A 72,089-nucleotide genomic window follows, 5' to 3' on the forward strand; every position below is an offset into this window, starting at 1 on the left:
GAGCTCCCCCTTGTTCAGGTCAACTGTTTCTGTGAGTTAAACCTGCCCAGTCTTAACTCCTTTGACCATCAGTTCTCTCTTTCTGACACTGGACTCCAGGAGTTCAGTTCATCAGTCACTGGATGAAGGTTCTGTGTCCTAGACTCTCTGGCAGTGGGATTGTATGCTGACACTCCCCTGATTCATGTCTAAAATCCATAAATGAGTGAGTACATAACATGTTTCTTTTTTGTGACTGGGTTAAGTCACTCACTATGTTTTCTTCTGGCGCCATCAATTTGCCTGCAAATTTCAAGATTCCATTGTTTTTTCTGTTGAATACACCACATTTTCTCTATCCACTTTTCAGTTAAGGGGCATCTAGGTTGCTTTCATGTTCTGGCTATTACAATTAATGCTGCTATGAACATAGTGGAACAGACATCCTTGTTGTATGAATGTGCATCTTTTGGGTATATGCCTAAGAGTAGAATTGTTGAGTCTTGTGGTAGACTGATTCCCATTTTCCTGAGCAATCTCCATACCGATTTCCAAAGTGGCTGTACAAGTCGGCACTACCACCAGTGTTCCGCTTTCTCCACATCCTCTCCAGCATAAACTGTCCTTGGAGTTTTTGATTTTAGCCAATCTGACAAGAGTGAGATAGTATCAGAGTTGTTTTGATTTTCATTTCCCGGATGGCTAGGAATGTTGAGCACTTTCTCAAGTGTCTCTCAGCCATTTTAGTCTCCTCTGTTGATAATTCTCTATTTAGTTCTTTACCCAAATTTTGGTTGGATCCTTTGGTGTTTTGGAGACTTGCTTCTTGAGTTCTTTCTAAATTTTGGAGATCAGCTCTCTGTCAGATGTGGGGTTAGTGAATATCTTTTCCCATTCTGTGGGATGCCTTTTTGTCTTGCTGACTGTGTCCTTTGCCTTACAGAAGCTTCTCAGTTTCAGGAGGTCCCATTTATTAATTGTTGATCTTAGTGTCTGTGCTACTGGAGTTATGCTCAGGAAGCAGTCTCATGTACCAATTCGTTCAAAGGTGCCTCCCACTTTATATTCTAACAGGTTCAGTGTGGCTGGATTTATGTTGATGTCTTTAATCCATTTGGACTTAAGTTTTGTGGATGGTGATAGACATGGATCTATCTGCATTCTTCTACACACCAGTATCAGTTATGCCAGCACCATTTGTTGAAGATGCTTTCTTTTTTCCATTTTAGAGTTTTAGCTTCTTTGTTGAAAATCAGATGTTCATACATGTATGGGTTAATATCAATTTGTTTCCCTTGGTCTACATGTCTATTTTTGTGCCAATACCTAACTGTTTTCAGGACTACAGCTCTATAATAGAGCTTGAAGTCAGGGATGGCGATAACCATCAGATGTTGCTTTGTTGAATAAGGTTGTTTTGGCTATCCTGGGTCTTTTGTTTTTCCATACAAAGTTGATTTTTCAGTGAAGCCTTTTCCTTTCCTGCCACTTTGGTTTTTCCCCACCAGTTGCCTGGGCTCTGCCACGTTGTGATCCCCAAATAACACACAAGACGCTGTATTAATTATGAAGCTGTTGGCCTTGCTTGTTTCTTATTGGCTAGCTCTGACTTAAGTATTTCCTCCATAATTGTTAATCTAAGTATTTCTCTAACTGGGGAAAAGGGTCCAGACTTCTTACCCCTATGGCAGCTACATGATGACTCCCTGTGTTTCTCCTTCCCAGAGTTCTCCTCGACTCCTAGTCCCACCTATCTTGCTTCCCTATTGGCCAACAGTTCTACAATCAAACTCCATTACCAGAAGGTTGTAATCCCAAAGGTATACACAGAAATGAACTTTGGCAAATGGATATATTTCACTTCCCAGAATTTGGCAGTTTGAAATATGTACACAGTACCATAGACAGTTCTCAGGCTTTCAATTGGCTATTGCCCTCAGCTCTGAAAAAGCTGATTCTGTTATTAAACACCTCTTAGAGGTGATGGCTGTTATGGGTATACCTGCACAAATAAAAACTGACAATGCTCCAGCATATGTCTCCAGCAAATTTGAACAGGTTTTCAAATATTATAATATAAAACATGTAACTGGAATACCTTACAATCCTACAGGACAAGCAGTAGTGGAAAGAAGATCTAACCAACCTTGAAAGAAATGCTTCATAAACAGCCAGGGAGAGCAAAGACCCCCAAACACAGGTTACATAATGCTTTACTAATGTTGAGTTTTCTTAATGCCAATGAGAAAGGACAAACTGCAGCAGAAAGACACTGGACTACAGAGAAAAATTCTGAGCTGAACCAACCAGTGTATTTTAAAGATGTTATGACCTCAGTCTGGAAGCCAGGATATGTGTTACGCTGGAGAAGAGGTTTTGCTTTTTTTTCAACAGGAGAAAAAAACTTTGGATTCCATCAAAATTAATCAAGATTCGACCTGAACAGAAGAAACCTCAGGAGAAAGAAAGGTGATAGCTCATCTATGAGGTCATATGCTACTATGTGCTACTATGTGTAGGGAGACCTCATAAAAGGAAAGAGAAGTGTTCTGTTTTTGTCTTTATAGGAAAACTCAGCTCTAAACAGCAAAAAAAACTGGACATATGGATACCTGATGAAGAAAGGATAGCTACCCAGAGGACCATCAAACATGCCATAATACAATGCATATTAACAATGTCTGAATCTCTCTATTTTTATTATAATTTCCATTTCTCTTTGCTTCTTAATATGCCTTAGTCCCAATTCATCTGATTGACGCTGGCTTTAGAGTTGGGTTGGCTCTCCTGCTTTAAACCCAAGCATATTGTTAAAATACAATTCAGACTTTCTGTATTATATCAAAGAGCCATTGATATAAGACAGAAGAAAATAAAATTAGGGACTGTCATCTGTGTATACTTGGTTCTTTTTCTACAATTCTAAACTCCTTCATGTTTATTATCTTCCTTCGGGTTGCCTTTCCCAGTATGCATACATATAAAAGTTTAAAATTTCTGTGCTAACATTAGTGTTTGAGTTTTCCAGAGAACAAGGGATTTCCTGACAGCAATCTTCAACTGCTTCAGAAAGAGAATGGGGATCCACTTCTTTGACCCCACCTGATTCGACTGGATGCATCTGAACTGCCCCACATCATTGACCCCACCTGAAAAGCACCATCCTGAAACTGGTTTAGGACTACATCACTCGGCACAACTCCAGAATAAGGAACTGATACAGTGCATCTTCTACAATCTGACCAGAGCTTCAGATAAGAACTTCAATCAAAATTAGAACACAAAAAGAACTTCAATCACGGATCTCCTGCCAAACACAGACTAATTAACCTACTTAAGACTCTTGTTATGAAAGACCCTGAATTTATAGAAATAAAATATAAGCTTAAACAGGGAGGGCACCCCACTAGAGAACTTGGGAAGTGAACAAAGGACCCCATCCCAGGAACCGGCCATACCACAGAATGGAATGTATGGTTTAGAGACCTTAATTGCAGAAGGGCTGTAAATCAACAAAAGTCCAATTATGGGCTGCCATCTGTGAAGAACTGACCAGGGCGTCAGAGATGGGCACACAAGCCTAGTGGGAAACAAGGAGATAACACTATTTACTTAGGGAGAGATAATTAACTCATGCCAAGGTTTGAGGAATTTACAACATTGTAGGTCAGGAAGACATCTACTTCCCTGGGTCGGGAGTTATGTACCCCCTTCCCCCGTCACGAGATAGGGACCCCTCCCAAAAGCTTGTGGTTTTTGTCTTTAAAAGTTGATTATAACTGAACCTCGGGGCCAATCGGTCTAAAAGCTGACCGAGAGGCCCATCTGCAGATGCCTAATTAAAGCCTCTTGTGTGTTGCATCAGTTGACGCGTGGACTCTTGATTCTTGGGGTGACAAATCCAGCCTGGGGACCCTCCTCATTTTGGGGTACCCCAACAGTTACACTAAAAATTTCTTCCCACAGGTCCCCATGATTGTCTTCATCCCACTTCAGCAGGAAGTAATTTGAGAATTCCACACCCCCTTTCCCTACTATTGTTATTAGAGGATAGTTTACACCTGTTAGTGTTCATTTTCAATTATTTCAGGGTTGGGATTGGAAGGAGGTGTTCAGACTTGAGCATCCCTTTCAGATAAGTTTAGAATTTAGGTGGAATGGGTATGTTTAGCTTAGGTTATAAGTAGATTATAACTTACTCATCACCCTCTATGTATATATGTTGTATTTGTTTGAGTTTGTATCAAATTTAAATCTTCTATTTAGACTAAAAGGGGAATTGTATGAATGAACCCCACAAAGTTATCCACCCATGAGGGCAGGGGCAAGTAAATTAGCACAGGTAGAGATAAAAGGAAGAGAAAGGAAAAAGGACCTCCTCTTTTGGAAGCTGGACACACTTCTGATTCCCAACTTGTGTGATTCTCTCTCTGCTAAATAAATATATTGTATTGTGGGGACACCAGACCTTGAACAGAGACCCACTTCCCCACTGGCCTGGGAGTAGGCAGCTGTAAGACAATGTTTACTAAACACATGTTTACTAAAAACAATACAATGCCCGGGCCAATAAGTTCTTGAAAAGGGCTGGCCCACGGGAACCGCCCTGAACTTGACCTTTCCCAAAGACTATCCACCTCTTCAGACCACTTACCCCCACCTCTGGTGTCAGGGTATATAATAACGAGCCAAAATAGGAATAAAGGAGAGCCTTCTTGAGGAGCCTTTGGTGTTGTCAATCCCCGACACACTCACCACATTCTCGGAATCAGGCTGCGCAGCGAGCGTGGCATTGTATTCCCTATTGCATTGAGTAACATCATTAGTTGATTATTGTTCTTTCAAGGCCTGTGAAGAATTTGCTGTGATTTAAATGGGGATTGCATTAAATCTGTATATTGCTTTCTATAAGACTGCCACTTTTTATTGTGTTTATCCTACCTATCCAAGACCATGGGAGATCTTTCCACCTTCTGGTGTCTTCTTTAATTTCCTTCTTTAAGACTCAAAGTTCTTTCTATTCAGGTCTTTCACTTGTTTGGTTAGCATTACCCCAAGGTATTTTATGTTGTTTGTGGCTACTGTAAAGTTTGAGGTTTCTTTGATTTCTTTCTCAGCACATTTATTGTATGTATATAGTAGGGATACTGAATTTTTAGAGTCAATCTTGTATCCAGCCACTTTGCTGAAGGTGTTTATCAGCTGTAGGTGTTGTCACATTTAAGTAAACTATCACATCTGCAAATAGTGAAAGTTTAATTTCTTCCTTACCAATTTGTATCCCCTTGATCTCCTTTTGTTGTCTTATTGCTCTAGCCAGAAATACAAGTAAAATATTGAAGAGGTATTTTTCTGATCTTAGAGGAATTGTGTTGAGTTTCTGTCCATTTAGTTGGATGTTGGCTGTTGGTTTGATATATATATAGCTTTTATTATGTTGAGGTAAGTTCCTGTTATTCCAGATCTCTCCAAGTCCTTTATCATGAAGGGGTGTTGGATTTTGTCAAAGGCTTTTTCAGCATCCAGTGAGATGATCATGTGATTTTTGTTTCTCAGCTTGTTTATATGGTAGATTAGATTAATGGATTTTCATATATTGAACCAATCATGCATGACTGGGATGAAGCCTACTTGATCATGGTGGATGAGTTTTCTGATGTGTTCTTGGATCTGATTTTCCAGTATTTTATTGAGTATTTTTGCATCAATATTCATGAGGGATATTGGTCTAAAGTTCCCTTTCTTAGTTGTGTCTTTGTGTGGCTTGGGTATCAAGGTTATTGAAGCCTCGTAGAAAGAGTTTGGCAAAGACCCTTCTGCTTCTATTGCATGGAATACTTTGAGAAGAATTAGTGTAAGCTGTTCTTTGAATTTCTGGTAGAATTCTGCACTGAGGCCATCTGGCCCTGGGCGTTTTTTGGTTGGGAGACTTTTGATGACTGCTTGTATTTCCTTAGGAGTTATAGGTATATTTAAATTGCTTATCTGTTCTTGATTTAATTTTGGCAAGTGATATCTATCAAGAAAATTGTCCATTTCCTTTAGATTTTCAAATTGTGTGGAGTACAGATTTTCAAAGTAAGCCCTGATGATTCTCTGGATTTCCTCAGTGTCCGTTGTTATGTCTCCCTTTTCGTTTCTGATTTTGTTAATTTGCATGTTCACACTCTGTCGTTTGGTAAGTTTGGATAAAGGTTTGTCTATCTTTTGATTTTCTCAAAAAATCAAGTCTTCATTACATTGATTTTTTGTATTGTTTTCCTAGTGTCTGCTTTATTGATTTCAGCCTGCAATTTGATTATTCCCTGATGTCTCCTTCTCCTGGGTGAATTTACTTCTTTGTGTTCTATAGATTTCAGCTGTGCTGTTAATTCTCTAGTATAATTATCCTCCAGTTTCTTCATGTGGGCAGTTAGTGCTATGAACTTCCCTCGTAGCAATGCTTTCAAAGTGTCCCATAAGTTTGGGTATGTTGTGTCCTCATTCTCATTGAATTCTAGAAAGTCTTTAATTTCTTTTCTTATTTCTTCATTGACCCAGGAATGGTGCAATTGTACATTATTCAACTTCCATGATTTTGTAGGGTTTCTGCAATTTGTGTTGCTGTTGAATTCTAATTTTAATGCATGGTTGTCTGATAAGGTGCAAGGAGTTATTCCAATTTTTTTGTACCTATTGAGATTTGATATGTTGTCAAGTATGTGGTCAATTTTTGAGACAGTTCCATGTGGCACTGAGAAGAAGGTGTATTCTTTCTTTATTTGGGTGGAATGTTCTATAGATGTCTGCTAATCCCAATTGGATCAAAACTTCTATTAGTTCCTTTGCTTCTTTATTAAGTTTCTGTCTGGTCGTCCTGTCTAGAGGTGAGAGTGGGGTGTTGAAGTCTCCCACTATAGGTGTGTGGGGCTTTATATATGATTTGAGTTTTAGTAGTGTTTCTTTTATGAATGTGGGTGCCTTTGTATTTGGGGCATAGATGTTCAAAATTGAAATTTCATCTTGGTGGATTTCTCCTGTGATTAGTATGAAGTGCCCTCCTTCATCTCTTTTGATTGATTTTATTTTGAAATCTAATTTGTTAGATATGGAGTACTATTCGGCAGAAAAAAAAACAATGGAATCCTGAGATTTGTAGGCAAATGGATGATACTAGAAGAAACCATCCTGAGTGAGGTAACACAGTCACAAAAAGAGAAACATGGCATGTACTCTCTCATATATGGATTTTAGACACAGATGTGGGGAGTGCCAGCCTACAATCCCATGGCCAGAGAGTCTGGGAAACAGAACCTTCATTCAGTGGCTGATGGAAGAGGAGGCAGACTCCCATGGCTAAGCACTAAACTGAACTCAAGAACGCCAGTAACAGAGAGGGAAGACTGATGACCAAAGGGATTAAGACTGGGCTGGTTTAACCCCAGAAACATCTGACCTGACAAGGGTTAACTCTTGAATCCCAGGCTGATGCCTGGGAATCCAGAATGGGGCTGTTCAAGACCCCCTGAATGTGGGTGTCAGTGAGGAGGCCTAGGTAATCTATTGAGCCTTGGGCAGTAGATCAGTATTCATCCCGAGTATACACATGGACTTTGGACTCCCATCCAACAATGTGAGATGCAGTCTCACCCTGAACCCTTGGGGGATGGTCTAGGCCCTGCCCTGGATGAAATGGCAGACTATGGACACCCCCATGGAGGGCCTCACCATCCCTGGGGAAATGAGGGGATAATGGCGGGAGGGGTTGGGGGGAGGGAACAGGAGGAGGGTAGGGAAAGGGAGAGGGACCTGGAACTGACTTGTGAAGCAACCTTGTTTCTAATCTAAATTTAAACTTAATAACAAATAATAAAAAAATGTTTGTTAGATATTAGGATTGCTACCCCCACTTGTTTCTTGGGTCCATTTGATTGGAAAATCTTTCCCAACCCTTAACTCTGAGGTAATATCTGTCTTTGAGCCTGAGGTGTGTTTCTTGTATGCAGCATAAGGATGTGTTCTGTCTTTCAATCAATTCTGTTAGCCTGTGTCTCTTTATGGATGAGTTAAGACCATTAATATTGAGGGATATAATGACCATTGATTGCTCATTTTGTTTGTTTTGGAATAGTTGATGGTGGTGGAATTATATATGGATTTTCACCTCTTTTCATTTGGTTGTTCGTAAGGTGGGATTATCTATTGCCTATGTTTTTCTAGTTGTAGTTAACTCCCTTGGGTTGGGGTTTTCCTTCAAGAACTTTCTGTAGGGCTTGGTTAGTGTTAAATATTGTTTAAATCTGGTTTTGTCATAGAATATCTTATTTTTTCTATCTATAGTGATCGAAAGCTTCGCTGGGTATAGCAGTCTGGGCTGGCATCTGTGGTCTCTTAGTGTTGGCAGAATATCTTTCCAGAATCTTCTGGCTTTCAGAGTTTCAATGGAGAAGTCAGGTGTGATTCTGCCTTTGTATGTTACTTGGCCTTTTTTTCTTTGCTGCTCTTAATATGCTTTATTTATTCTGTATGTTTGGGGTTTTTGGTATTATGTGGCAAAGGGATTTCCTTTTGTGATCCAGTCTATTTGGTGTTCTGTAGGCTTCTTGTACTTTCATTGGCATGTTTTTCTTTAAGTTGGGAAAGTTTTCTTCTATGATTTTGTTGAATATGTTTTCTGCCCATTTGAGGTGGATTTCTTCAACTTCTTCTATACCTATTATTCTTAGGTTTGGTCTTTTCACGGTGTCCCATATTTCCTGGCTTGAGGTGGAATCTCTTTGAAAATCATTTATAAATATTAAAATTTACTCTAAAGTCAAAGATGCACCTTACTGATAGACTGGAAAAAAATTTTGTTCTGAAAAGCACACTTCAAACACTTATGATATATTTATAATACATGGTATGACTGGTAGTAGCACATAGTGCAATTGAATTATAATCAGAAATATGGCCTTAAACTTCAGATTTGCATTTTGTGACCTGAATAGCCCTTGGATAGTTACTTGCTGAAAAATTCATTGAGTCTATTTTCCTTCTTTTACAGTGGTTGAAAAATGGAGATAATAGTTATAATGTAAAAACATACAAATGTGTGAAAAAAGAGGGTAAGTCAATAAAGAGGTATGATTCATTTGATCATACTAAATGATATTAACATCATTTTAAGTAAGGCTATTTTAAATTTTCTACTATTCTACATAGACAAATTTTTGGAAGTTTTTGTAAATGCTGGGTTTATTACTTTCTGTTTCTCTTTACTTCAAATTAGTTTTCTTTTGAACTTAGCAACTACCTATACTTACATCTCTCAGCTTTAACAATAATGACTTTGTTTTTCAACCCAGTAAATAGTTTTCAGGTTACATAGTAGGAATATTGACCTAAATTCTCAATTCCTTCCTTGTTAAATTTCTTAGGTCTCTTAACATTTTGTTCTTGATTTTCCTTCTTGTCTTTTAGCTTTTCCTTGCTGCACTTTTTGATGAGCTTTACATATTTAATGTATACTGCTGGAAATACTCAGGGACTGAACATACCTTCTTTTTATTTTTAAACGAAATGACAATTATTTTTCTGTATGTTGCAACTCATTACCATCCTTATTCAGACCCCTTCTGTGACTTCTACAGATACAAAAATTCACTATACATCTTCATTTTGCTATCACATATGCATATTATCTTTCCCTGCATTGCAGTTGTTTCATCTTATTTATCACAATTTTAGTATGCAAAGTCATGCCACCACATCAAAATGTTTTACCCAAAGACAGAATACCACACTGGTCAGATAATATTGTAATATAATTGAAATACTTCCTGTCATCTAGAACTTTTACTGTACCTTTAATATAATAGATATAGTTATATACCAAAACCTCAGTGCATTACAATTAGCTAAAGATGTCAACACATGCTGTACAAATTTGTCGCCTGGAATCAAAAGGTTAAATACAATATAGGCTATATCATCAAACACCATTACCATAATAGGTAGAATTACCAAGGAATTTGAATATAATAATTATCTTTACTTCAAGTTTACTTTATAGTAACTTGAAAATGATAAGACTTTTGAAATTATAAACCACACAAGATAAAATATGGGGGGTACAAATTCAATAGAACTATATAACATGTGTTTAATGGAAAGCTGTTATTCTCAGAAAAAATGTGTGTCAATAGACTTAAGTAATCTGAATATTGCTGTTTAAATATGAAATGATAGATTTATAATGTCATATATCAAAGTTGTCAGTTATGCTAAAGTACATTAAAATATGCCAAATTTCTACTCCAAAATTTATGATGTAAGATTGTACATTTTATCAGCTAATGCTCACTAAATATAGTCACATGACAACTACTAATCTTATGAACACATACTATTTTAGAATAGTTCTTGGTAATTGGTAGTATCAGAAACAAAATAAGACAGTAATTTTGGTGATACATTTTTGACTACATGTATTTTGCATCTATTAAGTGCTCAAACCAGGGAGCCATTCTCTGTACCATCTCAGCCCATGTGTGTGTGTGTGTGTTCTCTTATGAACTTTAGCTTTTAAAACAACCAGGGATACTCAATATATTTTCTTAATACTGACACTGCAGATGAATTGCAAATTTTGGCTATGGAGATATTTAATCTTAGGGAATCAGAGGATACAGATTCAGATGCATTCTGTTATGGTAATATCTTTGGTTGTGAATTCTTCCATTTGGAATTCATAATTACAATGTCCCTATACTTGGGTTTATTCTCATCATTCTACCCCTTGATAAATCTGTCTACACAAAACGACAGCTGGTCCACTGGCAATTGAACTGCTTCTGGTGACATAATTTAATGGTGTTTTTAGTCTCAAAGAGAGCAGCTGTCCAGAGCTCCGTAAACATCGTGTATGAGGAAGTTTGTTCACATTTTCTCTAGGGACAAATAGGCTATATGGGGTGAAAATCCATGAGCATTTTCAGAGAAACAACTAACCTGTGTGTCTATATGGGAGTGGGGAAGTGTGTCTAAATTTCAAACCTTAATAAAATTTTTTCCTTGAAAGCGGATTGGATTTATTTTTATTTTATTTTATTTTCCAGTTTAAATTTAGATAAGAAACAAGGTTGCTTCACAAGTCAGTTCCAGGTCCCTCTCAAACCTTAATAAAATTTATAAGTGCCAAAAATGTTAATTAGTGCAGACCATGCTTGTACAAAATATTTTCAATATTTTCCTTTTTATCTTCAAATGAGACCATTGTGGGATAAGAAAATGTGTGTGTGTGTGTGTGTGTGTGTGTGTGTGTGTGCGCGTGTGTGTGTATACACACATATGTATATATATTATAGAGAAATTCGGGAAAAAGAAGTCAGTCTCTATTACTCTAGATAGAATTGCTCTGTTTGCATACCCTAGGTAAAGATTTCTGAGAAATCTCTTTGTCTAACACAAAATGGACACAATTTCCATTTGACATTGTTATAGAGAAAGACCCTGGCAAGTTTCAGGTAGCAAAAGTGGAGTATATGACTACTAAATTATTACTCTAGTCCATGCTATTTTGAACATCTTGTAAATGATTTAAACCACTCTTTGTCTGACTCATGGAATTGCCTCTTTTTAAGATCCCCTGAGAAACATCTTGCATTTTTAGTAGTTAAGTAAGAGTTAGATAAATATACTTTTTTTCAAAAAGTCCTTTATGTAACAGAAAAAATTATGCACTGAATTCCCTCTAAATCACTACAACAAATAACTGCAGGGAATCAATGATGCTGGGATATCACACAATCCAATACTAAATTTGAATATTGATGTTAATTTCCAAGTCAAAAGACACAGAACAGTTGATTGTATTAAAAACGGTATCCATTTCATACTTACAATAAATATACCACACAATAGAAATCATAGAAAACACGTGAATGATCTATAATTTGTGGAAAGAAAATTTGAATCCATAAATGTGTCTTACTTTCAACAAAAGCATTTAAGACAAATGAGCAAAGAAAATCAAGGAAGCTAGATGGATTTCTTGCTCTATTTGCAGGCCAACAGTGAGTCAAAGTTTCCTGATAAACCACTAAAACATTTACTGCATAGACTAGATTGGAGGAAAACCATGTTTAGTACATGGCACAGAATAGGGAAGCACAACAATAAAAACAAGGAGCCAAAGTGTCTGGATGTTTATAGGAATCTCCCTTTGTCTGAGTCCCCGGTAGCTTCCTCTGGAACTCATAGAAAGTGTTGGTGTTGCAAGCTTGATGTGCATCACTTTATCTGTGAGTTCCCATCAGAAAACTCTGGCCATACAAATGAGGACAGCTCTTTGTTATCCAAGTGCAGCACATTTTGTTTGGGAAAGTCTTTCTAAACCAGGTTTATATTGGGAACCCATTCCATTTCTCATCTCTTGATCATAATTTCCCTTCTACACTAGTCTGATATATTTGATATTGTGATGAGAAATCATGAGTGTGCAGAAAATATGTGTGGCAATATACAAACCTTTTATTTTCTGTACACTCAGATATGCAAGCTCTGGGTCATATCAATTTTGTCTTAGGTTTTGGTGATGACCACACTGCTTTCAAACATGCACGAGTAAAAATACATCCCTATGTAGAGTAAGATATGATTTCCTTTAGTTCATAACTTCACCAACATAGCTGGTGATACTCATTAAAATTGTGATGTTAAGTTTGAGATGTGCAGATAGTTTGTTATCATCCTTAAGATATGCATCTATCTTTTTTATCTGATAAAATTATAACACTCTTTTCCTCTCACTTATCTCACAAGTACAGATATTATTTATAATATAAATCAACACATTTCATTTTGTTAATGAATTAACGGTTATTCAAATATATAATTCTCCTGAGGAAAGCCTCATAAGGTCTCATTTCTCCAGTATATATTAATATGATCTACACATTCAGATGTCCTAGCCAAAAAGCTGCCTGTAACCCTGTGGCATCTTGATGACATTTTGAAGTTTCTCACACAGCATGTGCTGGACTTGTAACTGTTGTCAGTGATTCATTTTCTAATAAGTGTTGATATTGATTTGTGAATCAAAACTATTTCGCTCTAGAATCAAATATAGATCTCTCTTCCAATTTACTTTGTATTTTCTTTTGTTTTCCTTGTTGATCCTTCCTTATTTTCCCTTTAATTTAAATTTTTTATTCATTTTACAAACCAATCACAGTTCACCACCCCATCCCCTCCTCCCACTGCCCCCACATTCCTTCAGCCACCCACATCCACTCCTCAGATAGGGTAAAGTCTCCTACGGGGTGACAACAAAGCCTAGCACATAAAGTTAAGGCAGGAACAAAACCCTCCCCACTGCATCAAGACTAAGAAAAAGGCATCTCATGCACCAGAAATAGATCCTGGTCCCACTGCCAGGGTTGCTTCAAACAGACCAATCTACACAATAGTCACCCTCATGCAGAGAGCCTAGTTAGGTTCCATGCAGGCTCTCAAGCTGTTGGTCTAGAGTCCTTGAACTCTCATGGTGTTAGGTCAGCTGTCTCTATGGATTTCCCAGTCATGAACATAACTGCCCTTGCTCATATAATCCCTCCTCCCTCTCTTCAACTGGACTCCCTGAGTTTGGTCTGGTGCTTGGCTGTGGATCTCTGCATCTGCTTCCATAAGTTATGAGATGACGGTGTTATGATAACTGTTAGTGTAGTCACCAATCTGAATACAAGGGAATGCCAGGTCATATACCGTCTTCACTATTGCTAGGTGTCTTATCTAGGGTCATCTTTGTCGGTACTGGAACTTTCCTCTAGCACCAGGTTTCTCCCTAATCCCATAATGCTTCCTATTACGAAGATATCTCAATTCTTTTCCCTCCTCAATCCCCCAGCTAAGGTGACTGTGGTTATGTTCTCATAGGGATATGAATATATACAATGTCATTAAATGCTATATATTAAATAATTATACAATCATAGGATGTTCTAGAAACACCTCAAAATTCTCAAACCTGTTTTTACACTGTTTTAACATCAAATATTACATAATAATTAAAACATACTTCTTTTTTTCTATTCTTTGTATCTTTCACATCATGCATCTCAATCCCATTCATTTCCCCATCCCTGCATATCTGCCCTCTGCCCTTTCAACCTCCTTCCCAAAATAAAATAAAATTTAAGAGAAAAATGAAGAAAAAAGAGAAACATTCATCATGGAAGCTGTAGTGTGGCACAGTGAGTCATACAATAAACTCTTTTATCCATAAATCTCTACTTGCAAGTGGTCATTGCAAAGAGTCATTGGTCTGATTTGAGGCCTCTGGTTTCTACTACACTATCTATACTGGGCTCTCACTGGGACTCCTCTCAGATGTCCTATTGTTGCCCTGTGTCCTGGAGATCCTGCAGCTTTGGGTCTGCAGGACTAGTCCCCTCATGTGCTCCAGCAGATCATAGATAGGGTGGATGTTGGGGTGGGTCAACACATAACCCTTTTTCTAGGCCTGGGCAGTTGCAGGGTTGGTGAGCCCACCAGTCCCTCACCCCCCCTCAGGGTGAGTTCTTCATCATTGCCCTGGCTAGTTCATCCCTTGCAGTGATGAGTAAGCAGACAGTTTTACTGTTTTCACACCCTCATGGTAAGGTCTCCTATACCTACACCTTCAAAGCCAGTCTACTGTAACAGTAACAGTCTACTGTGGTACTCAGATGAGGTTCAGGGGCTGCTCTCCTGAGTACTACAACTGGTAAGTGGCAGGGACAGCTCTCCTACTCTTATGAGCTCAGGGTCAGTTCTTCCATATGCTACAGGTAGCAAGGGTGGTGGGTGTGAAGGGGAGGCATCTCTTCCCTGTCCATACCACCATATGGAAGATGAGGAGCAGGCCAGATCTCCCATGCTCATGTTCTCAGGAAGGTTCACCCCCATGCCCCACCCTACCCCATCAATAGGGTCAGCTCTACTCTTCTGCCCAGGTGAAGTGCAGGGCCATCTTCCCAGGTGCTGGAGCTGGTATGGGGGAGAGTCTGCCACACAGGTTGCTGGGACAAGGGCAAAGGGCACATTTCCCTCACCCTGACCACCACAGGCCAGATGACTCAAGGATGACTAGCCACACCCTCAGTGCCAGCTCACCAGTGCCTCCACCAACAGGGTCACCTATATTGTGCTACAAAAGGTGAGGAGCACAGTCCACTTTCTAGAGTGCTGTAGTTGGTATGGGGGAGGGTCTTTTCCATCACCTGTCACAGGTGGTGAGGGGTAAGAGGAGGCAGACATAAGACTGTCTCCTGAGAGGAGCAGGACTGGCTCTTCCTAGTGTTGTAGCCAGTAAGGGGCAGGACCAATTTGTACAGCCCTATCTATGCTCTCAGCTTTGGTGGTATCAGGAACCATGAGCCATTCTACTATATTTATTATTATAACATTCGGTTTGATTAGGAATTATTTCAACCCAAGATTTTTGGAAATGTGACTGGGCAATGTGTCTGCTTTATACGAATAGGAAACATACACACGGATCCACCATGTATATAATATCCCCATAGAACCTTTACTCTGATTATGTATATCTTACATTATGTTGTTAGAATCCCTGGTGTACTGATGCTGTAACGATAAACGGCACACTTACTGAAAGTAAAACTAAGTATTTATTGTAGAAATTTCTCACAAGATATCAAGCAAGTAACCCAGATGAGCCCAGTAGTTTTCCACTGCCGAACCAGAAGCCGAAATCCGGGAAAAGAGACCAAGACTTCCTTTGTGCTGTCTTTTATGCCTTCCCCCATAACGGCCCCTAGCCATGCCCAAAAGTGGGCCTGGCTAGTGACGTAGTTCACCGTCTACGTACATATACATCTTTACGTCCGTCCGTATACGTCTTTAGTCATGCTTAAAGTGGGTGTGGTTAGCGGTGTGGTAAACCGCTCTTTTATTACCTCATCTGTATGTGCCTCTAGTAAGTCACATGGTTAATGGCGGCATACAGGCTTCCTCCTACAGCGTACAAACAAATTTTGAGTGCCCATCCCACAATGAGGGATGCTCTCTCAGCCTGGACTCTTGTGGGAGGGCCTAGGCCCTGCCTTGAATGAAATGACAGACTCTGGAAATCCTCCATGGAGGGCCTCTCCCTCCCTGAGGATAGGAGTAGAGATTGAGTGAGGGACTCGGGGGCCTGGTGGAGAGGGCCGGGGAGAAGGGGAGGGATAGGGAGTTGGGATTGACATGTGAAGCAAGCTTGTTTCTAACTTAAATAAAAAAGTACATTTTAAATAAATTTAATTGTAGTTTCTGTGGAATTAAGACACACCAAGAAAGAAAACTAGAAAATCCCTTCTTAACTGAATGGTGACAAGAACATGCCACCACTTAACATAAAATTGACTCCAAAATGAGAATCCCTTTATGTGCACATCTATATTAGTCTTTTGTACTTTTCACTTTAAATGCAAACGCCCCTCAATAATTGTTTTTTGTGAGAAGAATGGGTAAGGAAAATGTGGTACAAATATACCATGGAATACAATTCAACTATAATAAAAAATGAAAATGTGAATGTCACATGAAAATTGATTGAAATAGTGAAGTAATACAGGCTCATACTGAACAATGCTGCATGTTTGTTCTCTGTCATTTGTAGTTTCTTGCTCCAAATCTTCAGATGTCAGTACATATCCTAGAGTAACTATAGACACCTAAAATTCCATAGTGGGTGAGGAGAAGCAGTAAAGAGGGAAGTATCAATATCAATTGATATGAAAGAGAAATTTGAAAATGGAGCCTTTAAATTGAGAGCAGGGAGGTTGATAAGACAGTTGGAATGCAAGGAAGGAGGAATAAAAAACTCTAACTATATTTGAAGGAGCCATATGTAATCATATTGTGTTGTGTTTAGATAAAAGTACATATAATACATGTAAGTATTTGTGTATGCCCACATCCTGATATAGATGTAGACATAGATATATAGTTTAAATGAAGTTACCACTTGTTATGAAAATGCTCTTAGCAACAGATAAAGACTGTGTAGTAAAACTCTCAGTACCAGGTCTGAGAAACCCCTTCTCAAATTGCTGGTCAGGGGAATTCCAAGAGACTAAAAACAATATAGATTATTGATATTCCCCTTGGGTGATTCTAGAAGTTGAAGATAAGACCCTATTGACGAAGACACCATGAACTTTGGACATCGAACTTGGAGTATCCGAGCCTCAGTTTTTAGATTTTTTTCTTATTTTTCATTTATTGAGAATATTTTTATTCAATATATTCTGATTACTTATTCTTCTTTCCCTACTCCTGCAGGATCATTAAATCATGAAATTCACAGGTAAATGGATGGAGCTAGGAAAAAATCATATATGGTGTGGTAACATAGATACAGAAAGACAAATGTTGTATGTAGTCATTTACATTAGATGTGTGATGTTAATTCATTGATGAACAAGCTACAATTAATATAAATGTTGAGGGTATATATAGAATAAGGGACTGGAAAAGAAAGCTGGATCTCCCTAGGGAGGGGAATAGAATAGATAGGTGGGTAATAGAATAGATAGGTAGAGAATGACATGGGAGGTGAAACTGTAAAAGAGGATCAAAAACTGAGGAGTAAGGAAGAGGGGGAATGTCATCTTGATTAATATTAAAGAAGCTAATTAGTATACATGATTCCTTAAATTAAATCTACACACATTCACACCAAGTAACCAAGAGAAATATCGAATAGTAGTGCATTTTATTCAGAAAAATCAAAGATGATAATATGTTAGCATATGACAAATATTTACTTAACTTAGTTTTTAACATGCTCTACTTTCCACTAAGGCAACAAATGATTCCAAAACTGAGTTATGGAAGAATCAACCAAGCAGCAGTTGACACAGATGATCATTATCCAGATGTGAATCCTGTGAAATCTTTGTTGGGATATAGAGTCTTTTTGGTTATATATATATATATATATATATGTATATATATATATATATATATATATATTTATATATATCAATGGTGGTATAGCTGGAAGATGTGGTAGACCTACTTTCAGGGTTTTTTAAGAACTTCCCCACTGATCCTATAATGGTTGCACCATTTGGGGCTTTCACTATCAGTGAATGAATCCTCAGCACATTTCCTGTCACTTTTTAAAAAGAATTTAGACATTTTGAGTGGGATATGTTAAAACCTCTAATCAGTTTTAATTTGCATTTCACCAGTGGTAAAAGGGACTAAATTTTTCTGAGGGAAGGGGGATCATAATAAGGAGGGTTATAGGGATAAATATCTATATCTATACCCATATCTATATATTTCTATATCTATATCTGTATCTATCTATCTGTATGTATATATATATATATATAGTTACCATACAATGATATGACAGTGCCTCCACTAGATGTCATAGGATGACAAATATAAAGCAGAAATGGGAAAATTCTTAATATTTGGCAATAAAGTACCACAGAATGCCTCAAATTTCAGTCTATTATTGTCTGTATCCTCAGTTGCCCTCCAGACATTGATGGCAAGACCCTATTGATGAAGAAACAATATATTTAAGTCTCAGAATACAGAAAAATCGAGTTGATACTGACCTGGAAGCTTGATCCCTACTGCCTAGCTTCTTAGTGCTAGAAGGTGTTTTATATATAATGGAGGAGAAAAGTAATTATAAATCTTACCCCGTTGTGAACCCTGTGAGCTAAAATATTGACTGGCTTGGCAAAACATGATTACTGACATGTCCTGGGAGTGGGAAGAATGTCATGAGATTAACCAGCCACATTCTGATTGGATATAAGTCCTGTTCCATAAAATGAAACCCATACCTAGCACCATTATTAACCAAGAACCTATGGGCAGAGATACTTTAGGCCTAAAGGGAGAAGATGCTAGTCTTATGACAATAAATAGTCACAGTATTAAACAGCTCCCAATGACACCCATACACACTGTATCTCTCGATACTCATTAAAGAACCTTCTATTTACAGTAAATGGTGATTAATAGGTAAGCCCCAAACTGGTACAGGTATAAAGATTAAGAAATCCTGAAATGTTCAGCCTTAAATTGAACATCTATATCATACTCCCTACTCTTAAGATTTAGATATCATTGTAGAAGAGAAGGAAGGAATGTAGAAAACATCCATGGTGTATGATTATACAGAAACAGTAGCTTTTAAGACAGAGCCGTGCATCTACACATATGAACTCACTGTAGTTTGACAATATGTACAAGATATGTGCAAGCACAAACAAAATCCAATTCTAGTCTGTAGAAAGGGTATGGGGAGGGCTTAAGAGATGTCTCAGAGATTAAGATTACTGGCTGCTCTTCCAGAGAACCCTGGTTCAATTCCCAGCACCCAAATGGCAGTTCACATCTGTATGTAACTCCAGCTCCATGATATCTGGCACCCTCATATGGACAAAAATTTAACAAACAAACAAAAAAGGACAAGGCTTCGGCATGAAGTAACAACGCTGATAGGTTCTGGAAATGAGAAAGTCAGTTTCCTCTAAGAATGTAGGCCCTAGTTCAGTAAGCCATGTGGTATAGGAGGGTCACACATCCAAACATTCATGGTCAAAACAAATTGGACTTGATAGATTAAAAAATAGGAACACAAAATTGAGTAGACATGGAGGGATAAGGATGTGGAAGAAGATTAAAACAACAAATTTCTCAAAGAACTATTAAAATGTTATACATTGAATTATTGCAACTAAATAAAGAAACAAACAACAACAAAAACATAAAAGACTTTAAATTCCAGGGAAAGAGGCATATTTTAAAAAATCACTTTAAACTTGACCTTTTTCTGATTCTAATTTACCGTAAACCTAATTAACTTTTGATAACAGAGCACCTGATAATATTGTACGCACACTATTTTGATATAATATTAATTTAATCAATAACTACATATCTCTTGTGAGATGAAGACTCTTTATTAGCTAAGTTTCATTTAAATTTTCTGTGAACCTTGATACTTTTCCAAAAATGGTAATAGTGTCAGTCTCTCCCCTATATCCTCAAATCAGCAATAATATTTAAAATTCAAAAGTTTATAAGTCAAATGAAATAACTGGGGAATATATTTGTTTAGATTTTATGTTCTCATAAAATTTTCCTTTGAAATATTTGAACAAATATTGAAATGTCACCTGATTAACAAGATTTCAAGACTTTTCCTGCTTTTTATATGAAGAGATAGAAGAAGCCTGACTGAGTCCCTATGATCAGGCTCCTTTAGCTATTTGTTGTGGGGTACTCTTGGATATCTGAACCATCTTTACATTATAGCAATTTACTTGAGCAGACTGAGGTGTAATGATAAGAATTTGTACTTAGCTGTGAAAAGTACTATAGACACCACTACGAATTTAAAATAAACATGTGGCAGTTGTTATTTTAAAATCTGACTGTTAGAAAACCAAATGCTCCAGCAAAATTACTTGGAGAGTAAAGAGGTCTTCTGCCAAGCCTGGTAATTTGAGTTTGATTCCTCGTATTGACCTGGTGGAAGGAGGGAACCATAAGTTTTTTTACCTCTATGGGATCCCTGTTCTATGTGTGTGCTTGCAGAAATACACACGTGTGTACACACACAAAATAACATGTAAAAATGTAACAACAATTTTAATGTAATATGAAAATTCTGATATATACATGCAGTTTCTGAATTTTTAATTCAATATAATTTAATTTTACTTTGATGTATGACTGTTATACTTGCATCTATGTCTGAGAACTGCATGCATTGTCCATGAAGATCAGAATAATGAGATCCAATGATAGAAACAGAACTAAAAATAGAGGTCTAGCTATGAATTTTATGTGTGTAAATATTACATAAAATGTCTAACTATGAATGATGCTTCGGATTAAATGCCCTGTACCACTGCAGGATTCCTTCCTGGGTCCATTAGCCACTTCAGAGCCCTCAAATAACACAAAGAGACACTATTTGTTACAATGCTGTTGACCAATGTCTAGGGCTTCTTATCGGCTAGCTCTGTCTTAAGTATTTACCCATAACTACTAATATCTATTTCTACAAGGTCTTATCTTATTGAGAACACCAGACTCATGTGTCCTCTCCTACTAGGATCACATGGTAAATTCTCTTTACATTTCCCAGAATCCTCCTTGACTCCTAGTCCCACCTATCTTGCTTCTTTATTGGCCAACAGTGCTTTATTCATCAACCAATAAGACAAACATACACAGAAGAACATTCCCCATCTTCTTTTCTTTCTAAATAAAAACTATTTTGACTTTAAAATAGTAAAATATATTTCAAAACAGGTATCAAGTAAGAAATATAGTTAAAATATTTAGCTTATTGACATTTGGCAAAATTTATAGAATATATTCTATCATCTATCCTTATATTTGTGAGTATAAAGTCTTACATGTAACTTATCTTTAATCCTAATTAAGGAAAACTGTCTTTGACTCCATTAAAGGCCACAGAAGGATAGCATATAAACTCTTGAACACTCTTGAACAGACAGAGACGTCTCGCTGCCTGGACAGTCACCAGAATTTTGGGGAATCCATTTTCCGCCTATAGGCCACAGTGTGTCTGGCAGACTTCTCAGCAATTCAGGAAATTTTAAAGTGTCCATCTGCATTGGCAGTTTGTCAGTCATTTTTATGTGTCCTGCAGAATGTCAGGCAGACTCTTCCATGAAGCAGGAACCCTTCAGGATTGTCCATCTTGTTTTGCAACTTTAGAAGTCACTTTTCTGTGGGTCCTGCATGTCCAGTTTATACAGCAGCAGTCAAACAGTCCAGGAAAGAGCACTTTCTTCCCCCAAATGGCTAGTCATGCCATGTCAAAGGCAAATTCCATAACAAGTTTCTTTGATACCCATCCTCCTTTCTGACATAACTGGTGTGCCAGGAGCAGTTGTGTCTGTCATGAAAAACCCTAAACCATTTTAATTGCCGTATTCTGAAGGTCTTTGAAAGGTTTGAAGAATTTATATCCATTTGCATAGCTCTTTATATCTAGAAAATCTAATTTAACTATAACTTTGAATATTTCAGGTGACTATCATCTTATTTAATTATACATTACATTTTTAAAAGATGATAAACAAGAGAATAAATATACATATAAAAATTGACCTTAAATTTGTATCAACAAATGGAAATCCATTCCAATGCAAAGTATTCATTTCTATATCCTATTCTCTTTTATTCTTTTAAAAAGAGATTGACTGTGATCATTACCATTTCTAACCAACCCCATTTAAATGAAAAGAAACATCTATAAATAATATTTGGGAATGTGGGTGTCATTCTTTCCAAACTGCTTCTTGCTGTTTGGGGGTGCTGTCTTGGGGATCCTAAGAAAACCCAGAAATATTGGCTGTAGTGGTCTGCTAGGCTTGCCCCAGCTGTTTTGAATGTTGGATCACCTGGGCCACTGCTTCAGGGGGCCTTGCTTTATCAAACCATATTTGTCTGGAAGAAATTCACAGCTTTCCATTTTCTGTGGAGACGAAAATAAAATCTCTTTTCCAAAGTAACATATCCTTATACTTAAATTATGAAGTCAAGGCATTTATAATCAAGTGTACTTTAGCAGTTTTTATTCCTTCCTTAGCAAATGAACAACTCAAAGACAACACAATAACATACAGTATTCAGACTCTCTGTGTGTTTTCCATCTTTATGTGCCTTTTTTATTACTCTATTTCTTGTAATTTTATGTTTTCCTTTTATGACACAGGGTTTCTCTGTTTGCTTTTGCCTGCCCTGGAATTCAGTCTGTAAGCCAGGTTGACCTTGAAATCACTGAGATCTGCTTGTCTTTGCCTCCCAAGTGCTGGGAATAAAGGCATGTGGCACCACTGCCCAGCTACTTCCTTTCTTTTTTCTTTTTTAAGCCCACTTTATCCTGTTTCTCTTTCTCTCCCAAGCCTACGTATATTTTTAAACACACTATAAACCTTTAGAGGTTTGACTTCATTTGATTCTGTCTTTACTATAAATCTTTATCTTTTTCTGGTCACACATCTTTTACTTGCTAAACAGCATTGCTAAATTTAAAGCCACAGCTGTTTTAGCCTCTGGTTTTCCAAGATAACATTGGCAAGTTTACTACTAGCACTGGGAGCTATGCTTACTGCCTTGGTCTATGCTGCCATCAACCAGCAGGTTGCTGGCTTAGAGATGTGATTACTGCCACTGCCAGCTGCTCATATACACCATTCAATTGTTAATAGGGTCTCTTTAAAGGGCCATGCAGTTTTTCCATTTATGCTGAGTCAGGAAACCTCCCTTAAAAGAGCCCCACATGAGTCTCTGTCTCTAGCAAAACAGAACCCACCTGAGAAAATGCTGCTACCAAGAAGCCATGCTAGACTTTGTTCTTTTGTTTTAAAATTCATTTTTAAGCTTTTGTCAAGTTTTAAGTGGAAACTCATGTACCAAGTCTGGCCACCATTTTGTAACATGCATTCTTCCCAACAGCCTGGGCCTACTGCAGTGTCACACAGACTCTATATTGTTGGCCATAAGCTAAGGTTTCTTATTCTTAATAATTAACTCATTTATATAAATCTAAGTATCTCCATGTGATCTTATCTTACTGGAGAAAGGTCTTGGCCTCTTACTCCCTTGGGGTTTACCTGGCGTCTTCTCAGGATCTCAGCAGAGAAGAAAGAGAAGAGATGGATTTCCTGTTCGTCCCTTCTTATATACTGATTCTGCCCTGCTATGTCACTTCCTAGATCACATAGTAACTTCTTTTTACATTTCCCAGAATCATCATTGACTCCTAGTCCCACCTATGTTGCTTCTCTATTGGCCAACAGTGCTTTATTCATCAACCAATAAGACAAACATATATACAGAAGAACATTCCCCATCACTGTACTGACAAAAAAATAAAAGTAAATGAATAAGCACAAATTTGTTCATAGAATTAACTAAAGTAATTTTTTTGCAGAAGTCGAAGAGCATGGGGCACCTATGTTCTTGGATTCTGAGAGCCTCTTGCTGATGTGGGCATGGAAGAAAAGAGGGGACGAAGAAGAATGTGCAGAGAAGGATCTTATGTTGGGCAGGAAGAAAAGGAGCTGCAAAGATTGCTTTATATAGGTCCACAATCTCAGCATCTGGAACAGGCCATTGAGAGTGATATCTCCATTCAATAAGGAATTAATGGAATTGGGGCTAGGGGCTCTGCCTGTAATGTAAACATCTGTCAGTGCTATATACAATAATAAATATTCATGTGAGTTTTGGTGGTGATTAGCTGAATTTAAACCAAGTAGTAACTCAGATCAAGTTCTTTTTAAATACTTCCTCATGAGGGCAAGATTTAAGAATAACCAAGTGTTTGGGTATATTTACTATGCACTGTTTTCATTTATTATTGTTGAATTTGGAAAGGAAATTTGTTTCAATACTTAAATGAGACACTGGGTTTTGAATTTCAGAGATGATATTGAAACTATTTCAAAAAGTCACTCAGTTGGGGTGAAATGAACCTATGATTCCTGTAAGGTGGATATTATTTTTAATATATATTCTAAGTTCTGTACTGGGGACTAAGCCTGTCAGATTAGATAAGTTATATAATTCTAAACAGCTCAAGGGGAAAGCACCAGATGCACATTTCCATTCCTAAGAGAATAAAAGTGAAATAGTGAGCAGAAGATCTGGAACAACTGTAAATACAATGTAGTAATTTCAATTACAATTTAAAGTTAAAGACAAACATAACTTGGCTGAAAACCTGTACCACCTGGGTTCATGGACACAACCATATGGATTCACTGAGGAAGTTAGTAGGGCTAATATTGGGCTATATGTACCTTATTAGAGTTTTCCCACATAGTGATTTCTTTGGATACCTCTGTCACCAATGCATATGGGCCTCCAGGATTTTCAAGGGTTGACAGCCTAAGTCTATGGCTCTTCTGGGATATTATTTTCTTAGAAATCTAGGTGATATTTCCAAGTCTTCATGAACTGCAGTCCTTACTATATTTGATTAAGCAGTATCATATAGGTAGCATAATAATCAGAGATCGAAGGCAGAATTAGCAAGTTTTCTTTGAATTATAGTTCTAATAAAGAAGAATTGTATGACTGGATATTAGTACATTAAGTGAAATAAAATAGACTCAGAAAGAATACCACATTATCTCTCATATCGCTCATTCATTTACTTTTGCTTTTCATCACTGCAGGGCATTGAGTCTGGCTAGAATTCTATCATAGGGTTACACCCATAACTCTCAGAGGCCTCTTTATTCATTTATCTTTAATTCTTTTTATGTGATTGATTTCATGTTGAGCTACAGGAAAATAATTCTGTTACAAATTTTATAATATATAACTTCAATTTTACCAAACACTATAAAATTGCAGGAAAAAGGTTATCAAAGATGATTTACTGGCTGGATCTTTCCATGATTGAAGGCTAGACAATCAACAACGATAAAAAATATCTGTCTGCAGACTGAGAAAACAGAGAACCTGGTTATTTTCTTTATTAAATTATTACTTTGCTTTTTTGATATCATATTATTACAACACTTCTCCCATTCTTTTTCTCTCTCAAAACACTCTAATATATCCTTCCTTTCTCTCATTTAAGTTCATGGCATCTTTTATTCACTAATTGTTATTGCATGCATATATGTTCATGTATATATGTATATATTCTTAAATGCAAAAGTAAAACAAGATCAGCTTATATAATGTTAATTGTGTTTATGTTTTCAAGGCTTGTCATTTGCTAAACATGGACTGAACAAGGATAAAAATGATAGATATGCTAACATACCCAAAAGGACTCAACCTTAGAGAAAAAATTACAGGCAACTAAGGAATGCTGAGAGTTGTAGAAATAGTATTTTTAACTGACAGGCACACCAACTGGTGATCCAATATCAAATGGTCGGCCCTGGTAGTTTTCAATCCAGAACAATGAAAACCTATGGGATACAGGAACCCATGACATACCACATACAAGGAAGAAGTCTTGGAAGTTCCACTTGAGAAATCAGATGTGAATCTGTGTTGCAAGAATAGGAATTCTGGAATATAATATCCTTGGGTGATAGTAGATACACTTATTTAATATGATTGTTAGCCTGCACACTAATTGGCTTTCACTTTTTCCCTATTCATTCTATCTTGGCACTTAACCTATTAGAAGGTCATAAACATTCAGGATGGCTGGTCATGTTAATGTGTTATCACACATGCTAGATATCCCAAGGATTTTCCTTTACATCACACTAGGAATTGTGAGTTACTGATATCCCAGAAGACTCTCAATATAATCGAATAGACAAGATTATCCATTGAAAGATCCTTTATTAGTTGCTGAGTAATCAATGTACTTACAACTCATTTGTCCCATATACATATCTAATTGTTCACACTTCATGGAATTGTTTCTACTTATCATTCAGACCCCATTTTAATGTTTTTTTGTCCAACCATCTTCTGATGTTCTAAAAAGTACTTTGAATTCCTTCATGTGAGATCTCATACCAACTTGGATATATTTCAATAATATTCAGTATGTGTTGAAATTGCCTTTTGCTTTGTCATTCTATTAAACTGTGAAATATAGGAACAGGATTTGTATGGAATCCTTAGTCATCCTCAGCAATACAAATATATTATAAGTTTATAATTCTGACAAATTTCTCATTTTCCATGTTACAAGCATTTATCCCAGTTCCTTAAGTAAGCCCTTCTCAGTGACATTTGGTTAATATATATGTAATATAAAGAGAATAAAAACATCTTGACATGCCTATCTACTTTGTAGTGGCTTCCTAGGAATGTAAAGAGTGAATATATAGTAAATCAAACCACCAAAGGATGTGCTTTGAAGCTCTCCACACAGATGTGGTTCAGGAAAGAAAAAATATTTCATCCAAGATCCTACTAATCCTTAAACAAATGATTGAAATAGTAAAGCTGTCTTTTTCAAAGTTTCCTGAAATATTAGATCTTTGCTTTTCTTCTGTTTCTTTGACACTGAGATAATAATAAAATTTTTCTTATAGACTAAATAAGAATATTAATGTATTGAGAATTTGTCATTGGCTTAGTACATAATAAGGACCTATACAAGGTGATGTATTGGCTATCTACATACTACATATATGTATGTAGCTACATATTTATTCTAACATTTTAAGGACATATTCCACTAGTTCCTATTGAAAATTTTGATGGTTAGAGTTATATAATACTTGTTAAAAAGAAAACCATAGTTTACTATTAGTGGAATGACAGCAATATGCCAAAAGTGTTTTCAAGGAAGTTAGAATTAAGAAAAAGGAAAAATTTGTCTTTCTTTCTGATCCAACCACTGATTGCAACAACGATCTACAAATATAAGGGATTTTTGGTTTTTGCTTTTCTCATAGCTGGGGATCATATGCAAAGGTTTGTGCATTAGAGTCTGGGGCTATGAAAATAATTCATACCCAGAGAACAGTGTAATTTTCACTTGCAGTACATTTCAGTACAAACTTCACAGAAAAGAATGACTTCAAAACTAACTTAAGCACATATCTGTGAAATATACACTTGAAATATTGTGTGGTTCCAGTTGAAGTAGTCTTAAAATAGCCCAATATTCACACTAAGAGAAATTTTATAATAATCTTAAATAATAATGAACATATAGCTTCTGCAGGCAATCAACACAATTAATTCCATGATTCTTTCTACCGTTGACAAATGTACTTTCAAAACAGCTTATCATAATTCAATCAACTAGAATATTTGCAGTTATTTTAACAATTTCAACTAGAATATTTGCAGTTATTTTAACAATTTTACTTGTGTCCATGTACACAAAAGAAAAAAAAACCACTAAATCAAAATTTAAAAAGAGGACATGGTGGTATAGGACTTCCAGAAATTCAATAATGCTTTGCTACATAGGAAGCTCCAGAACTGCAAGGGAAGCACTAGAAGGTTTCTCGAAAGGAAAAAAAAACAGAATAGGGAAAAGGAGAGAAAGATGGAGGAAATAAAAATATTAATCAAGAATAATTACTTATTAGGGGACACCAAGGTGGTTCATTTATCAAACACAAAATATTAATAAAAATAAAATATAAATGAATAGTAATATGAACAATAATTAATTTTGATATTATTTAAAATGGCTTTGTTTTATGGTTGGAGTTTTATAAACTAGGAACAAAGTTTGGGCTTTACAGAAAAGTATGTGTGAATCTTTAGAAAAACTGTACCAGGTAAGCTTAACAGAAAATATCTTATCATGCTATAGATGAAGACATAGAGCTCAAAGAGGTTTATAATTTTCCCAAGTTTGCATTATATGAACATATACTTATGACGCACCTCAATCATGTTCTTTCTAACAGGCCAAATGGCTTTGAGGACAACGGTGGCCCCATTTAATTAAAGCTGAATATACTCATTCCAAAAAAAAATAAAATTTGACGTTAACACAAAGACAAAAACAAAACTAATGCAATACATAAAAGTACAAAGAGAGTACTTACAGAAACTGGTTCCCTCATTCTACTCTGTCTGCACCAGGAATCAAACTCAAGGTATCAGGCCTGGAAACAGGGCACTTTACACCAAGTGACCTTTCTGGAACATTACATTATGTGTATTGCTAGTTCTTCTCAGTGGTATATTTGGTATTTTAAAAGAGCTAAATAAAGGTTCTCATCAATGCACTTCAATCTGCTCCAGTAAGTCACTATTGTGAAAAGATGGTTTGGATATAGAAGGTCACCCAGCAACAAACTACAAGAGGAGCCAGATCAAAGGGACTGGGCCAGGCTTTCAAAGCAAGCTTTTGTGAGAACATAGAATGTAAATAGAAATATTCCCTTATTTTTCTGTTTGATTTCATGAACTCATTATTTCTAAGGATTACAGCTGATTGTGAGATGAGCCAAGGGGAGAACTGGTCACTATCAACATTCTTAGAGGAGCAGGAAGACTCACAGAAACTTTAACAGAATCTGTTAGCCAATCAAGAGTTTTCATTTCACAAGTGGCATAGGGCATTACAAAAAGTAACACTGTATCGAAACCGTGCAAACCAAGATGCATTTGTCTTTAACATTAAATGGGAACTGAATTGACCTCTTTGGATTTTGCAGTTGATCCCTGCTGTCAGAATTTGTGTTTTTCCTGTTTATTCTCTTAGAGATACAAGGAGGAATCTGGTGTTTTACCCAGCATTGAAGCTACGTAGATTTCAATGCAATACTGGCTATATATTGTATACTAATTTTGTTACATAGCCTTCATGGATATATTTTTGCAAAACTATGAATTAGTTATATCTCTCAACAATAAACGAATTCTAGGTTCTTCAAAAAGTACTGTCCCCCTTTTCCTCTAAAAATAATACATTTTGATATTGTTCTCTTTTGAAAGTTACCGCAAAAATTCTAAGTGATATATAACTAACAGCCTTCAATCTTTGCCTTTTTAGATTTTTACATAATTAGAGTAAACTTACAAAACTTATGAAGGTCTATGTCTTACTGTTGCTATATTTTCCTGATACTTTTTATTCTCTTAGTACACCTTTGCAGACTTCTCCTTTCTCATCATCTTTGTATACTGAAGATTTTGTCACAGAATCATTTCTCCTTATATATAACTTCATGGTGCATACTAATGTGTATATGACAATGATCCAATCTCCTATGAAGTTCTCTCTTCAATGCTTTAGATAAAGAAATTACTAATGAATATTACCTATTCAACACATTTCTAAGAGTTTCTCAGATAGTCCATGTTTTCTCTTTCACTATTTACACATGGTGCTTGAAATACCCTACTCAGAAACATTTCCATGTCTTCCTCTCTGGTTTTCTACCCAATAATGTGCCAGCTCTTAAAATTAACAATAATACCCCTCCCTGGATCTGAATCACTATAGGTCTACAACACGCATCCAGACTGTTCCTAAACATTAGTAATAGGTATGATGCCTAATGAATGTGATATAAACTATACCAATGTTTTAGAGGAAACCTAGGTTGTGCTTTATTACTTCAAATAAAATGGTCTTTAAAACTTTATTTGCCTGTGAGAAGTATAAACAGTGTCTGTCATTATGTGAGCCTTATTCTACTGACATATGGGTTTGTATTATCTCCAATATACCTATACATATACATGTGATATTATATATATATGTGTGCATATGTAAGATACTATTGTGTGTGTCAATATGACACAGACACCCCCCTCACTCCCAAATCACACACATACACAACGGTTGTTAGATTCCTAGAACCTACTCTGTGGAAGAAAGAACCAAATCTCACAAGTTGTCCTCTGACCTCCAGAGACACACCCCCTTCCCCTAAACATACATAAAAATATAAACATTATTCTTGAAAAGAAGACAGATGAGTAACGTATCCCCATTCCATCTCTGGAAATGTGGAGTTTTCTGTGAAAACTTGTGTGTGTGTGTGTGTGTGTGTGTGTGTGTGTGTGTGTGTGTGTGTGTGTGCATTGAAAGCTTGAAAAGTCTAGAATCTGATATCTACCAGCAATGGCCACAGCAATAGTTGCACTAGTCCAGGAAGAATGAAGATTTATGCACTAGTTTTATTTGTTTTTTGACTTTTTAATTCCAAGTAGTCTCCCAGCCTATTATATAATTCTAGCCACATCTAGGGCAAGAAATTCTCCTATTTCTCTCCCAGTCGTCTCTGTAAATACCATAACATATTTGTCACACATGTGTTTACTAATTCCTTAACCAATTCTCATTCTCAATCCAGTCATGTTGACAATCATAATTTGCTATCACAGCTTTTCTTAATGGTCCCCAGAGAGCAGAGAACAAAGACATGTTTCCATAGCCATTACATTCTGATGTTGCTGTTTCAAAACAGAGATATCAGTAGTTACTATACACTTCTCTTCAAAGACTACAGCCAAAGCATCACATACATACTTGCTAGTCAGTATTAAATATACACTACTTACGTTTTCTGTGGTAAGTTTCTTCTTCAAGTTATCCATTTCTTCTTTCATTGTGCATTGCTCAAAAGCATCTAGACATTGGTGATTATCCTCGAGATCTTTGATACTCTAAAACAAAACAAGGCAAAGCAAAAGAACTGTTTAGCACTGTTGGAAATCCCCACTCTCCATGTCACATTCAAAACATTCAAAGTCCAAAATTTTCAAACTTTCACCATCAGAGGATGCTTGTTATAAATACAAAACATGGTGACATCTAAGCTGATTTTAATGTTCATTAAAATACTGAAGTTGTAAACTTGCATGAAACATAATCACAGGAAGAAAAAGGTGTAGAATAAGCTACAGAAAAAAATAGGCTGGTGAATGAGCAGCAGAAATCCAAAGTAGACAGAGAAAAAGACTTGCAGGTCCATAACATGATGTACCATATATTTCCTCCACCCTCCCACCCAGGCAATGGCTTCATATCAACTGAATGATAGAACATGTAAAATTATTTCTATTTACGTTCCATAGAAACGACAAGACACATTACTTTATGTCTGTTCAAATGAGGCAGAACATCATTTAGATTTTAAACGTTTTCTCATTCAATCAAAGAACAGTGACTTGCTATGTGCTATAGGGAAAGAACTGTGGCATGTGTGGAACAATGGGAATGTGACTGTCCAGTTTCTGCGATTTCAGTCATATTCCTAAGGCATGGATAAGCATACAAACAGGAATAATATTTAAGAAGTTAAAATGCGTTTGGAAGAAGCTGCTGGGGGATTTGGATAAAAGGGGGAGACTAATGGGTTCTCTAGATAAAGACAAGAATGGGGGGAACATAAGCAAAGCAGGGAAACAGAGTGGTGAGTTACTTCAGAGGAAGCTACTACGCTGGAGGTAAGAAAGCAAAGGCAGGATGCAGCAAAAGAAACTTTCCTTTGAAGAAGGGCGGTGCATTTGTGGAGGGAATTGGAAAATCTGAGAATTAAGAAAAAGAGACTACTGACAGACTTGGAAGAGGCAAGAACTCTGTTTAAGGATGATACTTTATTTGCACATTTTGAATGCAATATGAGAGGTGGGGACTTCCACCTGAAGGAAGGATCAAAAGAGTGAACTCAGAGAAGACTTCCTTGTACTAGCAGCAAATGAAAAGACCCTGTGGTGGTTTTGCAGCTAACTTTAGAGAACTCAGAGGACAGTTCTTGATACTAGTAAAAAGTGACAAGGCCATGCAGTAGTTTCGCATTTCAATGAAGAAAATGAAAGAGCCTCTGTACAAAACACATGGTCCTATTGGTGCCACAGAGAGAGGAACAGGGCCACTGCAGAACGTTCTGTAATAAGTTTCCAAACCTAGTGGACACTAACATTTAGAAGAAATCCCTCCTATTTGGATCCTCAGGAAAATGGTTCTCAGACTCAGTAGAGCTGCATGTTCTCCAAATTTAAACTCTCCCTAACCACCTGGTTTTCACAGAGGGAACTCTCAAGCTCTTGACAGAATGCGGCAATTGCCACTTTCCTAAAACAGCATCAATTAGATTTGAAGAAAACACTTAGGATATGTTTTACTGTAAAGAAATAGAGGGGGAGTGTATCCGGGGTAGAGGGGAATTAACAGGACCTGGAACTATTGGTGGGATGGGAAACTGTCTTTAGGATTTGTTGCATGACAGAAGAATCTATTTTCAATAAAAAGAAAAGGTAATTAAAAAGAAGTAAGAAAGGGAACTTTTAAAATAAAATATCTTGAGCCAGGTGGTGGTGGCACAAGCCTGTAATCCCAGCACTCAGGAGGCAGAGGCAGGCAGATCTCTCTGTGAGTTCGAGGCCAGGCTGGACTGACAGCCCCCGAAACAATATAAAGAAACCCTGTCTTGTAAAACCAAAAAAAAACTTCTTATAATACACATATTTCACACAAAATCTCTCTCTCTTTCTCTGTCTCTGTCTCTCTCTCTCACACACACATATATGCACCCTCCTACATACACAAATATAACCTGTAAAAAAGGAGTGTTACAAAGAATCTCCCCAAAGTACTCCTTAAACCACTGAATACTGTGGTTTGATATAAGAGTCACTAGGGATAGTTAGCCCAAAAGTATAATTCTCTTTTTACTAAAAGTTTATTTCAGACATTCTTTTTCACATTCTATTAGAAATTTCAGCCATCTCTAATAGCTACAAAATGGAATGCAAAGACACCATTGATCAATATTAATTCTAATAATAAAGGTAGCATAACAACCTCACAAACTTCACTGGACAATAAAAAAGAGTTACTAACAAGCCCAGTGTGCTGGTACACACCTTCATTCCTGGTACTCAGGAGGCAGAGGCAGGCAGATCTCTATGAAGTCATTGCCAGCCAGCTCTACACAGCTGCACCTCGTCCCACACAAGCAAAAAATCAAACAAAAAACAGAAACTAATGTGTTTTTACCCTTGTCTATATCCCCCTTAAGAAAACTGTCCATACTAAACAAGAAAAAGAAAACCACAAATTATTCATAAATTTACGAATTTCCACCCTGCATGTATCAACTAGTACATAAAGTAAAATGAACGTCAATATTCTCTACAGAGTGTTCAGTCCTAGATGAAGTCCAAATTTTACATTTCCTGATTGAAATGACTCATAAAACTTGAAAGTTTTCAGATTAAACGTGTCCTTTGAGATCATGGTTAATCTTGGAAAGCGCTCAGAATATAAAATGATCAGTATTTTACAAGAATAATTAAGTAGTTTTCCCCCTGGATTCAGAAAGAACCTCTCTGTCTGTCTCCTACTTTAATGTATACACCGCAACACAAGGATGTGAGAGTCTTAACTAGTACAGCCCCTTGGTGGGGAACTTATTAGAGAGCGAGGCGATGCCAAGGCTCTTCTTTATTTCACAGTGAGTGAAATGGAATGAGGCTAAAGGATAAAAGAGTCCTGAAGGAGACCCTCTAAAGGGCCTTGAGGGACACCCAGTCTTCTTGTGCTTCCACCCCCTGCAATCTCAGGCGCTGTGAAAGGTTTATGACAGAGGAAGTAGCAGTGAAATCCAGGTGCTGAGTCCACTGCCAGTCTCAGGCATGCCTCTGGCCAAAAGCATGACTGGTGGGGGCGTGGCCTGAGCTGTTGAGCTCACGCATGCGCATTGTCCCAGCCTCTTGAGTTTACGCATGCGCATCGAGCCAGCCAACCTGTGAGATTCCACTCAAGAAACAGAATCCCAGCAGAGTGTGACTAGCGGCCTGAGGAGAAAGCAGCCCGAAAGGAAGTGTGGTAGGACCTGGTCTCTAGGTAGGTGACCTTGGTGGCCTGGGACTCTCTGAGCTCCAGTGCTGAGGACACTGGCTCCAAGAAGCTCAGCGGCCACTGGCAGAGGAGCGTGTGGGTTCATGAGGCAAGGCCTGGGCCGCCTGTGAGGAGATATCCTGGTGAGTTGCCTAGGCCTCAGCCAAGGGGAGGCTCAGGAGGGCAGCGAGTGCAAGGGAATCGCCTTCCATTAGGTCCCGAGAGAGGGTCAGGGAATCCGTATGTGAGGCAGGGACCGAGTGCGAACCTTTTACATCTGTACATCTCTGCCTGCTATGTTCCTTATTCGCACCAGGGCCCCTGAGCGCCTCCTGTGTCTTCAAAATGCGAAGCGGCAGGGGCGTCTCCGACGAGTGTGGCACAGCTTCGTTTCTGGTGACATAGCCATGGTGACTGAGTCAGTACTAAATTGCTTAGTCCCGCCGTCCATACACCAGTACAAGGATAGTCAGACACTGGAACACAGGGCGCAATTTTACCCGCGCCCGCATCCCCTGCCCCCTCCCCCCAAGGCAGGAACCCAGCAGAAGGTATATAGGTGGAGATACGTACGACAGAGCCAGCTCCACACTCATCATGGAGACTGGACAGGACAAACCACCACGTCATTGTAATCCTCCATGAACCCCCTGCTCCAGTACAGAGAGAAGATGCCCTGTCTCCCTCTCCATGGAACCCCGTACCTTCTTCTATGACTCTAATTTAACTCCTTGGGCTTTTGTATGTCATTGCAATCACAAGGTTTAGGAGCTGGGGCTAACACCGGGGCACAGTAGACATGCCACCCAAGGGGAAGAAGGCTACAAGCAAAACTGCGAAGCGCCCACAGGATCCCTCAGGTTCTCAATGTGATGATGACTTGAAGCACAATGTTCCCCAAAAGCCAGGTACGATGAGAGGGTGTTGTGCAAGGCTGTGCTTATCCCAATGTACAGTCTGACCTATCTTTTGGCAGGTGGTACATAAGGTTAGCTCAAGCCCAGGACCATTGCTTCAGATTGCAGGACATCTAAAGTGCTTAAAACGTGTTATCTCTATATATCTCAAGCTTGTTTGTTGATTTTAGGTTCCCCCTTAATGTTCTTACCCCAGGAATGCTAGCCTAAGCCATCCTCACTTCCAACTTGTCTCCCGGCAAGGACATGATTTAAAATTACTTTAACCCTGGAAGGCTTGTACAAATGTCTAAATAAAATATCCCCAGGCATGTTCCTGTTTTCATCTGACCTGTGCACACATGTGGGATTTAAAAGTACTTTTCTTATCTAGCAAGCGTAGAAATTCCATAGTCAACTTATTTTTGTATTTTCTGTTTCTTCAATGTAGAAGAAAACCCCGGGTTTGAAAACATTGATGAGGACAGTGCTTCTTCAGATCGAGATGAAGAGCAAGCAAGGTGATATATGTCAAGTACTGTTTGGTTGTCATTGGAAGATGGTTTCATAAATTGAATCATTGTCTGTAATACGCCGAATAATATTTTCTTTCCAAATGAACTGAATTTTCAAATACTCATTTAAGAATTTTGTATGTTTTTCATAGAGAGTCTGTTCAGAAGGTGTTACAGGAAATTCAAGGTATGTTTTTAGGAGATGCTCCCCATTCACAAGTTCTATATTTCAGTCATATACCTTTCACATCGTCACAAGAGAGCCACTGACCTCTGGGCAGTGGTGGCACACACCTTTAATCCTAGCACTCCCGAGGCAGAGGTAAGCAGATCTCTGAGTTCGAGACCAGCCTGGTCTACAAGAGCCAGTTCCAGAAAAGCCTCCAAAGCCACAGAGAAAACTCTGTGTCTAAAAGTGGAAAAAGAGAGAGAGAGAGTTCCACTGACCTAAAAGGCCCCATTTAATGTCTCCTTCACACATATAGGATTGCTTTATATATGGGTTGTCATTTGGTTTTTATACATTTCTTTGCTTTCTAAACTGGGAAATGTAATTTTTTTTGAGACAGGGTTTCTCTATGTAGCTTCGGAGCCTATCCTGGCACTGGCACTGAAGACCAGGCTGGCCTCCAACTCACAAATTTCTGCCTGCCTCTGCCTCCGGAGTGCTGGGATTAAAGAGAAAATTGAAATATTTTTAACAGCCTGGAGAGGTATGTGTGTTTCACACAGTAGAATTTGAGTGGGGTGTGTGTTACTGCTTGGAGTGGATGAGATAATCTACATTTTTAAACTACTGGCTATTGTATTTATTGGTTTCAGCACGTCATTTTTTTGTTCTGATTCATTTAGCTTTTCTGGACTTTTGAAGTTGTTTTTTTAGGATAACAGTGCTGATGAGAGCCCTTTCATACAACCATTAATATGAATGAGTTACTTATGTGGAAAAGTAAAGAAAGTACTTTGCTCCCTCCCCACCCACACTAGGGAGAAGTGTGAGGTCAGATGCTTGACCTCATGCAGACTATTAGCCACACATGAATGCACCTACGTCTTTACAAAGTGACTAACTTTTGGATACTTCCTAGAGACAACAGTATTATGAGTTCTCACTGATTTTTTTGACTCATCTCTAAAGACAATTCAAACAAATGTATTGGAAAGCTTTTGTCTGTTTGGTGCTGACAAAGAACTTGGATTATGAAGAGTCCCCAGTATATTTATGAGATACATAAATTTATGTGTTTGTATCACGGCAGGGATGATTCATAAGTACTAAAAATAGTTGTTGTCTGTAGGACCTTGATGTAAAGTGATACAATGAGTACAGGATTGCTGCTAGTGAAATATTATAGAATTCCAGTACTTACAGATAAGCATGTGTTAGGCAATCTAAGAAAAATAATTTAAATTGTATTTAATTTGAATCCCCCATATAGTGTCTAGGTACCATAAAGTACAGTACAGTAATTAAAACTAGCTTTCACTATGTGTTTTATCCATATGTTTTTAGCAGTTTTAAAAATAAAGTATAATTGTGCTTTGTCAAATGTGTTCTAACTAGATTCTATCCTAAGAGAACCATTTGAAACGAAGAATATGTACTGTATAACGTTTTGAGTATTAACTGGTCCTAAGGGGAAAATTAAATGCTGTCTTTGCACATCTTTATGTACATATTAAAAAAATAGAGACCATTTTTGACTTGGATCTTTCTAATCTATAATTAAATGTCTCTCTCTCTATATATATATATATATGTATATATACATGCACATATATACATACATACATGTACACACACACGCAGACACACATGTGCACATGAACACACAGGTAAACAGAAATTCTGTTCTTAGAAAATGTAACTGTTAAAAAAATAGTCAACAACCCTTGTTTTTTGAAATGATGCCTATTGTATCAATTTTAAATATCTGCAATATTCGTCATACATCATATCCCATATCCATTTGAATGGGAACAAAGTAACTTCCAATTTTACCTTCTAGTAAAATTTTATTTCATGTGTAGGTGACCTCACAAAGTCCTACCTTGCAAAGAGAAAGCAGTTTCGCCAAGATATAAATGCTTCTATGAAAATTCTGAATAGCAAACTTCTGTATGTTTATAAAACACAACAAAAGGAAAGGTAAAGTTGTTGGCTTCTCTGAACTACAAAATTTGTGCTGTTTATTACTCTCCATTAGTGCAAATAAATTCAGACTCCATTTTATCATTTTGCACTGATATGAATCTCCACTGAAAACAGCAATCACCTTTGTTTTCCACCGAACAGAAATTTTTTTAGTTTTAGAACCTCAGTTTTACAGAATTGAGATATATAAGTTAGAAGACAGTGAATATAGCCAGTTTCTTGCCTTTTAGATAACACTGTAACTGTATTACTGTAAAATTCACTGACACTTGATGTTTTGTAATTTGCTGGCTGAATGAATGAAGGGTCAGCACCAGAGCATTAATTATGTGTAGGGCAGTAAATAATACTCGACTATATAGATACGCTTGTATTGTAAATATGAGCCTTACATTATAGTGATACTCTTATAAGTAGTTTGAATGATTCTCAAATTGTAATCACCAGTTTCTGCGAAAACCACTGTGACAATGGGAAAAGACTGTTCGCTTAACTATTCCCTTATGTGAGTACCTGAGGGTGAAAGTGTATGTCATTCGCAGTACATCAACTTGCTATATCAGAATCTGTTATTTAGTAAGAGGGAAATGTAGTCTGTTACAAGCAAAATAAGTAATGATGGAAAATTTATATGGCAATGAATCCTCTTTGTTCAAGAGGGAAGGCATGTGGCATAGCCTCTTTAGTAATAACTTAGGACTACACACATTATTATTTTGACTACATACTTTATTAACGAGGTTACCTAACCTCTCTTTTCTCTCCAACATCGTATTATTTCAGTTATTTTTCTCTTCTCTTTTCATAGTATGAAGTAAGCCAAATGTTTATTTTTCTGAGAATGTGTAATTTGCCTTAACTTCAGGGTTATAAAACCATGCTTATTACTATGTTTTACAGACAGAATCTTCTATCCAAATATTCTGAGATGTTTGTGCCATTGTTTCAACAGTGGGAAAAAGATGTGCAGAAAGTTGAGCAAGAAGAATCCAGTTGTGTTGTAGGTGTCGGGCTTAGCTTTGCAATTAATCCGTTGTAACAAAGTCTAAAGTAGTGGGAATTCATGCAGCTATTAAACCCTGGATGAAGAAGATGGGTGATGTATGGGATGCTGGGAGGATGACTATCCTTTCTGGCTTGTTTCTTTTGTTTCTGGCAACATGTCAGTTTCATTGGTTAGGAGTCAGGCCAGCTAGCAAACAGAGCACACATATCCTCTTTGGAGGATTTCCAGAGAACCCACAAAATATTCTCTCTCTGTCTCTCTCTTTCTGTGTCTCTGTCTCTTTGTCTTCCTTGAGAGCCTAGTGAGATTCATATGAAAAGCAGTAGGAGTGCCCAGTATAGCTTTGTGACACAGTGCTACACAATTAGAAGTGAGAATAGAGCATGTGACTGCTCTGGCAGAGCAGTGTGAGGTGTTGGCTTTGAGTACTTAGCATACTGAAAGTCCCAGACCAGTAGGGGAAGAGAATGGGGCTTACATGCAAGGGGAGATTTGATAACTGATACTGATATTTATCCTGAAACTGAGAACACGACGACAGGGAAATTGGCTGTTGGGTGACAACAGAAAATGTTCTTTTTAGGGTCTCATATATCTTGACAGAGGACTGAGCTGTAGTACTAAAGAGAATGATCCTAAAAGCTAGGAAAGAGCCTATGTGCTGGGAAAATGAGGAAACCATCCATGTCTGTAGACAGGAACTTGGGCTCTGGAGCTCTGCTTGGAATCCATCCATAATTTTAACCAATTATCCCTGTGACTCATTCTCTTCATGATTGAAAGGGGTTAGCAAAAGATCTACTTCATAGAGTTGGTTGACTGTTAACCAAGTTCTGCCTTCCTATGTTAACAGAAATATTTTAGAGCAGTACCCGACAAATGGTTGTCATGTGCCTTTCATCTGTTTCCTACTGGATACATGTGGATGAGGAAATCTAGGGGATGACTTTGAGGGCCAGCAGGGGTTAGGCCAAGATCATAGTTTGAGACAAGTTTAAGCACAGAAAGTGCTGCATTTGGAAATTTCATCTGTGTACATATTGAAATGTGCAACAGTTAATACTCGTTGAATAATAGACAATAAGGAATATATTCTATTTAATTTCTGTGAGATAGGAATTTACCGATTGGAAGGATCCTCTTTTGACTTAAGCCTCAAGATTACTTGCATTCAAATGTGGGTGACAAAAAGAGTCTCTTAGTCAAAGACTGATGGAAAATATTTATTTAAAATAATTAAAATCATTTAAAAATGAACATATTATTTAAGATAGCAAATACCAGCAGTGATTGATTTAAAGTGCTTTCCTTTAAACACAGTGTAACTGGGATTGTGAATATTCAATTTTCTTGCATTTTTCACCTGTGTCTTTTACATTTTAGGATGTATCTCAACGGCACGCAGAGCTTTTACACAAGAGTGCAATGGCACAGAAAGCAACCATTGATGAAGCGAAAAAGATTGCTGATCAATTTCTACAGGTCTGTTTATTGTAGTTGTTAAGAAGTCACATCCTTACGTTGCCGTGTATACGTTAAAGTAGGAGACAGACAGAGTGGTTCTTTCTGAATCCAGGGGAAAAACTATTTAATTATTCTTTTAAACTATTGACCAGTTTATATTCCGAGTGCGTTCCAAGATTAACCATGATCTCAAAGGACACGTTTAATCTGAAAACTTTCAAGTTTTATGAGTCATTTCAATCAGGAAATGTAAAATTTGGACTTCACCTAGGACTGAACGCTCTGTAGAGAACATTGACGTTCATTTTACTTTATGTACTAGTTGATACATGCAGGGTGGAAATTCGTAAATTTATGAATAATTTGTGGTTTTCTTTTTCTTGTTTAGTATGGACAGTTTTCTTAAGGGGGATATAGACAAGGGTAAAAACACATTAGTTTCTGTTTTTTGTTTGATTTTTTGCTTGTGTGGGACGAGGTGCAGCTGTGTAGAGCTGGCTGGCATTGACTTCATAGAGATCTGCCTGCCTCTGCCTCCTGAGTACCAGGAATGAAGGTGTGTACCAGCACACTGGGCTTGTTAGTAACTCTTTTTTATTGTCCAGTGAAGTTTGTGAGGTTGTTATGCTACCTTTATTATTAGAATTAATATTGATCAATAGTGTCTTTGCATTCCATTTTGTAGCTATTAGAGATGGCTGAAATTTCTAATAGAATGTGAAAAAGAATGTCTGAAATAAACTTTTAGTAAAAAGAGAATTATACTTTTGGGCTAACTATCCTTAGTGACTCTGATGTCAAACCACAGTATTCAGTGGTTTAATTAGTACTTTGGGGAGATTCTTTGTAACACTCCTTTTATACAGGTTATATTTATGTATGTAGGAGTGTGCATATATGTGTGTGAGAGAGACAGAGACAGAGACAGAGAGAGAAAGAAAGAAAGATTGTGTGTGAAACATGTGTATTATAAGAAGATTTTCTTTTGGTTTTACGAGACAGGGTTTCTTTGTATTGTTTTGGAGGCTGTCGGTCCAGCTTGGCCTCGAACTCACAGAGAGATCTGCCTGCATCTGCCTCCCGAGTGCTGGGATTAAAGGCGTGAGCCACCACCGCCCGGCCCACTTCAGTATTTTAATGAACATTAAAATCAGCTTAAATGTCACCATGTTTTGCATTTATAACAAGCATCCTCTGATGGTGAAAGTTTGAAAATTTTGGACTTTGAATGTTTTGAATGTGACATGGAGAGTGGGGATTTCCAATGGTGCTAAACAGTTCTTTTGCATTGCCTTGTTTTGTTTTAGAGTATCAAAGATCTCGAGGATAATCACCAATGTCTAGATGCTTTTGAGCAATGCACAATGAAAGAAGAAATGGATAACTTGAAGAAGAAACTTACCACAGAAAACGTAAGTAGTGTATATTTAATACTGACTAGCAAGTATGTATGTGATGCTTTGGCTGTAGTCTTTGAAGAGAAGTGTATAGTAACTACTGATATCTCTGTTTTGAAACAGCAACATCAGAATGTAATGGCTGTGGAAACATGTCTTTGTTCTCTGCTCTCTGGGGACCATGAAGAAAAGCTGTGATCCTATGTGATGTGACACACACAAAGGATTTGCCACACTACCAGAAATTATAATAGAAATTGGTACATCTGAATCATCATTATTTTGTGTGCTACACAACAGCCTCCATGTCCCTCAACCTTCATGTGAGTGCTGAGCAGTTTTGTGAACAGCAATCCCTGCAAAGTTGTACAAATATTGATTTATCAGCCCCCTTGTCATATATATGGATTCGTTCTCTCTAACACTAGTAGTTATATTTTGGCGGTAAACGGTAGAATTAACACTATGACCTTATAAAATTACTTACCGCAACTTATAGTTGTCCTGTAAAACAGACACTAAACTGCTAAAAAATTATCACAAATGGAAAAACAGTAACGACAACAACAACAAAAGTTCCCAGAATTATCTTTGGGGAGGATGTTTGTGATGTCTCCAGGACTAATTTTCATTTAATTGGTTTGTTCAGCTGGTAAGTGATGCTTGTCCTTAGTGCTGATCGACAGCATTTTATTTATGTACAGACATAGTTAATTTTTTATCTCAGTATTCCACCTCTGCTCTTTGGTGGTATGTTATCTAGACTACTATGTCTTTCAAGTTAAATTGTCAGTGAGTGTGCATAAGTTTACCTGTGTATGCATTAACTCATTAATTATTCTCTTGGTTTTCTTCTTATGGTATACCTTTTTATATTAAACAACATAAATACCTTTCCTTGTAAACATTGTGTTCAATAAATTTGAAAATGTTTCACAATCTACTTGAGTATTTCAATTAAATACATTCCTTTAATAAGTAAGGGAAATTACCAAATCATTTGAAAGCATCTCCCACAGGAAGGAGATGGCTGACTCACTTTCCCATCTACTTTCCATTTTGACTTGGACCCCTGAAGCATGTTTCCTGTCTATTGTTTTACAAAGCACATATGCTTTAAGTATTCACATGAATGAGATTTACTCTGCCATATCCAAACATGCACGCACATATCTGCAATGATGAGAACCACCGTCTACCCCATTCATCTACCCAGTTTCTCCTACCATTCTGGCCACATAGCTATAGCTTCCTTAATACGTGTTCTTCATCAGATCCTTCGAAAACTGTTCCCATACATGTCAAAGAACATGTGACGTGAGTGTCTGCCCTATTTCCCTTAATGTAATACCCCGAGATTGCTTGTTTTTTTTCTGGAAATACCAGTATTTTATTCCTTTTTTGATATCTGAAGAATACTTCATGAATATGTATGCCTCATACTTTCATTATGCTTTCATATGTTGATGGGCAACTAAGCTGTCTATTTTTTTGTTTTAAATACCTCCTGTAATTGAGTGGCCCCATACCATGATAGCAAATTATGATTGTCAACATGACTAGATTGAGAATGAGAATTGGTTAAGGAATTAGTAAACACATGTGTGACAAATATGTTATGGTATTTACAGAGACGACTGGGAGAGAAATAGGAGAATTTCTTGCCCTAGATGTGGCTAGAATTATATAATAGGCTGGGAGACTACTTGGAATTAAAAAGTCAAAAACAAATAAAACTAGTGCATAAAGCTTCATTCTTCCTGGACTAGTGCAACTATTGCTGTGGCCATTGCTGGTAGATATCAGATTCTAGACTTTTCAAGCTTTCAATGCACACACACACACACACACACACACACACACACACACACACACACACACACACAAGTTTTCACAGAAAACTCCACATTTCCAGAGATGGAATGGGGATACGTTACTCATCTGTCTTCTTTTCAAGAATAATGTTTATATTTTTATGTATGTTTAGGGGAAGGGGGTGTGTCTCTGGAGGTCAGAGGACAACTTGTGAGATTTAGTTCTTTCTTTCCACAGAGAAGGTTCTGGGAATCTAACAACGTTGTATATGTGTGTGGTTTGGAGGTGAGGGTGTGTCTTTGTCATATTGACACACACACAATAGTATCATATATATACACACATGTATATATACATATATACGTATCATATATGTATAGGTATATTGGAGATAATACAAACCCATATGTCAGTAGAATAAGGCTCACATAATGACAGACCCTGTTTATACTTCTCACAGGCAAGTAAAGTTTTAAAGAACATTTTATTTGAAGTAGAGTAATAAAACACAACTTATGTTTCCTCTAAAACATTGGTATAGTTTATATCACATATATTATGCATCATACCTATTACCAAAGTTCAGGAACAGGCTGAATACATGTTGTAGACTTAGAGTGATTCAGTTCCAGGGTGGGTTATTATCATTAATTTTAAGAGCTGTCATATTATTGGTTAGAAACCAGAGAGGAAGAAATAAAAATGTTTCTGAGTAGGGTATTTCAAGCACCATGTGCAAATAGTGAAAGAGAAAACATGGACTATCTGAGAAACTCTTAGAAATGTGTTGAATAGGTAATATTCATTAGTAACTTTTTGATCTAAAGCACAGAAGAGAGAACTTCATAGGAGATTTGATCATTGTCATATACACATTAGTATGCACCATGAAGTTATATATATGGAGAAATGATTCTGTGACAAAATCTTCAGTAAATAAAGATGATGATTAAGGAGAAGCCTGCAAAGGTGTTCAATGAAAACAGATGTACTAAGAGTATTAAAAGTATTAGGAAAATATAGCAACGGTAAGACCTAGACCTTCATAATTTTGTAAGTTTACTCTAATTAAGTAAAAATCTAAAAAGGCAAAGATTGAAGGCTGTTAGTTATATATCACTTAGAATTTTTGCGGTAACTTTCAAAAGAGAACAATATCAAAATGTATTATTTTTAGAGGAAAAGGGGGGACAGTACTTTTTGAAGAACCTAGAATTCGTTTATTGTTGAGAGATATAACTAATTCATAGTTTTGCAAAAATATATCCATGAAGGCTATGTAACAAAATTAGTATACAATATATAGCCAGTATTGCATTGAAATCTACGTAGCTTCAATGCTGGGTAAAACACCAGATTCCTCCTTGTATCTCTAAGAGAATAAACAGGAAAAACACAAATTCTGACAGCAGGGATCAACTGCAAAATCCAAAGAGGTCAATTCAATTCCCATTTAATGTTAAAGACAAATGCATCTTGGTTTGCACGGTTTCGATACAGTGTTACTTTTTGTAATGCCCTATGCCACTTGTGAAATGAAAACTCTTGATTGGCTAACAGATTCTGTTAAAGTTTCTGTGAGTCTTCCTGCTCCTCTAAGAATGTTGATAGTGACCAGTTCTCCCCTTGGCTCATCTCACAATCAGCTGTAATCCTTAGAAATAATGAGTTCATGAAATCAAACAGAAAAATAAGGGAATATTTCTATTTACATTCTATGTTCTCACAAAAGCTTGCTTTGAAAGCCTGGCCCAGTCCCTTTGACCTCTTGTAGTTTGTTGCTGGGTGACCTTCTATATCCAAACCATCTTTTCACAATAGTGACTTACTGGAGCAGATTGAAGTGCATTGATGAGAACCTTTATTTAGCTCTTTTAAAATACCAAATATACCACTGAGAAGAACTAGCAATACACATAATGTAATGTTCCAGAAAGGTCACTCGGTGTAAAGTGCCCTGTTTCCAGGCCTGATACCTTGAGTTTGATTCCTGGTGCAGACAGAGTAGAATGAGGGAACCAGTTTCTGTAAGTACTCTCTTTGTACTTTTATGTATTGCATTAGTTAGTTTTTGTCTTTGTGTTAACGTCAAGGTTTTTTTCATTGGAATGAGTATATTCAGCTTTAATTAAATAGGGCCACCGTTGTCCTCAATGCCATTTGGCCTGTTAGAAAGAACATGATTGAGGTGTTAGACCTGTGTCATAGGTATATGTTCATATAATGCAAACTTGGGAAAATTATAAACCTCTTTGAGCTCTATTTCTTCATCTATAGCATGATAAGATATTTTCTGTTAAGCTTACGTGGTAAAGTTTTTCTAAATATCATACATACTTTTCTGTAAAGCCCAAACTTTGTTCCTAGTTTATAAAAATCCAATCATAAAAGAAAGCCATTTTAAATTATATCAAAATTATTGTTCTCTTTAATATATGTTTACTGTATTCTATTGATATTTTTAGACCAAAACATGTTTAAATTACATTGTATGAACTTACTTTATATATAATGTGAGGATATTTAATTCATTACTGATTTTTTATTTCATTTTACATTCCAACCATACTTCTCCCTCCGACCACACCTCCAGACTTTCTTGTCTCTGCCCCAGCACACCCTCATCCTCTCCCCCCAATGGGTAAGTGCTCCAATGAGGTATCAACAAAGTCTGACACAATAAGTTTTTCCAAGACCACCGCCCTCCTCATGCATTAAGGCTGAGTATGGAATCCCATCATATAGGGCATGGGCTCCAAAATCTACCTCATGTTACACAAACAGATCCTGTTTCTACTGTCTGGTACCCTTCAGATAGTCCAAGCTTCACAAATATCTCCCACATACGGAGGTCCTAATTCTGTCCTTTGGAAGCTCCACAGTGATCTAGGTAGAGTTCATGCCTTTCCACATGTGTGCTTCAGCTGTCTCTGTAGATTTTTCCATCATAATCTTAACCTCCCTTGCTCACGTGTCCCTTCCTCCCTTTCTTTGACTGGATTCACAGAGCTAGGCCTGGTTCTTGGTTATGGATCTCTACATCTGCTTCCTATAATTGTTGGATGAGGGCTCTACAATGACAATTGGGTTATTCACGAATCTGATTACAAAGAAAGTCCAATTCAGACACCCTTTCCATTATTGCTTGGAGTCCTAGCTGAGGTCACACTTGTGAATTCTTAGGAATGTCTCTAGCACCAGGTTTCTCCGTAATCCCATAATGGCTCTCTCTATCAAGATATCACTTTCATTTCTCTCCCACTCTGTCCATCCCCAGAAACCAAGCTGTTCCCTTATTTTCTCATCCCCCTCCCCTTTACCACCCTGCCTTGTCCCCAGATTCTTAAGGAGATCTCCTGGGAGACTATTTTTTAACCAGATGACTTTTGGTTATTGTGAAGAAATAATTAATACTTTTCAGAAATATCTCTACACATGTTTTGTAGTTAGTAAACAATACATTGCTGACATGGAGAATTATTTTAGAATGTAGGAGACAAGAGACCACCACCAGAAGCTGAAAAAGAATTTTTGAGCTCCCAGCAATTAAGAATTAGCTAGTGGTATTTGTGCTTTCATATCAGCACCTGAGACAGGGGGATCTTTTTGAGTTCCAGATCAGGTCTTCAGATTGAAGCCCAGGATAAAACCAAAGCTACATATATAAATCTTATCTGGAAAACAAATAAATAACAAAAGAAAATCATTAAGAAGAGATAAGAGAGGTCTTTTGCATCCTTCTATGTGTACATAATTATATAAATCTATACCCTACTAAAGGTTCCATTTCCTATACTACTAGGGCTGGAATTTACACCAAAAGAATCTACACAGGTATCTCTTTTCTAGCTCCTACCAGTATTGATTTGTTTTTGTTTGCCTACAATATGCCACCCCTTGGCACTCAATGTATTTTTTTGTCCTTACACACACACACACACACACACACACACACACACACACACACCAAACACTAACACTAAAAACAGATACTGTTCTTTATGGAGGATTGCATATAAATAAGAATTTAAAGCCACCTCCTTGAGAACAACTTCTTTCTTGGTTTTCTTCCATGTGCATATAGACTACGCATGCTAAAAAAATGCTTCTGATGCCCTATTTGTTGTCATTCTTTCCTTACAAGCTATGTTTCAAATAATTTATGATGGTTCAAAGAAGCCAAGAACAAGTGGGTGAATGGAAGAAATGGGGTTAATTTGGGACTGCTCTGGCAAAACCTTCAAGCAGTGAAAGGATGTTCTGTCTAATGAGCTAGGAAGAATTGCTTCCCAGGACAGAAAGCAATGGATTGATTGTAACTGGAATGTGGGAAGCAGGAGGAACTGCTGCAGCTTGGCAAGGGTCCAAGAATGTTCTTTGAATTTAACTCAGATTACACAGCCACTTGACCTCAGGATGTTAGAACTGAAACATAATTATATTTTTGAAATGTCCCCTCTAGATTTTATTCATATTTATATCATCTTTTAGAAAGTGTGCATAGTAGATGCTAGCTCTTTCCACTTTTTGACATTCCTATTGAAGTTGATCTACTTTCCCTACTTAGGTGTAAACACATGAAAGGAATTTACATACATTTTCATTGGACATGGATGGATAATGCAGACCTTATAGTTTAAAATTTTCAAATGCACATCCTACATCTTCAATTTATAAATTCTCATTTTGTAGTAGATATAAAAATACAAAGTTAGTCACTTATGACAGTTAAAAACATTCAACTACCCAGAAAGCCAGTTCAAAGTACCTTTCCTAAAATTAAAATTATTGGAAACATCTAAGATAAATTTCATTTTTATTTGAGACAGTATCTTATGTATTCAAAGTTAGTTTCAAATTCACTATGTATCTGTGAACCATGAACATTTGATCATCTCTTCCTCCTTATCCATTAGGATTATAGCCTATGATACAATGCCAGGTATATAACTTTGGCATTTGAGAAGAAATTTCTTCAACTTTTCAGTATTTGTGTGTCTTTGAAGTTTTAACCCTAAATGATTTTAACTTTGCTTTATTTATTTATTTATTCTGCTAATTATTTCATCTTGTTTCCATATTTTTCTTTGTAGTGTTCAGTATTATGATAATTTTACATATATCTCTAAATAGAAGGTATAATAATTACATATCTAGGGAAAATATAGTTTATAATCACTAGAAGGTTAGTAAACTCAGAATTGCACATTTAAAGAATTATTTTTCCAAGACACAGAGTTTTCACTGAAAATCTGTTTCCAGTGGAAAATATTTGCTACTGGCACTGTCACTCATGTATTTTAAATGAGACTATGAAAGAGTTCAAATGACATTTCTATGCTACAAGTCTACAACTAAATATGAAACCCTGGGTTGTGTATGTGGTGCTGACATTAATTTGTTATCAGTAGAAGATATTAAGACCTCAAACATTATTGGACATGAATTGCCCTAAGTTATAAGCACCTCAGATAAAAATGTCAAGAAGCAAACTATCTTTGCTGTTCACTCCATTTTTGCTACAATCTAAAATGCACATAGGTTTATAGTGACAGAGGACATTGTTGTCAACTTGTCTTTAGAATTTTCTTGCTAGTAGAGCTGTCAATGGCATCTACAAGTTCCACCACAAATGAGGGTCAAGGATTCATCACTCAATTTGAAGTTCTGCTTACATGAAAGTTCTACTGTAGTGAAGAATCAAATCCTTCCTTCAAGGATTTGGTAAAAGTTGTATAGTGTCTCCTTTCTCTGTATGCAAATCTAGAAGCACTCTCTCTTCTTAATTTCAATCTTGTCTCCTTAAATGAGGAAGCAACAAATCTTACCAGTAAGTTAAGGAAGATACATTTGGAGACAATATCCAAGAGATATACCAAAAGGATTTTTCACAATCCCATTTGAACTTGGTTGCTGTCATTCCCAAGCTGGACCACAGAAAGAGAATGATTTTTGACATATCTAAAATGTGCTAAGGGGCCCAATTCTTTTTTATGTAGTTCAAAATCTCCTTGATCCTTATTTGTGTAGCTCAAAATCTCCTCCAAGGACTGTCTGAGAGAAAAATGAATATCTAGCAAATTATAAAGTTAATTTTTCAAGAGACTCATCAGGTAAGAGAATCATTTCCCTTGACATGATTTTTTTAAATAATTCTTTTTTTATATATTTTATTTTCCAGTTTAAATTTAGATAAGAAACGAGGTTGCTTCACAAGTCAGTTCCAGGTCCCTCTCCCATTCCCTCCCCTCCTCCCGTGCCTTCCCCCCAACCCCCCCGTTATCCCCTCATTCCCCCAGGGAGGGTGAGGCCCTCCATGGGGGTGTCCATAGTCTGTCATTTCATATAGGGCAGGGACTAGACCCTTCCCCCAAGAGTTCAGGGTGAGAGTGCACCTCACATTGTTCTATGGGAGTCCAAAGTCCATGTGTATACTTGGGATGGGCACTGATCTGCTGCCCAAGGCTCAATAGATTCCCTAGGCCTCCTCACTGACACCCACATTCAGGGGGTCTTGATCAGTCCCATGCTGGATTCCCAGGCTGATGCCTGGGATTCAAGAGTTAACCTTTGTCTGGTCAGCTGTTTCTGGGGGTTAAACCAGCCCAGTCTTAATCCCTTTGATCACCAGTCCTCCCTCTCTGTTACTGGCTTTCTTGAGTTCAGCTCAGTACTTAACCAAGGGAGTCTGCCTCTTCTTCGATCAGCCACTAAATGAAGTTTCTGTTTCCCAGACTCTCTGGCCATAGGATTGTAGGCTGGCACTCCCCAGATCTATGTCTAGAATCCATATATGAGAGAGTACATGCCATTTTTCTCTTTTTGTGACTGGGTTACCTCACTCAGGATGGTTTCTTCTAGTGTCATCCATTTGCCTGCGAATCTCATGATTCCATTATTTTTTTCTGCTGAATAGTACTCCATTGTGTAGATGTACCACATTTTCTCTATCCACTCTTCGGGTGAGGGACATCTAGGTTGCTTCCAAGTTCTGGCGATTACAAATAAAGCTGCTATGAACATAGTGGAACAGACATCTTTGTTGTATGAATGGGCATCATTTGGATCTATGCCTAAGAGTGGAGTTGCTGGGTCTTGTGGTAGGTTTATTCCCATTTTTCTGAGGAATCTCCATACTGATTTCCAAAGTGGCTGAACCAGTTGGCACTCCCACCAGCAATGGAGGAGTGTCCCCCTTTCACCACATCCTCTCCAGCATAAATTGTCATTGGTGTTTTTGATTTTAGCCATTCTGACAGGAGTGAGATGGTATCTCAGAGTTGTTTTGATTTGCATTTCCCGGATGGCTAAGGATGTTGAGCACTTTCTCAAGTGCCTCTCAGCCATTTTAGACTCCTCTATTGAAAACTCTCTATTTAGTTCTGCAGCCCACTTTTTAATAGGGTCCTTTGGTGTTTTGGAGACTTGCTTCTTGAGTTCTTTGTAAATTTTGGAGATCAACCCTCTGTCAGATGTGGGATTAGTGAATATTTTTTCCCATTCTGTGGGCTGCCTTTTTGTCTTGCTGACTGTGTCCTTTGCCTTACAGAAGCTTCTCAGTTTCAGTAGGTCCCATTTATTAATTGTTGATCTCACTGTCTGTGCTACTGGTGTTATGTTCAGGAATCTGTCTCCTGTACCAATTCGTTCAAGGGTACCCCCCACTTTCTCTTCTAAGAGGTTCAGTGTGGCTGGATTTATGTTGAGGTCTTTGATCCATTTGGACTTAAGTTTTGTGCATGGCAATAAACATGGATCGATCCGCATTCTTCTACATGCCAGTCTCCAATTATGCCAGCACCATTTGGTGAAGATGCTTTCTTTATTCCATTGTATATTTTTCCCTTGACATGATTTTTATCCCTTTGGCCCAGTTTTAAGTTCTGCAGTTGGGACTGGGAACTTTCTGTTGTTATATCTATTTAATCTTTATCATGAATCTTTCACCAAAAAGAACTCATTTTCTGATGAAGTAGTAAGTTAATATAGTTATGTAATACAGAAAGTCATCTTTCTTGAGAGTATGGCAATTAGAAAGTGGCATGGCCAGGCGGTGGTGGCACACACCTTTAATCCCAGCACTCGGGAGGAAGAGGCAGGTGGATCTCTGTGAGTTCGAGGCTGGGCTGGACTGACAGGCTCCAAAACAATACAGAGAAACCCTGTCTTGGAAAACCAAAAAAAATCAGTCTGCTATATTATGTTTCATTTCTTCTTTTTGTTAACATTTTGACCTCAAATGTCTTTCACTGAGAACTATTTTTAATTTCTTTTATATTAGAAGTCAAAATATGCTCTACAATGTTCATACTGGAACTGAAAGGCAAAGTGAGAGTTTAGTCCTAGAACTCCAAGACTGCAACTGTCTATGATCCTAGACTGGGCTAATGCTCCTGAGATAATCAGAAAAGTAGCAATGGTGAGTGCAAGTCATAGGCATGATGATCCCTGAAGCTTTCCCAATCTAGCCAGGTTCTAGAGCTGTCTTACTAATATAAATATGGTTTTCTTTGCTGTAGAACTGGACATCTCTATTTTCTCAAAGGGATGTGAAATTGGAAAGAGTGAATAATTCCAAATTTTCAGATTTACGAATTTCTTAGAAATTCAACTACAAATTTTTCCTATACTTACTTTTTCTTGTGATATGGTCTTTCCTTGATAGAAATGATTCTCTGATAGTGTAGATTTTAGATTGATTTTGAACTTTTGCCTTTATGAATGTATGTACCTGATAACAGAGAAAACCATAGTTTCAACAAACACAATGAGAAGAGGCTTGACCACATTTATAAAAGGGGATGACAAGCAAACTCTACTGAGTAGAATAGGGTGTGGTATCACAAGTGTTCTCAAGCACTGAATCCTACTCTAATGGAAAGATTCATCATCCTCAAAGGATTCTGTCACTGCAATGCTAACAGGTCTACCTTAACATCAGGAAATGTACAAATGAATCTTTGTATTACTGTCCTGTTATTATTGCCAAGTGTTTTCCTGAGAAGACAAACTACACAAAATGAAGGGAAAGCAGTAACATTCAAGGGCAACTAGAGAAATCAAGTACACAGCAGACATATGAGCAGGGATACTGATGGAAGACAGTTACCTTGCTTTTGTGTGTAATGGAAAACATAAGGGAGGAGGAATCCCACTATAACGCATAGGGAGAAATAAACACTGTACTTATGATCAATAATCAGAGCGTGTGACTTCAATCAGCAATGACAACAGAAAATATTATGAGGAAGAGAAAAATTTCAGATTATACATGTTGTACAGACTAGTGTCCCATGAAATGATGAAATATAATTCTATGAGTGAAAAATGATTTTATATGGAAATCTATTTCTTTACGTAGAACAAGTATACAAGTAATGCAAATTGTATACATGTAGATAAGAAACATTTTTGAATAATTTGTCAAATATATTAATTACTGAATCTGGAAGATTAAAGCAATGTTTCTCACAACAAGCACAAAATGTAAATCAGTAAATACACAAAGAAAAGGAAGACTAACTAGAATTATACTACTTTCAAATTTACAATTTTGAATATTATTTTCATTAATTGATAATATTCAACCCACAATTACCTCCAGATCTTGTCTTACCTCCCTATACTATCCACCCAACTTCATGTTTTCTACCACCCACCCAATGAATCCAGGCAGCCAAATGTTCTTGTGTGAATTGCCTCCTGGCGAGTAGTTAATATTGAAGCATTGGATAAAATAGAAACTACCTTTCTTGAAATGAGAACAGAATTTTGTGTCCACCTTCCCCCAATGCCACAGTGCTAGAATTTTGCGTGGACTGATCTTTCTTAGTTCTTGTGCTTGCTGTCGCAATTGCTATGAGTTCATGTGTTCCTCTTCCCTGTTATGTATAGAAAACAGTTCCCTTGAAGTCATCCACTACTTCTTGCCCTTACAACTACCAGTGAGCATGTCTTTCCAGACTGATAATTATTGTATGTGCCACAGTTCACGAATGGATAAGATTATTACTTTTATTCTCTGGTAGCATTCATAAACATCTTCTAACACTATGAAAGTTAACCAGGAGGGGTGATGTTCCAGATCTGTACCAGCCTGATTTCTGCATGTTCTATAAGCTAGGTATGTGGTGGCTTTAGCAACTTGGTCTTATTGTCAAGTTCTGAAGAGTAACAAACAGAATTCATAATAGCAATTTTTGATGAGTTTATTGGACCTCTATTGATTCACAACTCAAAAAGAAATAACTCATTCTTGGTACTGGACATTTTATTTTAGCAGCATATAGTCTAGTTGAAATGTTATTACCCAATTATAGGGGGACTCTACTTAGATATATTTCTTTTATCCTTTCCTTTTATATTTTTGATCATACAACATAATTACATTTATTTCTTCCCTTTCCTCCCTCCAAGCCCTCCAATATAACTCTCCTATAACCCTCCTTACTTTCTTTCAAATTCATAGCCTTCATTTCTTTAATTGTTAATGCATGTATATATTCCTAAATATCATCTTTAATATAACCTCTACCTCTGCTGTACATATAATATTACTTGTATATATTTTCTCAGGGCTGGTCTTTTGTTATTGGAGAACCAATTGACGTGTTCTTTCCTGGAGAAGACTATTTCTCCATCTCTTGCCATTCCTTAATTGCCTGTAGTTCTTTGTGTAAGGTTGAAGCTTCATAGGCTTTCCCCTATCTATTTTGACATTTCTACTTTAAACTTGTGGAATACTCAAACATTTTATAACTATATATACTTGTATTTAGAATGAATCTGCTACGGTAAGTTTCTACATGGCATTTAAAAAAGGCTTTTAGTGTTATCTATTTCCATATCGCTCTCTACTCTTCTTCCACTCCCTACTCCCTTAATCCTTCTTATTCTGGCTTCCCTTTTCTTCTGTTATAATACTGTCTTAATTATGGCTTCTATTGCCATAAATATACACCATGACCAAGGCAACTCTTAAAAATATTTAAGTGGTGGCTTGTTTACAGTTTCAGAAGGTCACTTATTGACATGGTGAGGAATGTGGCAGCAGGCATGATGCTGGAGCATAGCTAATAGCCTTGCATCCTAATTCACAGCAGCAGGCAGAGAGTCACTGGGCCTGGTATGTGCTTTTGAAACCTCAAAGTCCATCCCAAATGACACACTACATTCAACAAGTCATACCTTCTCCAACATGGCCATACCTTCTATTCCTCCTCAAACAGTTCACCAGTGGCAAGTAGGCCCACAAATATATCAGCCTATGGGGACTCTCCTCATTCAAATCACCACAAATACTTTTTGTCCACTTGTTTGAAATATTCTCTCCTCCTCTATGGCGCCTTACTAGTTTCCTGATATCTGTGATAATCTCAAATGAAGCATATCTAAAGTATAAAAGGACTTTTGGAATGTGACTCTGATAGCACAGGCATTAAGAACAATTGAAAAATAGACCTACATGAAACCTAAAAGCACACTAAAGGATACCATAATTCAAGTAAAGAGTTAGCTTACAAAATGGGGTTAAAATATTTACCTACTATATGATAGAAGATTAATATTTGCCATATACAATGAACTCAAAAAACGCAAACATCAAGAAAATGAACACTTCAATTTAAAATGTGCAGTGTTTTCAAAATATGAAACACAAATGGCTGAGATATATTTTTTAAAAGTTCACCATTATTATTCATCAGGAAACTAGAAGTTAAAACTAATGTGAAATTCTTTCTTATCATAGCAAGAATGCCCAATATAAACAACAGTGAGAACACATGCTGGCAATGTTCCAGGGAAACATGGATGTTAATTTATCATGGAAGAGTGCAAATGGTAATGTTACTATAGAAACCAGGGTGGAGGTTCCTAAAAACTCTGGAAGTAGATACATCACAATATGTAACTATAGCCCTCATAGGCATATCCCCAAATGACACTAGACTTTACTATAGAGATACTTGTGTTTCTATGTTCACTGTTCCTCTATTCACAATATCCAGGAGAAGTAAACAGCCTAGATATCAATTGATTGGCAAATGGATAATGAAAATATGGCATATTTACACAACAGAATATTATTTATATGCTAAAGAAAACAAAATTATGAAATTAGCAGGTAAATGGATTGATGAGTTAATGTTAGACCCAAAGTTAATCTTTAAGCCCCATCCGCTCAAGAACCAGGTAGCTTCCTGGGATTTCCGGAGTTGAGGTTATGGTTATTGGAAAAGTATGGTTGCCTGTGCATTTTTCTCATGTAAGGTCTGCCAACACATGTCTCAGTGCCACTTACTTGGAAATTTTCCAGGTGATGATCCTGGCCATTTTGCATCTTGGTCAATGTCTAATACTTTTTAATAAAAAACTTGCTGAAGTTTTTGCCAAAATGGTGGAACTATTTTTTTAGGTGAATTTCAGCATTAACACTAACACAGACTCAGAAAGACCAATTTGTTATGCTGTCCTTTAGTTGATGTTTAATTTAAACTGTTATAACTTAAAAAGGCGCATTGGTATTTATAGGTCAACTAGTAGAGCAACATAAGCAGAACAAAAATAATAACAAAAGTAATTCATTAAAATTTGGTAGAGAAAGGGTCACAAAGGAAGAAAAATAACTTTAGAAGGAAAGCATAATTTGAGTTAAATCACTTCAATAATTTTACTAAATATAAGTGGGTTACATAGTCTGGTAAACTACAAAGGTTGTCTCTTGTATATGTGATTTTTTGAAGTGTGATGTACAGAGTTATAGAATAAGACAATAACTATTGGGAAGGAAAAAGAAATGGAAAAATATAGGTTAGAAAATAGGAGCCAGGTGGGCAGTGGTAGCACATGCCTTTAATCCCAGAGCACTTGGGAGGCAGAGGCAGGTGCATTTCTGTGAGCTTGAGGTTAGCCTGGTCTGTAGAGGGAGTTCCAGGACAGGCTCCAAAGCTATGTATAGAAACCCTGACTCAAAAAAGAAAGAAAACAGCATATAATTAAAATGAACAAATATAGAAAGTGAATGTATAATATGATGGTGATGATGTTTAATAATACCAATCTGTATTTAGAGCTTTTGCTCATAGTTTTAAAATTATTTTTGTTTTTATCTTAGAAACACTCTTATTTACATATCCATCCTCCCATTCCCTTGCCCTCCTATCCTCCCATGCTTCCCACTGACTCCCCGACCCACCCCCACCCACTCCCTAGGGACAGTGAGACCCTCCGGGAGGATCATTAATGTCCATCACATCATTTTGGGGAGAACCCAGGCCATCATTTCTGTATCTAGGCTGCAATAGTACCACTCCTTAGGGAATGGGTTCCCAAAGTTCATTTGTGACCTAGGAATAAACCCTGGCTCCACTGTTAGAGGTTCCATAAACTGCCTTGGCTTCCTAGCTGGCATCCACATTCAGAGGACCTGATTTGCTCCAATGCTGATTCCCCTGCTTTACGAGTAGGGTCTGCGTGTTCTCATTAGGTCATGTCAACTCTATCTGCGGTTATCTCCAGTTTGGTCTTGGTTAATTTTCTCATCTCTCCTCCCTCTCCACAACCGGAATGGCTGAGAGACACTTAAGAAATTTCTCAACAGCCTTCACCATCAGGGAAATACAACTCAAAACAACTCTGAGATACCATTCTTACACTGGCCAGAATGGCTAAAATCAAAAACACAAATGACACTATATGCTGAAGAAGATGTGGAGAATGAGGAACACCCATCCATTGCTGGTGGGAGTACAAACTTGTACGACCACTTTGAAAATCAGTATGGTGGTTTCCCAGGAAAATGGGAATGAGTCTACCTCAAGATCCAGCAATTCATCTCCTGGCCATATACCCAAAGAACATACATTCATTCCATAAGGACATATGTTCAACTTTGTTCATAGCAGCGTTGTTTGTAATAGCCAGAACCTGGAAGCAACCTAGATGCCCCTCAACTGAAGAATGTATAGAGAAAATGTGGTACATTTACACAATGGAGTACTACATAGTGGGAAAAAACAATGGAATCTTGAAATTTACAGGCGAATGGATGGAACTAGAAGAAACCATCCTGCGCAAGGTAAACCCATCACAAAAAGAAAAAAACATGAATCTGTGAAGTCAACCAGCTGTGGGTTCAGATTCTTTCTTTAAAAACAAAATATGCACTTTTGCAGACTTTTCGTTCTCATTATTTCCTATACAACAGTGTACAAAATTATTTATATAGCATTTTTACTGTACTATATATTTTAAGTAATGTAGGTTGATTTCAAGTATATGGTGGAATATGCATAAATTACATGCAAATGATGTGGCATCTTATAAATATATAAGGAACTTCAGCACCCATGAACTTTGAAATCAAGAGGTAGTTCTAGAACCGATTTCCCATAGATACCAAGAGGTGGCTGTATGTATGATATATGTCTTTATACATGTGCACATGTGTATGTGTGTTCATGTATCCAGTAAGAACTTGATGATATACTCCTCCAGGGTATTATTCATCATAAAATGTAAGCTAAGTTTCTAACGAGGTAAAATTTTTCACTTTCAGTATATTACCCACATTGAAAACACTATACCAAATATTGGTGATAATGAACATTGGCAGTAGGAGTGCAAACACTTTAAAAATTTCCATACATTCACATGAACTTAACTACACATTATCCTTGTTACCCACCATTTTAATTAATTGCAAAGACATGAAAGCAAATGTCACATAATAATTTATACAAAAATATTTCTTTATAGATACCTTAAATACAGTAGATTCTATTGTGTGATATTTGTACACTGTGTAAAGCTGTATTGATGTGATTAGTGCAATAAAAATCTGACTGACCAATAGCTACGAAGGAGAGTATAGGGCTGACTTATGGGCAGAGAGAGACCTCTGGGAAGAAGAAACATTGAGTCACCAGCGAATAAACAGGATGGACACTAACACAGAGAAGAAACAGGGTGGACAATGACATTGTTAAGAAGCAGGATGGACACTGACACGGAGAAGAAACAGGATGGACAGTACAGAGATTAGGTAATCAGTCCATGTGCAAGGATATCGATTTAAAAATATGGGTTTATTAAATTACAAGACTTAGCAGCAAGCCTAAGCTAAGGTTGAGCTTTCATAATTAATAATATTATCCCTGGCATACAAACGGACTTCGTGTGTCCATAACACAAAGAGGGATGCTCTCTCAGCCTGGAATCTTAGGGGGAGTGCATGGACCCTGCCCTGAGTGAAATGACAGACTCTAGATATCCCCTATGTGGAAGGAAGTGGGGATAGGGTGGGAGGCTGCGGGGGATGTGGGGGGGTGCGGAAGGAGGGGAGGGAGAGGGAACTGGGATTGACATGTGAAGCAAGCTATTTAAAATTAAAGTAATAAAAAATGAAAAATAAAATAATAAGTCTGTGCCATTATCTGCGGAATGGTGGTCCTGATGAGTATTACTACACGTTTCAAATCAGTGCCTATGAACAAGCATAACTACTCAAATTAAGGTATATTTGTACAACGTTAATGTATGTTTGTACAAGGAAATGATCCCCAGTAACCAAAAGGAATAAAATGAAAGTAAATTCACGCACATAGATGTGTCTAAAATATATCATCTCGAGTGAAAGGAGCCAGTTACTAGTATATTTGCTATGATTCAGTTTTAAGGAGAATCAAAAGTAATATCTAGTGCAAAAAGTCCAGAAGTGTTGCCTTCCAAATGGATGATGTGATGTTTGGCTAAGTTGAAGGAGGAGAAATTCTTAAGTTGATCAAAATGTTCTATTTTCATCACAAAAGGAGTTACAAATTTATTAAACTCATTGAATTATTAAAATGCATATACTGTTTTCTTAAAATTATATCATAATTTAAATAAAACTTAAACAGGTCATTTAGAGTCATTTCCAGTGGGAAAAAAGTAAAACTGGTGTTTGAGACAAGTAATTAATTGTAAGGAGTTTTTGCCACTTAAAATTGTGTAAATTAGAGTGAAAAGAAAAACCTCAAAAATCTCATCTTGAAAACCTACTTCTTTTTCTCATGAAGTCATATATTGTGTAAAATTTGTTCTTTTCATAATCTATTTTATATCTGTTAAGATTGTATATGTTTTAAGTTGAGAATCTTCTGCAAGTCCTGAAGAACAACTCTCGGGTGTTGAAAATTTAAGAATAAAACTTACTGAATGAATGCTAAGTCCATGGAGCAAACAAGATCTTATCATGTACTGAGTACTTATATTGTGCTGGATCCTCTTCTTGAATGATATATAAATAATCACCATTTTTTGAGACACCTGACTATGGTAATGTAAAGTTCCCAAGGATGCAATATAAGTAAAGTGAATATCAATACTCAATTTCAGTTAGTACTGCATATATTCTTAGCTTAGCAATCCTGAATGACTTCAGCCCACAAAACTCTATTTGGAAACTAGTTTTATAAATATTTATGAAGAGAAATTATGTTGTCTCTGGCAATTTTGTCCTTTATTAACTGTAAGTGTCACATGAAAGCATCTACTACAGAGGAATATAAAATATGTATTTAGATTGATCTTGTTTTTATCCAGATAAAATAGTAGTATTTTAGTTCATCCTGTTATTGTGAAAAATGAAGCAGTGTCTTTATATGGACTAAGAAGAGGATATGTGGATTGAACACAGCATAACAAGATACAATAAGACTAGGCACAAACCATCATAACAAGGTTAGATGAGGCAACACCATAGGAGGAAAATAGTCCGAAGAGCAGGCAAAAGAAACAGAGACAGAACCGCTCCCACTGTTAGGGAGTCTCACCAAAAACACTAACATATGCAGAGGTCCTACAACAAGACCCATTTAGGTTCTGTGATTACTGCCTCAGCCTCTGTGAGCCCCTGGAAGCCCTGCTTAGTTGATATCTGTGCCCAGCGTTCTTCTGCTGTCCTAGAGCCCTCTGGTTCCTACAATCCTTCCTCTCCCACTTCTACAGGGTTTCTGAGCTCCAAGGGGAAGGGAGTCAATGCCTGATCTTTTCTGAAAGGAAATGGAGGAAGAGTGGATCTGGGGGAGAGGGAAGATGGGGGGCACTATGAGGAGGGAAGAGTTGGGAAACTTTTGTTGGAATGTATTGAAAACATAACCAACCAACCAACCAATCAAACAAATATACAAAAAAGAATAGAAAAGTCAGACGTATTGTCAGAAAAAAAGAAGAGAATGCATATTGAATAATCAGTTAAGAATCTTTGCCTAATCTGAGCTTTGTCCTCTAGCTTCCTAGACCCTTACCTACAATGTTTGCTGTTCTATCTCCCAAAATATAAGTTCTATACCAGGAACCCCAAATTCTTAAGTTCCTCTCTTGTGTTGTGATATTATCAGCACTGTGTTTTCAAGTCATTTTTCTTATCACAATTTTTCTTTTCAAATATTCTCTTTATACATTATTAACATTAATATATGTTCTAATATATGTAGACAAATTATACATGTGTAAGTGTATGTGTATTTTATTGCTCTGGATACCACAATAATTTGAGATATAAACATTAGCACTATCCCCAAGGCGAGACTCAAAGACTTTTGTTGTTGGTGGTAGTTTTTAAATATAATTTAATTTATGTATATGGGTCTTTTGCTGCACATGTGTCTGTGCACCATATGTAGGCCTGATGTTCACAGGGACCAGAAATGGGAATCAGATCTCTTGGAATTAGTGTTACAGACAACTGTGAACCATCATGTGGGTGCTGGATATGAAACCTGTTCCCCTGTAAAAGGAACAAATGTTCTTAATCATTGAGCCATCTCTCCAGCCCCAAGATTCAATGATTTATGTTTGCACTTTACAACTTCATTCACGAAAGAGTTTAATTCTTTACAGCTTTCCTCTACCTTTGGAAAATTATACTTGGCAAAAAAAAACTCAACATTGCATTGTCCTATTTGTCAGCAACTGAAACAAAGAGGAAAAAATAAAAAGAAGTTTGTGCCTTTCATTATAATTTAAGCTTACATCTCTAGTCTGGAAAGGAAGGCTTTAAGAAGAATTCCTCAAGGGCTAATTAGAGCAAAGTTGTTGGTTATGTGGGTTCTTTTGCAATAAGAAGTTAAGAAAGGATGGAAGGATGATTTCACCTTGCTATTCAAAATTTAAGCAAAATGAAAAAATTGAACATCTTAAGCTATTGGCATACTGAACATTTCAAAAATATAACTTTCTAAATAGATCCATGGATGTTATTTTTTGTTTTGATAAGTTGTAAAGAAATGCACATAATTATAAAATGAAATAATGACACAATAAAGTAATTTTCCAGAAACTATATACTTCATACTGACTTTGAAGGAGTTACCAGTGTTAACATTTTCTGCAGATGCTTATCTCCTTTTTCTGAAGTGTCAAAAGTAAACAGACCCTTAGGATATGTCTTTGTGAATAATAGAAATTATTTGATAACAAAATGATTACAAATGCCAATTGCTTTTGATTATTTCCCATCTTGTTTACTCATAGCTCCTTTCCTCTTGTCCATCCCTTACCTTGTATCCTGTTTTCCTCTATATTCATCTACTGAAGAATTATAATTCTGGTCCTACATACATTATTCCTTTGTATTCTTTTAACCTGTTTACTTCTTTAAACAATTAGCTTCATATTACAAGTGACAGACTAGAAACTTATTTTAAACATTATTTGAGAAAATGAGGCTTAGAAGTACACACCTATTATCCTGGCACATGAAAAGCTAAAGCAGGATTATTGGGGCCATCTTGAGACCATTTTAGGTTATATAATGAAATCCTATCTGAAAAATTGCCAAATTATTAAAGAGTACTAATCCATGAGTTTCCAATGAGAAAACAAACATGACAGTATTTTAGATACTCTAAACTTAGAAATTCAAGGAATTGCTGCAAAAATGGTGAACGTGTCCACTATGTTCTTATACACAGCAACATAAGCCACAACACTTATGTATGTGTGCATATTTGCACATACATAACTGAATATTACCGAAAACTTATGATGGTTTAACTTATTTTTATTATGGTTTACCAGGACAATAATAAAGCCAGAGTATTTCAAGAAATAGCTGTGTATGTATTCATGTACAGATAAAGTGCATAGGGATTCACTTTGTAGTTGCTTCAGAGAATATATATGCATAAGTTCTGGTGAATGGAGCTTTTTAAAAAAATGTGTTTTTAGGAAGATAATAAAAACTGAGATAATTTTGTTTCCTAGTCTCCAAGAAAGAAATGAATGAATGCATAAGGATGGAGCAATAACTAAAAGAATGTTTCTTAATACATATGAAGACTTTGATTCTAATTTGAACTTCACAAAAATGGCAAAATAATATTTGAGAAATGAATTAACTGAATTTACTTTTTTCCGTAAAGCTCTGTGATTGTACAGTGTCTTTGACACTTAAAGTGGAGGATTCCAGGCGCACACACACAAAACAATGAGTTTACTTTGTAGAGTGTGAGTTTTTCTGAATACAAGTCTTAAGCATGGAATGGACTTCTGCTACTCTTATGTCTCAAAAGTGTCATGGATTTCAGAGAGGACAAACTGAGTAGGCTGCAATATTTGCATCCAATAAAGATTAGTTTCTTTTTTCAACCTCACTGATCCACCTGAGTCATATTTCAATTGCCTAAGTTCGTTCACTGTGCAGCCTTAAACACTTTTAAATCTCATTTCTGTTAATGATTCTGGGGTTTTAAGACTAAAACAAAAAACTACATGCATGTTTAGAACTGTTTTCTGCTGATCTTTCTTATATTGGGCAAAGGTCTAATGTGAATAGCATACTGAATTAGCAATTTGGGGGCCTTTGACACCCAAACTCATCTTACTAGAGAGACATTTGTCCTATTACCGCATAGATGCTGTTGTCACTTAGCAACTCCATGAAAAATGGTGTTGAGTATAGTTATGCCCTCTAAAGGAACAGTATCTGTGCCCTCAATTAATCCATTTGTGTCAAATCTTTTAATGCTAAGGGGAATGAGCCATTTCTTTGTGCAACCATTTATTAATGTATCCATAAAGGTGGACCTTTATAACCAGACTCTGATTACAAGTAATGCATCAAAAAATATCATTCTGCAAAATGTGAAGACTTTTATTATGTTCCAGCCATGCTAGTAGACATGAAAATAAAGAGTAATAATGCAACTTCTGACTCCAAGGATATTCCTATAAAATAAAAGTAGACCCATGGTACAGGTTTGTCTTGAGTGATAGAGAGATTTTGTACTCAACTGATTTTTGAATAGTTTCTTTAAAGATGAAATGATTTGTTATCCAACAAGTGGTCAGTCCTAGAACCATATGCATGCAGACAACACTGATTGGACTTAGAGGGTTGTATTTATGTATTTATTCACTTTCATGCATATGTAATACTAATGGTTAAAGAAGAGGAAGTTTGATGAACCTGGGATGAATGGGAGGGTTCTAGGGAATAGATAGGAAGGAAGAAATGATGGCAGAACCATACTTCAAATAAACAAAAAAGGCAATTTTGCCCAGGATCTGCACTACCTACATATACCCACAGGACCCTTCCTGGAACTTCCACCAATCAATTCCACACTAAGAATCCCCACTCCTTCCTCCAGTGCCTAGCATGATGAGTACCCACCAGTATCAGATATTTAATTTTCTGAAATCAGATCTAGTCCAGGCCCAAATCCTATGTTAAAGGACTCTGGCCAGCTCAAATGTATCAAACAAGGCAGGGCTTTCCCTTCTTTCCCATTCCCTCTGCGTTCTAAAAAACATTAGATTACATTCCTAAAGCTAGCAAGCAAGGTCTGTTCATTTGTTTGTCCACTTCCTCCTGCTGAGACTGACTAACATGATCCAGCTATCAAAGTATTAAAGTCCAGCAATCAAAAGTCCCCTTTGGTTAACATGGCCAATCAAATATACCACTGCATCCTAGCCCATTATAACACAGCCCGCCTTCTTCTCCTCTTAAAAATCACACTTGCAAGGTCATTTGCTGCTGTTTTTCTGAGTCAAAAAGCAGCAACATTAACTTTTCTTCCCTGATTAATAAAGGATATCTCTGTGAAAATAGGAGTTTGGGTGTGGTCTGTGCATATTCCTGGGTCCAGAAGGGAAGCAAGCCACCTGTGTGTGTGTGTGGGGAGGGTTTCCTTCACTATGCTCCAGCCTAAATCTACCACTAGCTCCTGTACCTCAGAAGAACGCAAGGCTTCCACCAGAACCTGATATATCTGCATCGACCCTCAAGAAACTTTGTGCTCCTTCCACAATCCACTCTTTATCCAGACCCCTGCCATCCTCCTCCAGGAGCTAACCTTGTGGAAAAAAGAACCTACTACCATATATTTATTTTTACACAACCTGCCATGTCTAGCCTGGGTCTCAAAGCTAGTTCCTGGGCCTCAAATGGCCACCTGCATCTTTCACCAATCAACCTCTGGGCTTCCCACTGGATGCCACATTCCATACCCAGGTCCAGTTGCACCAAGTCCTCCTATTTCTCAGCAAACCTCTGGTTTTCTGGCAGGATGTATGTCCTTCCTAAATCTCCCCATAGGATATTTATCACTGGCTCCACCCAATCACTCCATACCAGGGTTTCTTATATCCTCCTCCAGCGTCTAGCCTATTGAGTAACTCTACCGTTAGAAGCTTGTTTTCTGAAACCTGTCAGATCCACCCTTGGAATGACAGGAATTTTCCAGCTTAATCTGGTCCCTAGAATCTTGCAGCATCCAATCTCTAGGCTTCAGAAGGTTCTCACATCACAGTGACCCTACCTAGTCCCACCACCTCCTCTTGTACCTCAGCCAACCTCTAGGCTTCAACCAGTACCCACACCATCTGCATTCACACACAACCACCCATCCATACCAAGACTTCCAATATCCTCCAGACTCTAGTCTGTCAAGTACCCTCAACACTGGGCATTTGTTTGTTTGCAACCCACCATATCTAGCCTACGTCCCACATCTAGTACCCCTGGACTAGTCTGGCCACTAGCGCCTTGTAGCAGCAGATTTCCACAGGTTCTAACACCCAGTGCCCTGACCTGCTCCCAACACTTTCTCTTGTGCGTTAGCCAAACTCTAGGCTTCTATCAGTACCCCTCAATAGCTGTATCTGTGACACAGGCCACTGTGCTGATTCCTCTCCATTCCCAGATTACTCTCCTTCTCTTCCTGCAGGGTCTAGCCTGTTGATTACTCACACTACCAGTACTTGTTTTTATTCCAAAGTCAACATATCTATGCCACATTCTACAGTCAGTACCCTGGCCTAGTCAGGCCATACTTGCCTTGCAGCAGCAGATATCCAGCCTTCTGCTGAACCCCACAGCCTATACCTGGGTCATGTCCCACCAACTGCTGCTGTATCTCCAGGCTTCCATAAGTACTCATAATACTTGCATTTACTGACAGAATCCTTTGGATCACTTCTACCTTCTCTCTCCACAGACTTTCCACATCTTCCTCTAGAATCTTCCTTCCCTGCTTAGTACCCTCACTACCTAATTCTTGTTTTTTTCCAAACTACCAGATGGAGTCAGGTACCACAGCAAGTGGCCTGGACTAGTTTGGCCACATCTTCCTTGAAGCAGTTGACTTCCAGACTTCTGTGTGGTCCTACATTTGGTAGCCAAGCCAGTTCCATCACCTCCTGCAGCTCAGTCAAATTTTACACTACTGCCAGGACCTTCGCACATTTTATTCAAGCACAGAACCCTTTGAACAGCCTCCACCACTTCAATCCACACCCAGACTTTCCATAGCCTTCTCCAGGGTCTAGTCTATTGAGTACCACACCCTACTTGTTTTTGTTCTTTTTGAATATAAGCCATGAGATCTGACTTGGGTTCCAAAGTCATTTGTGGGACCTCATTTGACTACCTGTACCTTGCAGTAGACAAACTCTAGACTTCATCAGGGTCCCACACCACATACACTGGCATGGTTCTACCACAAATTTCCTCACCTCAGCTTTCATCAGGATCCAGTCTACACGCATACACATACAGGATGGCTTGGTCCACATTTACCACCACAGTCCACGCCCAGACTTCTTTCATTCTCTTCTATGGATTAGCATGGCGAGTATACCTACTACCAAATACTTGTTTTTCAGAAGCCCTACAAATCCAGTGTCGGTCACACAGCCAGTGCTACTGCCTAGTCTGGCAACTCTCAGTTTGCATCAGCAGACCTCTAGGTTTAGGTACAACTCTAAATCCAATGCCCAGGTTTAGTCAGGTCACATAATCCCCTGCGCTTCATCTAGGACCTGCCCTGATTCCCTGTACTACCAGGACTCTTTGGTCTGTTTCCATATCCTAACTTGCTACATCCTCTTTCAAGTTTAGCAGGATGAATACCATTGCCACAAGATGCATGCATGCTTTACAGTATCCTGCTGAATGTAGCCTGAGACTCACAGCCAGTGCACCCCATCGAGCATGGCCACCTAAGGCTTGTAATAGTCTAGCTCTGGGTTTCTGCAGAGTTCCCATCCATAATTCTAGACTTCCACTCTGACCAGCCATACCTGAATTCAACCACAGGAACTTTTGCAATGCCTACACCATACTACTCCATTGTTGGGAGCAATAATTGTTATTTAGAAGCTCTTGTAAATACTGTCAGTCTTTTTTAAGAATAATCCATCCCCTCCCCAGCTCCCTATGAATAGATCCTGGGCTCACAGGAATATCTGATAGTAATCTACAGTTTCTCAACCCTCCTCCTTGCAATTAGGCTACTTAGCACTAACACCTCTTATCTTCATTCCTGCTGCTCAGCCTTAGTGGTGTTCTGCCAGCACCCCTCAGTATGTGACCAAAAACACACTCCTTGGTACATAACCAAAAACACTCTTCTGATGGGGGAAGTCCTGTGTATATGTCAATAAGGCACTGTTGGCCAATAGGGAAGCAAGATAGGTGGGACTAGGAGTCCAGGAGGACTCTGGGAAGGAGAAACACAAGGAGTCAAGATGTAGCTGCCATAGGGATAAGAAGCCTGGAAACGTCTCTGGTAAGAGAAATACTTAGATTAACAATTATGGGATAGATACTTAAGTCAGAGCTAGCCAGTAAGAAACTAGCAAGACCAACAGCTTCATAATTAATACAGCATCCTGTGTGTTATTTGGGGACTACAACACAGCAGAGCCCAGGCGACTGGCGGGGAACAAACCAAAGCCGCTGGCAAGGAAAAGCCTCCCTTTACATAATGGTGATCAGAAGTGGGATCATGAGTTTCCACGAAGAATGACAAAAGCTTTAAGGGAATTTTGGAAACAAAAGAATGGAGAAAAGCATGGGTTTTTGGTAGCAGCATTTTCTCAGGTGGGCTCTGTTTTGTTAGCAACAAGCAGAGACTCACATGGCTTGCTTAAGGGATTCTTCCTTACTCAGCTTAAAAAAAAAAAACAAGGTTCTTTTAAGAGGCTCTGCTAACGATTGAAAGGTGTGTATGTACAGCTGTAAGTGGCAATGACCACGTCTCCAAGCAGGCAGCTTTTGCTGGATGTCAGCATAGACTGAGACAATGAGCTGGAATCACGTTTATGCCCGCCATCTTGGAAAAACTGCAGTTTAAACAGCCACAATTTTAACAGATAAGACACGTGGCCAGAAAAACATAAAGATTTACAGTAAATTCAGACTTGAATGAAGAAAAATCTCTAAAGGTTTACCATGTATTTCAAAATATACATAGGATTGAGAGAGAAAAAGAAACGGCATAGTGGTAAATAAACAGAGAATCTGGCTGCGGGGGCACACGCCAGCAGGATTTGCTGCAGAGGCAGAGACAGGCAGATTTCCAGAGAAATCCTGTCTCAGAGAAATAAATAAAGAAATAAAAGTAAAAGAAATAGAGTAATAATAATAGATAGATAAATAAGCCATGCAAAGATGGAAAATACACAGAAGGTCTGGATACTGTGTGCTATTATGTTTTTCAGTTTTTTGATTGCTCTGGAAGGAAAAACTGCTAAAGTACACTTGATTATAAATGCTGCTGAATTAATTCAACTTATATCTTTTGAAAATGCCTTGACTTCAAAATTTAAGTATAAGGATATGTTACTTGGGAAAGGAGTTTTTGTTTATGTTTCTACAGAAAATGAAAAGCTGAGGATTCCTTCCAGGCTTCTGTGGTTTGGCGAACCAAGACCCCCAGAAGCAATGGCCCAAGTGATTCAACATTTAAACAGCTAAGATGATGCATTCTTACAGACCCCGAAAATATGGACTTACACAGGTTTCTGAATTTTGTCATGATCCCCATGGTGTGAACAGCGCCCCCTTCCAGCAGGAAGCAGTTTGGAATGAGTGATGACCTTATTCTCATATTGTTTATAAATCTTTGTTTTCATTTGAATGGGGTTGCTTATAATTGGCTAATTATCACAACCGATCTCTTTTTAAAAGAAAAAGGGGATTATGGTATGGAAATGATTACTTTGTATTGGTATGTTTTTTCATTTATTGATAAATTCAAGGTCAATTTTGTGAGATGTAAATTTCTCCTCTTGATTAAGTATTGCGCTTATATTGATCTTTTAAAACATAATGCATAATTAAATACAGAATATATATAGTTACTTATAATCAGATCTTACAGTTAGGTAGGTTAGGTTTTCTAGATATACAGAGATATATTTGAGATAGATAGATAGATAGTCTTCAAACCTTTCAAAGACCTTCAGAAAATGGCATTTAAAATGGTTTAGGGTTTTTCTTGACAATGAGAAATGTCTGCTCCTGGCAGCACCAATTATGTCTGAGAGGAAGATGGGCATCGAAGAAACTTGTTATGGAGTTTGCTTTCAACATGGCAAGATTGGCCATTTGCACAAGAAACTACTCTTGCCTAGACTGTTTGACTGTTGCTGTATAAACTGGACATGAAGGACCCACAGGAAAGTGACTGCTGAACTCAAACAGTCCTACAGGGTTACTGCTTCATGGAAAAGTCTACAAGGCTTTCTTCAGGACACAGAAAAATGACTGACAGACTGCCAATGCAGATGGACAGTTTGAAATTTCCTGCTTTGCTGAGAAGTCTTCCAGACACACTTCAGCCTATGGGCTAAAGATAGAACCCCAACATTACAGAGGAACTTCACGTGACTGTTCAGGTAGCAAGATGTCTCTGTCAATCCTAGTGTTTATATATTATCCTTCTGTGGTCTTTGATAGTGTTGACGGCATATAGTTATAATTTTCCTTAGTTATGATAAAAGATAAGCTACATATAGAACTTTGAACTCACAAGAATGGGATAGATATTTTCTTTAAATCTTGCTTAATGTTGATAGACGAAATATTGTAACTGTGTTCTTACTTGATAACTGTTCTGTCATATATAATTTGACTATGTTAAAGTTAAGACCTTTCTTTTTGTTTAGACAGAAAAGAGGAGATGAAGGGGGAAGTCCTGTGTATATTTCAATAAAACACTTCCAATAGGGAAGCAAGATAGGTGGGACTAGGAGTCCAGGAGGACTCTGGGAAGGAGAAACACAAGGAGTCAAGATGTAGCTGCCATAGGGATAAGAAGCCTGGAAACGTCTCTGGTAAGAGAAATACTTAGATTAACAATTATGGGATAGATACTTAAGTCAGAGCTAGCCAGTAAGAAACAAGCAAGGCCAACAGCTTCATAATTAATACAGCGCCTTGTGTGTTATTTGGGGACTACAACGCGGCAGAGCCCAGGAGACTGGCGGGGGACAAAGCAAAGCCACTGGCAAGGGAAACCCTCCCTTTATACTCTTCGGCCTGATTACTAGGCAACGACCCCTCCCTTACTGTTCTGCAGCCCCCTACCTCATTTCACCTATTCAAGCCTGTACAGAACTCTCATTAAACACAGCTCGATCAGCCATGTTGTCCTGCTGCCCATCTCTCTCGTGTTTCTTGTCTCATTCATTCCAGGTTCCTGTGGGCTTGGCCCTGTTGTGCCCTGGTGGCTGGAGCACTCCATACCTGGATTTCCCACCTCTTCTTATATGATCTAGTCACATCTTGATACTTGTTTTACATCAACCAGCCATATCGAGCCTCACTGCACAGCCAGTACCACAGCCTATTCTAGTGACACATATCTTGTTGTAATACTAGTCTTTTGCACAGTCCAACATCTAATATCCCAGGTCGCGTCCCACCACCTCCTCTTGCACTTCAGCCTTTAGACTTCCACAAGGGTCTCCCTACCTGCATCTATCCACAGACCACTTTTCACTGCTTCCATCACCCCACTGTATACCCACACTTCCCACATATACTTCCAGGGTATAGCCTGGCAAGTATACCAACCTCACATACTTGTCTTTCCCTAGCATGTCAGAACTAGCCTGGGTCTCACAGCCCAGTCCAATTCCTGCACAAAGTAGCTGCCAACCTGTTGACTTCTATAGGGTCTACGTATTGTACCCTATCATATCCTCATTACCAATTCCTGTGCATCTTCCCATCTCTAAACTACGGACAGGACCAGCCCTAACTGCCTCCACCTACAGGAAACTTTGCACTAACTCAACCATGCAGCTCCATACCCAGACTTCCATTTCCTCCAATATGTTGTAGCATGGCAATTATCATCACCATCTAATTCTTGTTTTTCCACAGTCCACCTGATCTATAATGGGTTTCATAGTCAGTGACAACAGCTGGTCCTATCATCTGAATATTGGATCATCAGGCCTCTAGGCATAAGCACTATTCCACATCAGGTACCCAGCCTAGTCTCAAAACCTCCTCTGGCACATCAGCTAATAGCTGGCTCCTGCAAGGACCTGCCTACAAGGATCTACCCATAGGACCTTTATTGACATGTCCACCACCTCATTCCACTCCCAGACTTTCCATATTCCCCTACTGCATCTAGCCACATGAATATCCAGCACTGAAAGATGATTATTTTACTACCATCCTGAAACATAGCACAGGATTCATATCCAATGCCTCCACCTAGTCCCACCATCTCTTACACTATAGACAGTCTCTAGGTTTGGGTTGGACTTTCTTACCCCACCCCATTTGTTTCCACTCACAGCACACTTATGCTGCTTTTATCATCCCACTCCATGTCCACAGTTCTCAAGTCTTTTAGAATCTAGCCTTGGGATTATCCCCACCCCTAACACGTGTTATCCCTATGCAGCCAGATCTAGCCCTCGTCCCACAACCACCTGTACCTGTCTAGTCTGGCTACCTATTTTCAGGGTCCAACATCTAATCTTCCACACAGGCCCAATTTGGTTCTTGAGCTTAGTGCCCCTGCCTCTTTGAACCTAAGAACCTGTGTTTCCTCTAGGAGACATGCTTATGCCATCCATTCACAGGACACATTGGGCTGCCTTAACCACAGTATTCTGTAGAAAGACCTCCTGCATGCTCTTCCATAGCCTAGTGTGGTGATTACCTTCCCTGTCCAAATACATGTTTTCCCCACCATGCTAGATCTAGCCTGAATCTCATAGCCAGTAACCCTGCTTAGTTTAGCCAATCTCTAGGCTTCTGAAAACCCCAACATTCCATGTCTTGC

General features: G+C 37.7%; 1 protein-coding gene across 2 annotated transcripts; it reads left to right on the top strand.

The window, feature by feature from the left end:
* Window positions 1-34,143: 34,143 nt before the first annotated feature.
* On the top strand, window positions 34,144-42,630 carry LOC101835209 (synaptonemal complex protein 3). 2 transcript variants are annotated; one of them, XM_040744684.1, is made up of 9 exons: window positions 34,144-34,264; window positions 35,021-35,166; window positions 35,606-35,675; window positions 35,822-35,856; window positions 37,701-37,818; window positions 38,725-38,824; window positions 40,214-40,312; window positions 41,602-41,706; window positions 41,815-42,630. In XM_040744684.1, exons 2-9 carry the CDS (start codon window positions 35,058-35,060, stop codon window positions 41,887-41,889), a joined length of 711 nt encoding a protein of 236 aa, XP_040600618.1. In that variant the 5' UTR covers window positions 34,144-34,264; window positions 35,021-35,057; the 3' UTR covers window positions 41,890-42,630. The 2 variants fall into 2 exon arrangements, with proteins under 2 accessions (XP_040600618.1, XP_040600617.1); XM_040744683.1 differs by having other exon boundaries at window positions 34,156-34,401.
* The last annotated feature ends 29,459 nt before the right edge of the window (window positions 42,631-72,089 follow it).

The sequence above is a fragment of the Mesocricetus auratus genome, unplaced genomic scaffold (genome assembly GCF_017639785.1).
Source record: "Mesocricetus auratus isolate SY011 unplaced genomic scaffold, BCM_Maur_2.0 Super-Scaffold_100003, whole genome shotgun sequence".
Lineage (NCBI taxonomy): Eukaryota > Metazoa > Chordata > Mammalia > Rodentia > Cricetidae > Mesocricetus > Mesocricetus auratus.

Excerpts from the sequence above, each read along its gene's own strand:
- LOC101835209 (XM_040744684.1), top strand. The coding sequence starts at position 35,058 with ATGCCACCCAAGGGGAAGAAGGCTACAAGCAAAACTGCGAAGCGCCCA. Across the intron at positions 35,676-35,821 it reads CGAGATGAAGAGCAAGCAAG|AGAGTCTGTTCAGAAGGTGT; the intron begins GTGATATATGTC and ends TGTTTTTCATAG. Across the intron at positions 41,707-41,814 it reads AGAAACTTACCACAGAAAAC|CAACATCAGAATGTAATGGC; the intron begins GTAAGTAGTGTA and ends GTTTTGAAACAG.